The sequence below is a fragment of the Lucilia sericata genome, unplaced genomic scaffold (genome assembly GCF_015586225.1).
Source record: "Lucilia sericata isolate MDLA Ls3-8-SP2 unplaced genomic scaffold, ASM1558622v1 Contig002221F_arrow, whole genome shotgun sequence".
In the NCBI taxonomy this organism is placed as follows: domain Eukaryota; kingdom Metazoa; phylum Arthropoda; class Insecta; order Diptera; family Calliphoridae; genus Lucilia; species Lucilia sericata.
The window spans coordinates 1-65,822 of record NW_023996052.1 but is presented as its reverse complement, the minus strand read 5'-3'; the positions used below and the strand labels follow the sequence as shown (position 1 = coordinate 65,822).

The following is a 65,822-nucleotide window of genomic DNA, read 5'->3' as shown; positions in this document are numbered from 1 at the left end:
TTTTATAGTTCTGTTCTAGTGCTGCTCTAGTTCTGTTCTAGTTCTGTTCTAGTTCTATTCTAGTTCTGTTATAGTTCTGTTCTAGTTCTTTCTAGTTCTGTTCTAGTTCTGTTCTAGTTCTGTTCTAGTTCTGTTCTAGTTCTGTTCTAGTTCTGTTCTAGTTCTGTTCTAGTTCTGTTCTAGTTCTGTTCTAGTTCTGTTCTAGTTCTGTTCTAGTTCTGTTCTAGTTCTGTTCTAGTTCTGTTCTAGTTCTGTTCTAGTTCTGTTCTAGTTCTGTTCTAGTTCTGTTCTAGTTCTGTTCTAGTTCTGTTCTAGTTCTGTTCTAGTTCTGTTCTAGTTCTGTTCTAGTTCTGTTCTAGTTCTATTCTAGTTCTGTTCTAGTTCTGTTCTAGTTCTGTTCTAGTTCTGTTCTGTTCTAGTTCTGTTCTAGTTCTGTTCTAGTTCTTTAAAGTCAAAAATTCTTTAAGAATACATATTACGTTATCTTCATTATTTTAAATTAAATCTTAAATTAAATCTTTCATAATTTCTTCTGGAATCAATTACTTACAAAAAGTAATATTTACTGCGTTTTTTTAACAATTTTCCCAAGAAACGTGACTTTTTCCATTTGGTTTATCCAGTTTAAACTGTTTTTCATAACGAATTTTTTATAGTAAAAATTTTCGCAATTTATTTTCTAACAAATTGTTTTAGCTTTTTGCTAACGTAATGCACTGTTTAACTAATAAATTATCTTTGATTACATCATAAAAAAATTACAAGTGCAAAATTGTTAAAATCACAACAGCAACAAAAGTAAACACCTCCGTCTAACAAAACTCATTAGAGTTTGTAATATTGTTCTAGTCTGTTAGAAAATAAACGCTAAACTGTTAAACTGGTATAATAGTAGTAAGTGTTTATACTTTACTGTACTTATACATATTTCTAATATATTTTCTTTTTAAATATTAAAAAATAAACAGAAAAACAAACACAAGAACAAACCTAATCTTTAAACTAGTTTAAAGGTAAATTTACGAGTGTTTGTAGACCCAGTAAAAAATGAAAAATATCTACTCTACTACCTTATATTTAGTTAAAAAAAAACTCCCAGTACATTGGTACTCTTATGCAAATCATAATAGTACTCATATAATAACTTTATGAAGTTGTAGGAATTCTTGAGAAAACAAAACACAAGGTACTTGATTTTAAGTATCACACAGAATATATAGTCAGCCATTCAGTCAAACCAACTGACAGACGGATGTATAGATGTTGACTACAAGTATGAGCTGAAAATTTTTATATAGAAAAAAACGGCACATTAAACTTAAATCACCTGTTATTCTATTTAACAAAAAATACTAACAGAAATAGTAGACTGCAAAATACAAAAACATTAAGAAAAGAGGGGAAAACGACTCAGTAGGTAAAGAACCCATTTTTTAAAACCCAGTGAAAAGTTTTGTATTTAAAATTAAAATACGATTCTACGAATTAGAACAGAACTAGAACTGAACTAGAATTAGAACTAGAACAGAACTAGAACAGAATTAGAACAGAACTAGAACAGAACTAGGACAGAACTAGAACAGAACTTGAACAGAACTAGAACAGAACTAGAACAGAACTAGAACAGAACTAAACAGAACAGAACTAGAACAGAACTAGAACAGAACTAGAACAGAACTAGAACAGAACTGGAGCAGAACTAGAGCAGAACTAGAACAGAACTAGAACAGAACTAGAACAGAACTATAACAAACTAGAAGAGAACTAGAACAGAACTAGAACAGAACTAGAACAGAACTAGAACAGAACTAGAACAGAACTAGAGCAGAACTAGAGCAGAACTAGAACAGAACTAGAACAGAACTAGAGCAGAACTAGAACAGAACTAGAACAAACTAGAACAGAACTAGAACAGAACTAGAACAGAACTAGAACAGAACTAGAACAGAACTAGAACAGAACTAGATCAGAACTAGAACAGAACTAGAACAGAACTAGAACAGAACTAGAAGAACTAGAACAGAACTAGAACAGAACTAGAACAGAACTAGAACAGAACTAGAACAGAACTAGAACAGAACTAGAGCAGAACTAGAACAGAACTAGAACAGAACTAGAACAGAACTAGAACAGAACTAGAACAGAACTAGATCAGAACTAGAACTAACTAGAAAGAACTAGAACAGAACTAGAACAGACTAGAACAGAACTAGAACAGAACTAGAACAGAACTAGAACAGAACTAGAACAGAACTAGAACAGAACTAGAACAGAACTAGAACAGAGCTAGAACAGAACTAGAACAGAACTAGAACAGAACTATAACAGAACTAGAACAGCTAGAACAGAACTAGAACAGAACTAGAACAGAACTAGAACAGAACTAGAACAGAACTAGAGCAGAACTAGAACAGAACTAGAACAGAACTAGAACAGAACTAGAACAGAACTAGAACAGAACTAGAACAGAACTAGAACAGAACTAGAACAGAACTAGAACAGAACTAGAACAGAACTAGAACAGAACTAGAACAGAACTAGAACAGAACTTTAACAGAACTAGAACAGAACTAGAACAGAACTAGAACAGAGCTAGAACAGAACTAGATCAGAACTAGAACAGAACTAGAACAGAACTATAACAGAACTATAACAGAACTAGAACAGAACTAGAACAGAACTAGAACAGAGCTAGAACAGAACTAGATCAGAACTAGAACAGAACTAGAACAGAACTATAACAGAACTAGAACAGAACTAGAACAGAACTAGAAACAGAACTAGAACAGAACTAGAACAGAACTAGAACAGAACTAGAGCAGAACTAGAACAGAACTAGAACAGAACTAGAACAGAACTAGAACAGAACTAGAACAGAACTAGAACAGAACTAGAACAGAACTAGAACAGAACTAGAACAGAACTAGAACAGACTAGAACAGAACTAGAACAGAACTAGAACAGAACTAGAACAGAACTAGAACAGAACTAGATCAGAACTAGAACAGAACTAGATCAGAACTAGAACTAGAACAGAACTATAACAGAACTAGAACAGAACTAGAACATAACTAGAACAGAACTAGAACAGAACTAGAACAGAACTATAACAGAACTAGAACAGAACTAGAACAGAACTAGAGCAGAACTAGAGCAGAACTAGAACAGAACTAGAACAGAACTAGAACAGAAACTAGAACAGAACTAGAACAGAACTAGAACAGAACTAGAACAGAACTAGATCAGAACTAGAACAGAACTAGAATAGAACTAGAACAGAACTAGAACAAAACTAGAACAGAACTAGAACAGAACTAGAACAGAACTAGAACAGAACTAGAACAGAACTAGAACAGAACTAGAACAGAACTAGAGCAGAACTAGAGCAGAACTAGAACAGAACTAGAACAGAACTGGAACAGAACTAGAGCAGAACTAGAGCAGAATTAGAACAGAACTAGAACAAACTAGAACAGAACTAGAACAGAACTAGAACAGAACTAGAACAGAACTAGAACAGAACTAAACAGAACTAGAACAGAACTAGAACAGAACTAGAACAGAACTAGAACAGAACTAGAACAGAACTAGATCAGAACTAGAACAGACTAAATAGAACTAGAACAGAACTAGAACAGAACTAGAACAGAACTAGAACAGAACTAGAACAGAACTAGAACAGAACTAGAACAGAACTAGAACAGAACTAGAACAGAACTAGAACAGAACTAGAACAGAACTAGAACAGAACTACAGAACTAGAACAGAACTAGAACAGAACTAGAACAGAACTAGAACAGAACTAGAACAAAGAACTAGAACAGAACTAGAACAGAACTAGAACAGAACTAGAACAGAACTAGAACAGAACTAGAACAGAACTAGAACAGAACTAGAACAGAACTAGAACAGAACTAGAACAGAACTAGAACAGAACTAGAACAGAACTAGAACAGAACTAGAACAGAACTAGAACAGAACTAGAACAGAACTAGAACAGAACTAGAACAGAACTAGAACAGAACTAGAACAGAACTAGAACAGAACTAGAACAGAACTAGAACAGAACTAGAACATACAGAACTAGAACAGAACTAGAACAGAACTAGAACGAACTAGAACAGAACTAGAACAGAACTAGAACAGAACTAGAACAGAACTAGAACAGAACTAGAACAGAACTAGAACAGAACAGAACAGAACAGAACAGAACAGAACAGAACAGAACAGAACAGAACTAGAACAGAACAGAACAGAACTAGAACAGAACTAGAACAGAACTAGAACAGAACTAGAACAGAACTAGAACAGAATATTTAGAATTTCATCTACCATGTTTTGCTGGGTTATTGAGTAAAAAACTAAATTGTTTTTAAAATATAAAATCGTAGTAGAACATACTTAAAAGTTAAGCAGCTAAAAGTATAAAGCTAAACAAAAGACTATGTGGAAGAGGTAAATTAGATATCAGGCATTTAAACGTAGTTAATACCCTACCAGATGCTCTGCTAAGTTTCCTTCAATAATATCTCAGATTATACTGCAGTTTGAGAGAAACAAATTGGCTTGTAACGAAAGCAAAACATTTTTAAACTGTTCTTAAATGATCTTCGGTTAACTAAGTTTTAAATTAAAAGTTAAACTTTAAATAACATTTCAAAGTTTCATTACATTATGTTCTTAATAAGTCTCACCAATGTTTACTTTTTGTGGGTTCAATGAAACTTTTATCTAAGAAAAAATATTATAAATAATGAAAATATATTTTTTGGTTTTTTCAAAAAAAAAACAAAATTCTTACAAAACTTTTAAATATTAGGGCGTAAAATTTGTTTAAGGTGTTTCCCTTCATCAAAATAATATAAATCCAAACGACAGCAAAAAATATTGCACAAATAAATACTATTTTTTGTATTCAGCTAAATTATAATCTAATAATTTGACGTTTTATAAGGTATTTGGTTTCATGAATGAAAATGTGTTTTCTCGAGATAAGATATCAAAAGCGTACAAGGGCAAACCGCAACAATAACAACAAAAACAGTTACAAAAAATAAAAACAAATATTTGAAATCTTTTAATTTGAACGTGAGAGCAAATAAATAAATATTGTCAAAAAATTTTCCATTAGTTTAATATTTATTATTGTATTAAAAAACCAGAAATACTGTATTTTTTAATTTGTTTTTAATACAAATAAATACCTACAAAGAACTGAAATCAAATCGAGCAAATAAAATTTTTAAAAAATTTCTGTAGATGGTCAAGGGGGTAAATGAGTTGACACCAATCTGAGACAGCTGTCAAAAACATTAAAATTTTTTAAAAGAGCTTTTTTGTGTAAGAAGTTGAGAAAAAACAAATAATTTCTTTACAAAAATAATTTTTTGCTGAAGCTGTATTTCTGAAACTTTATGATAAATCGACTAGAACAGAGCTAGAACAAAACTAGAACAGAACTAGAACAGAACTAGAAGAACTAGACAGAACTAGAACAGACTAGAACAGAATAGAACAGAATAGAACAGAACTAGAACAGACTAGAACAGAACTAGAACAGAACTAGAACAGAACTAGAACAGAATAGAACAGAACTAGAACAGAACTAGAACAGAACTAGAACAGAAAGAACAGAACTAGAACAGAACTAGAACAGAACTAGAGAACTAGAACAGAACTAGAACAGAACTAGAACAGAACTAGAACAGAACTAGAACAGAACTAGAACAGAACTAGAACAGAACTAGAACATAACTAGAACATAACTAACAGAACTAGAACAAACTAGAACAGAACTAGAACAGAACTAGAACAGAACTAGAACAGAACAGAACTAGAACAGAACTAGAACAGAACTAGAACAGAACTAGAACAGAACTAGAACAGAACTAGAACAGAACAGAACTAGAACTAGAACAGAACTAGAACAGAACTACTAGAACTGAACTACAGAACTAGAACTGAACTAGAACAGAACTAGAACAGAACTAGAACAGAACTAGAACAGAACTAGAACAGAACTAGAACAGAACTAGAACAGAACTAGAACAGAACTAGAACAGAACTAGAACAGAACTAGAACAGAACTAGAACAGAACTAGAACAGAACTAGAACAGAACTAGAACAGAACTAGAACAGAACTAGAACAGAACTAGAACAGAACTAGAACAGAACTAGAACAGAACTAGAACAGAACTAAACAGAACTAGAACAGAACTAGAACAGAACTAGAACAGAACTAGAACAGAACTAGAACAGAACTAGAACAGAACTAGAACACTAGAACAGAACTAGAACAGAACTAGAACAGAACTAGAACAGAACTAGAACAGAACTAGAACAGAACTAGAACAGAACTAGAACAGAACTAGAACAGAACTAGAACAGAACTAGAACAGAACTAGAACAGAACTAGAACAGAACTAGAACAGAACTAGAACAGAACTAGAACAGAACTAGAACAGAACTAGAACAGAACTAGAACAGAACTAGAACAGAACTAGAACAGAACTAGAACAGAACTAGAACTAGAACAGAACTAGAACAGAACTAGACAGAACTAGAACAGAACTAGAACAGAACTAGAACAGAACTAGAACAGAACTAGAACAGAACTAGAACAGAACTAGAACAGAACTAGAACAGAACTAGAACAGAACTAGAACAGAACTAGAACAGAACTAGAACAGAACTAGAACAGAACTAGAACAGAACTAGACAGAACTAGAACAGAACTAGAACAGAACTAGAACAGAACTAGAACAGAACTAGAACAGAACTAGAACAGAACTAGAACAGAACTAGAACAGAACTAGAACAGAACTAGAACAGAACTAGAACAGAACTAGAACAGAACTAGAACTGAACTAGAACAGAACTAGAACTAGAACAACTAGAACAGAACTAGAACAGAACTAGAACAGAACTAGAACAGAACTAGAACAGAACTAGAACATAACTAGAACAACTAGAACAGAACTAGAACAGAACTAGAACAGAACTAGAACAGAACTAGAACAGAACTAGAACAGAACTAGAACAGAACTAGAACAGAACTAGAACAGAACTAGACAGAACTAGAACAGAACTAGAACAGAACTAGAACAGAACTAGAACAGAACTAGAACAGAACTAGACAGAACTAGAACAGAACTAGAACAGAACTAGAACAGAACTAGAACAGAACTAGAACAGAACTAGAACAGAACTAGAACAGAACTAGAACAGAACTAGAACAGAACTAGAACAGAACTAGAACAGAACTAGAACAACTAGAACATAACTAGAACAGAACTAGAACAGAACTAGAACAGAACTAGAACAGAACTAGAACAGAACTAGAACAGAACTAGAACAGAACTAGAACAGAACTAGAACAGAACTAGAACAGAACTAGAACAGAACTAGAACAGAACTAGAACAGAACTAGAACAGAACTAGAACAGAACTAGAACAGAACTAGAACAGAACTAGAACAGAACTAGAACAGAACTAGAACAGAACTAGAACAGAACTAGAACAGAACTAGAACAGAACTAGAACAGAACTAGAACTGAACTAGAACAGAACTAGAACAGAACAGAACTAGAACTACTAGAACAGAACTAGAACAGAACTAGAACAGAACTAGAACAGAACTAGAACAGAACTAGAACAGAACTAGAACAGAACTAGAACAGAACTAGAACAGAACTAGAACAGAACTAGAACAGAACTAGAACAGAACTAGAACAGAACTAGAACTAGAACAGAACTAGAACAGAACTAGAACAGAACTAGAACAGAACTAGAACAGAACTAGAACAGAACTAGAACAGAACTAGAACAGAACTAGAACAGAACTAGAACAGAACTAGACAGAGCAGAACAGAACTAGAACAGAACTAGAAATGAACTAGAACTGAACTAGAACTGAACTAGAACTGAACTATAACTGAACTATAACTGAACTAGAACTGAACTAACTGAACTAGAACTGAACTATAACTGAACTAGAACTGAACTAGAACTGAACTAGAACTGAACTAGAACTGAACTAGAACTGAACTAGAATTGAACTATTATTTAGGTATGTCACAGTTTATTGTTACACAAATGTTACCTTTCCTTTAATCAACCAAAAATACTGTTTCCATGCTATAGCTTAAACATATCAAAAAATAGAGACTAACAGAAAAAAAACTGAGCACCCAGAAATGACATACAGTATGGCAATTCAACGTAATAGGATTAAGTCTGAAATTGTAATAATAAATATTACAACAGAGAGTATCTGCTAAGTACACTGGTGAAATACTAAAATAAGGCAAAAAGTTAAAGACCAGACTATATAGTTAAAACGAGTGGTAGTAACAGTAAATATATTGTAGCTAAACAAATATATAACAATTTGGCATATAATACTAAAACAACGTACGTATCTGCTTAACACAGCAACTGAAAAAATGAAAATAAAAATTATAAAAAAATATATAATGATACTTTAAACAGATCTTAACTACTTAACAGACTTAATTACAAAATATCAGTTCAGTGAATAGTAGTGATTTGCTGTTAATTTGAAATGAAACCGTAACTTTTTTCTAAACACACACTTTTCTTCCGTTGTTTTTTTCCATATTAAAAACAGAAACAAAATTTAATCTTTAAAAAGCAGTGCATAATGAAAAATGTAATTTCGAATAAAAATTGTACGTGTTTTTTTTTTTCTGAGATTTGTTTTCTATTTACAAGAAATTAACACGAGACTTGTGACTGTTTTACTTCAGAATTGTAAAACCCGGAACTAGAAGAGAAATTTTCTTTATTAACTTTTTAGTCATGTTAATTTTACAGTTGACACATTTACTTAACGCTTTTAAATTAAACGCTATTAATTGCTTATCTAAAGCTTATGTATTTGTAAGTAATTAGATTTTAATTAATACTCCTTCAACTGTTTTGGCATTTATCATAAATTATCAGGTGTTGAGTTTTAATTAAATGATTATTGACTAATTTTAGCCAAAATCCTTAAGGGTTTGGGCATTTAATAAAGAAAATTGTCAAGCAAATTTAAGGAAAATAAATTTACTAAAGAAAATATTTTAATATTTTCTACATTTTAGGAATTTATTGGGGACATAGTTTGTATTATTCATTCTTGTTTAAACAGCCACAATTTTGCATGATTTGTTATCTATAAATCTATAATTTTTTTGATTAAACTTTTATATAAACAAATTGTTCATATCATTTATTATCTATAGTTAATAATTGTAGTTTTTATTGTTGTTAATGTGTGTATGACATTTAAAATTGATAGTAAAGGCAAATAAGAGGGCAGTTGAGAAGTGCTAAGTTTAAATGCTCAGTTCTGTCTTAGTTCTGTTCTAGTTTTGTTCTAATTTTGTTCTAGTTCTTTTTTAGTTCAGTTCTAGTTCAGTTCTAGTTCAGTTCTAGTTCAGTTCTAGTTCAGTTCTAGTTCAGTTCTAGTTCAGTTCTAGTTCAGTTCTAGTTCAGTTCTAGTTCAGTTCTAGTTCAGTTCTAGTTCAGTTCTAGTTTCAGTTCTAGTTCAGTTCTAGTTCAGTTCTAGTTCAGGTTCTAGTTCAGTTCTAGTTCAGTTCTAGTTCAGTTCTAGTTCAGTTCTAGTTCAGTTCTAGTTCAGTTCTAGTTCTAGTTCAGTTCTAGTTCAGTTCAGTTCTAGTTTAGTTCTAGTTCAGTTCTAGTTCAGTTCTAGTTCAGTTCTAGTTCAGTTCTAGTTCAGTTCTAGTTCAGTTCTAGTTCAGTTCTAGTTCAGTTCTAGTTCAGTTCTAGTTCAGTTCTAGTTCAGTTCTAGTTCAGTTCTAGTTCAGTTCTAGTTCAGTTCTAGTTCAGTTCTAGTTCAGTTCTAGTTCAGTTCTAGTTCAGTTCTAGTTCAGTTCTAGTTCAGTTCTAGTTCAGTTCTAGTTCAGTTCTAGTTCAGTTCTAGTTCAGTTCTAGTTCAGTTCTAGTTCAGTTCTAGTTCAGTTCTAGTTCAGTTCTAGTTCAGTTCTAGTTCAGTTCTAGTTCAGTTCTAGTTCAGTTCTAGTTCAGTTCTAGTTCAGTTCTAGTTCAGTTCTAGTTCAGTTCTAGTTCAGTTCTAGTTCAGTTCTAGTTCAGTTCTAGTTCAGTTCTAGTTCAGTTCTAGTTCAGTTCTAGTTCAGTTCTAGTTCAGTTCTAGTTCAGTTCTAGTTCAGTTCTAGTTCAGTTCTAGTTCAGTTCTAGTTCAGTTCTAGCTCAGTTCTAGTTCAGTAGTTCAGTTCTAGTTCAGTTCTAGTTCAGTTCTAGTTCAGTTCTAGTTCAGTTCTAGTTCAGTTCTAGTTCAGTTCTAGTTCAGTTCTAGTTCAGTTCTAGTTCAGTTCTAGTTCAGTTCTAGTTCAGTTCTAGTTCAGTTCTAGTTCAGTTAGTTCAGTTATTGTTCTAGTTCAGTTCTAGTTCAGTTCTAGTTCAGTTCTAGTTCAGTTCTAGTTCTGTTCTAGTTCTGTTCTAGTTCTGTTCTAGTTCTGTTCTAGTTCTGTTCTAGTTCTGTTCTAGTTCTGTTCTAGTTCTGTTCTAGTTCTGTTCTAGTTCTGTTCTAGTTCTGTTCTAGTTCTGTTCTAGTTCTGTTCTAGTTCTGTTCTAGTTCTGTTCTAGTTGTTCTAGTTCTGTTCTAGTTGTTTTCTAGTTCTGTTCTAGTTCTGTTCTAGTTTCTGTTCTAGTTCTGGGTCTAGGTTCTGTTCTAGTTCTGTTCTAGCTGTTCTAGTTCGTTCCTAGTTCTGTTCTGTTATGTTCTAGTTCTCTGGTTTCTAGTTCTGTTCTAGTTCTGTTCTAGTTCTGTCTAGTTCTGGTTCTAGTTTCTGTTCTACGTTTCTGTTCTAGTTCCTGTTCTAGTTTCTGTTCTAGTTCTGTTCTAGTTCTGGTTCTAGTTCTGTCTAGTTCTAGTTCTGTCTGTTCATTCTAGTTCTAGTTCTGTTCTAGTTCTGGTTCTAGTTCTGTTCTAGTTCTGTTCTAGTGTCTGTTCTAGTTCTTTGTCTAGTTCTGTTCTAGTTCTCTGTTCTAGTTGTCTAGTTTCTAGGTTCTGGTTCTAGTTCTGTTCTATGTTCTGTTCTAGTTCTGTTCTAGTTCGTTCTAGTTCTTAAGTTCGTTCTAGTTCTGTTCTAGTTCTATTCTAGTTCTGTTATAGTTCTGCTATAGTTCTGCTTTAGTTCTGTTGTATTTCTGTTCTATTTCTGTTTTATTTCTGTTCTATTTCTGTTCTATTTCTGTTCTAGTTCTGTTTTAGTTCTCTTCTAGTTTTGTTCTAGTTCTGTTCTTTGTATCAATTCTAACCTTTCTTTGCATCAATTTGTGTTCAGTTCCGCCCTAATTCAATTCTAGTTCAATTTCTTAAAGAACTTTTCGCACAGCCCTCGTTGACATGCACGTATATTTCGCCCTATGAAACTTTTATTCATATTTTTATTTTCTGCTTGTATAATAAATATTCAAATATCACAATACAAAGGTGAAATATTAGCAAAAGTTTGTGTGCGTTGTTGTTGTAGGTGTTTAATATAACTTTTTTTATTATTTATTTTCACGCACACATACACATGTTTACTTACACATATGCAAACATTCATACATATTTATATAAATTTACCTTTGCAAACTATCAGGTGCTAATACAATTGTCACAAAATAAAAGGCATAAAGCAGAAAAAATATTAATGAAGTTATAACGACTGTTTATTTTCGAGAAAAATAATATTTATGTATATACATAGGTATGGGTGTGTGTGTCTGTGTGTGCGTATTAAATGAAAATATAAATAAATAATAAATTTTATATTTATTTAATTGTATGATATGCAAAAAAAATTTTTGTTTGTTCTTAATGTTTGCATAATGTAGTAAAATTTATGATAAAAAGGAATAATTAATAGTTGGAAGATAATTAATTTTATCATGAAAAAAAAAATATATATAGAAATTATATAATATTTTGAGAGAATATTTGATATAATATTAAAAACACACACTTAAGCATAATAAAAGCTTTGACGTTTAAAGAAAAGCTTAGTTGTTTTAAAGCAAAGTGGCGGTCATAATATATTTGCAATTATTTTCTAAATTAAGAATTCAAACTAATTTTGTTAAATTTTCCAAAAATTACAATATTTTATGACTAATTTCATAACAAAATTTTGTTTAAATATTTTTCCTTTTATTTATGCATAATTATCTCTTTTTTTTTGCATTTTTTTCTCCATTTCCTTTGTTTGCATTTTGCCCGCAGCGTAAACGAACAAAGCTATTATAAACAAATTACAATTTTAACCAGATTTTCGTAGTTGTTTTGACCCAAATTACTATTGCTTGGCACATTTTGACCACAAATAACACGAACATTGTTCATTTGCTGGTTTTTCACTTGATCTGTGCTAGTTTAAGCAATTACAGAAACACAAAAATACTTGAAAATTTCGTTTCGTTATTCAAAACAAAAACTTTCACTTATAAATTGTTGTTGTTTTTGTTTTTGTACGAAAATATTTTTGAAAATTAAGAAGGAAACTACCAAAATATTTTATGAATGAATTCTATTTTTATTTATGGAACTGAGAGTACTATTTTTATTTCTCAAGTATTATTTTAAATAAATTCCAAACAAGAAAAAAAGTTTTGTGAAATCAAAAAGAAACAATAATAAAACTTATAAGTAGCACTTATTGAGGTTGTTAATGATGATAAACATTAAACCATATAACCTCTACAGTGGGGCAAAAGATTTACAAAACAAACAGAGTATGTTTCTTATAATAAGTATATTTTATGCGAGTGTGAAAAACAATGGCCTTTAGTTGTTTTTTAATAACTTGTTGTTTTTATTGTTTTTTTTTTAGATTTGTTAGTTTTATTATTGTTGTTTCATAATTGTTATTGTTGCTGTTTTTATTATAATACAAATCATGAACAACTTAATTATAACGGTTTCATACCTTTTTAGATTATGGAAAATGAAACACTTTAATATTAAGAGTAGCAGAGTACAAAACTTTAATGAGAAAACTAGTGTATGAGTGCTTTGCTGTAGTACTCATACTTGCAGCAGTTAACAGGGATGGGAAACTTAAACTTAGAAATAGTGCTAGTATTACACTATAGACTAGACTATAGACTAGACTATAGACTAGACTATAGACTAGACTATAGACTAGACTATAGACTAGACTATAGACTAGACTATAGACTAGACTATAGACTAGACTATAGACAAGACTATAGACTAGACTATAGTCTAGATTATAGACTAGACTATAGACTAAACTATAGACTAGACTATAGACTAGACTATAGACTAGACTATAGACTAGACTATAGACTAGACTATAGACTAGACTATAGACTAGACTATAGACTAGACTATAGACTAGACTATAGACTAGACTATAGACTAGACTATAGACTAGACTATAGACTAGACTATAGACTAGACTATAGACTAGACTATAGACTAGACTAAAGACTAAACTATAGACTAGACTATAGACTAGACTATAGACTAGACTATAGACTAGACTATAGACTAGACTATAGACTAGACTATATACTACACTATATACTAGACTATAGACTAGACTATAGACTAGACTATAGACTAGACTATAGACTAGACTATAGACTAGACTATAGACTAGACTATAGACTAGACTATAGACTAGACTATACTAGACTAGACTAGATAGACTAGACTATAGACTAGACTATAGACTAGACTATACTATAGACTAGACTATAGACTAGACTATAGACTAGACTATAGACTAGACTATAGACTAGACTATAGACTAGACTATAGACTAGACTATATAGACTATAGACTAGACTATATAGACTAGACTATAGACTAGACTATAGACTAGACTATAGACTAGACAATAGACTAGACTATAGACTAGACTATAGACTAGACTATAGACTAGACTATAGACTAGACTATAGACTAGACTATAGACTAGACTATAACTAGACCTTGACTAGACTATAGACTAGACTATAGACTAGACTATATAGACTATAGATTAGACTATACTAGACTATAGATTAGACTATATACTAGACTATATACTAGACTATAGACTAGACTACAGACTAGAGACTAGACTGCAGACTATAGACTAGACTATAGACTAGACTATAGACTAGACTATAGACTAGACTATAGACTAGACTATAGACTAGACTATAGACTAGACTATAGACTAGACTATAGACTAGACTATAGACTAGACTATAGACTAGACTATAGACTAGACTATAGACTAGACTATAGACTAGACTATAGACTAGACTATAGACTAGACTATAGACTAGACTATAGACTAGACCTATAGACTAGACTATAGACTAGACTATAGACTAGACTATAGACTAGACTATAGACTAGACTATAGACTAGACTATAGACTAGACTATAGACTAGACTATAGACTAGACTATAGACTAGACTATAGACTAGACTATAGACTAGACTATAGACTAGACTATAGACTAGACTATAGACTAGACTATAGACTAGACTATAGACTAGACTATAGACTAGACTATAGACTAGACTATAGACTAGACTATAGACTAGACTATAGACTAGACTATAGACTAGACTATAGACTAGACTATAGACTAGACTATAGACTAGACTATAGACTAGACTATAGACTAGACTATAGACTAGACTATAGACTAGACTATAGACTAGACTATAGACTAGACTATAGACTAGACTATAGACTAGACTATAGACTAGACTATAGACTAGACTATAGACTAGACTATAGACTAGACTATAGACTAGACTATAGACTAGACTAGATAGACTAGACTAGACTAGACTAGACTATAGACTAGACTATAGACTAGACTATAGACTAGACTATAGACTAGACTATAGACTAGACTATAGACTAGACTATAGACTAGACTATAGACTAGACTATAGACTAGACTATAGACTAGACTATAGACTAGACTATAGACTAGACTATAGACTAGACTATAGACTAGACTATAGACTAGACTAGACTATAGACTAGATTATAGACTAGACTATAGACTAGACTATAGACTAGACTATAGACTAGACTATAGACTAGACTATAGACTAGACTATAGACTAGACTATAGACTATATACTAGACTATATACTAGACTATAGACTAGACTAGACTATAGACTAGACTATAGACTAGACTATTGACTAGACTATAGACTAGACTATAGACTAGACTAGAGACTATAGACTAGACTATAGACTAGACTAAGACTAGACTATAGACTAGACTATGACTAGACTATAGACTAGACTTAGACTAGACTATAGACTAGACTATAGACTAGACTATAGACTAGACTATAGACTAGACTATAGACTAGACTATAGACTAGACTATAGACTGGACTATAGACTAGACTATAGACTAGACTATAGACTAGACTACAGATTTGACTATAGACTAGACTATAGACTAGACTATAGACTAGACTATAGACTAGACTATAGACTAGACTATAGACTAGAACTATAGAATAGACTATAGACTAGACTATAGACTAGACTATAGACTAGACTATAGACTAGACTATAGACTAGACTATAGACTAGACTATAGACTAGACTATAGACTAGACTATAGACTAGACTATAGACTAGACTATAGACTAGACTATAGACTATTTGTTAAATTTTTTTTGTTTTGTTTACAAAATAACTAGCCATAGCAGATTTTCTGTTTTGTTTGTTTTTATTGTATTGTTAGCCAAAACAAAGAGATTTTTTTTCTTATGGAGATTTTGATGAATTTTTGAATAAGAAATGGCATGCAATATTTGTTTTAACTTTTTTTTTTAAATGTTGATGTCAGCAACACCGATGTCATAATCAGGGCTACCGGCAACAAAAAAGAAAAACTACAACATTTCAAATTTTAAAAACGAAAAATATTTGCTTTCTTTACACATAAAGTTCACAAACTTTTTTCTTAAAAAAATGTGAAACTTTGTTATCTTTTGCTAAAAATTTAAAAATTTTCTTAAATAGCTTTTATGATTAGAATAATTTTAAGTTAATTTTATGCTTTAGTTAAACATATTTAAGAATCTCTGTGTTTATTGCTTTAAAACGTATTGTCTCTGCCATATTTGTTAAAATTTCAGAAATTTTTTTTTCGCTTTAGACCAAAAAACTCTTTTTCAACAAAAATGTTTCCCAACACGCTAGAAAACATAATAACAACAAAAACACATTACTACCTTTAGTACCAGTCAACACCATACACTCTGAAGGCTTCTCAACAAAAACAATGAAAAAAGTAGGAGCAGCACAGTTAACAATGTTATGCCAACATTCATATTCAAACAACTCATCCATATGCAAGCCCCCCACCCTCCAAAAAAAAGCAACAAAACAAAAGAAAAAAATTGCCAACTTTACAAGTGAATTTCCGCTGAGGTGTTTATTGTTGTTTTTGTAATTGCTGTTGTTTTTTATGCTCTTCTTCTGGCGCAAAAGTTTACAAAACAAAAAAAGAAAAAACTCATTCATGTTAAATAAATGCCGCATACACATACACCGGCTTTTCCTCAAACAAACAAAAAAAAAAAAACGAAAACATTGTCAAGAGTTTTCTCTTTTTTTATAATGGAGGCATAGAAAGCAACAACAAAAATAAAAAAACAAACATTTACTCACACTCTGGGCTATTTAAAGGAAGGGATGTTGTTGAAAACAAATTGAAGCATTGTTGTTGTTTCCACTGTTGCTGTAAAAACAACCACAAAACTACAGAAAAGTGAGGGGGAGGGAAATAGATAAAAAATCTAGATTTACTCTCTGCTCGAGGAATAGTTAAATAAAGAGTAAAACATAGTTTTTAAACAGAGGGCGAAAAAACGTGGTTTAGGGAAAAGACCTTTGAATTTGTAAAGGAAATTGTTGTTTTTTTGTTATTTTAATTTGTAAATGTTAACAAAATTTATATTTTTTTTTAACAAATTGTGTTAATTACTTTTTTCTTTTTCTCAATTTTTAGGCTTTAAAGACTCTTGTTTGGACAAGGAAATTATGCAAATAAAGGTAAGAATTTATAGTTAAAATGGTTTAGAACTGTTTTAGAAAGGAACTGATCTTTAAATGATCTAGAACATATCTACAAAAAGTATAAAACTGATGAAAGTGTGAGTGAACTGATTTTCATATAGATTTAGTTTGAATAGACTGATTCAGTACTGATAATCAGTTCTAGGATTAACAATAGATGTGCAATATATTTAGAATTTGTATATAATTGATCTAAAACTGATCTACAATATACATATATAAAACTAATCTAGTACTAGTCTCTCATAGATCTATATTGATCCAAAACTGATGTAGATCTGATCTTTCAAACTATCAAACTGATCTAGAACTGATCTATAACTGGACTAGAGATGATCTCGAACTGTTCTAGAATTGAACTAGAACTGAACTCGAACTACGGTAGAATTGATATAAAGCTGATTTCGAACTGACGTAGAACAAATCTCAATAGAAAGTAGAACATTTGACTATAAACCAAAATTTTCACAAAAAAACTCTTTTTCCTCTAATCCCCCAAAACAGAAAAATTATTGCTTCACATAAAAAACCCTAATAAATTCTACCTTTATATTTATATTCCCCTTATCCACAGATTTCCTTCAAAACCCTACACCATAGATAGAATTTATTTATTTATGCAAATTTATATAAAGGTACGATGTACAACTATAATACACTGCACTTTTTGTCTGTTAGCGGAAAAAGGAAATTGTTTTGCAAGTAACCCAACAAAAACAAAAAAAAAAAAAAAAAAACAAGTCATTATAGCCTTAACTCTCTCTCTCTCTTTAAACAACACACGCTAATGCATAAAAAACAAACACACACACAATCTTGCATATCAATATGCCGACATATTTACCTGCCAAACCTGCTGCATATAAAAATATAAACATAACTATATCCACAAAACATACAGACGTATGATTAATAACAAACACAAGAAACAGCTGGTTGCATATTTACTTCAAGTTATTGCGCATGTGTCTTAACTCTTTTTATTTTCGGAAAACATAAACAAAACAAATCAACAAGAGCGCGAGAGAGAGTGTGCAAAAAGCACACTTGTTTACATTTTATAAAGCAGTAGTTGGGGATTACGACTCCTTCTTTACTCCCCCTTGCTTAAAGGCGCCCACACACTATTTTTCGTATTACAGCAAAAGGTGTGCGTGTGTGTTTGAACTCAAATAAAAAAAAAACATTCACTTTTTTGGTTCTCTTTTATTTAATTGCTGCTTCCCCACACCCCTCTCAAAAAAGAGTGTAAATTGGTATTTTTGCATATTGCATACATTTTCACATACATATGTACATACGTATAAACATACATTTCGTGCAAATGTACTTTGGTTGTACTGAAGATAAAGAAAAACTGTGTTTTTTGCGGTTGTTTTATAGTGATGCCAGATAAATTTTTAAGCACAGGGAAATTTTTTTAATTTCAAAAGAGATTTTAACATATTTTTGAAATGACACTAGCTAGAACTGAACTAGAACTGAACTAGAACTGAACTAGAACTGAACTAGAACTGAACTAGAACTAAACTAGAACTGAACTAGAACTGAACTAGAACTGAACTAGAACTGAACTAGAACTGAACTAGAACTGAACTAGAACTGAACTAGAACTGAACTAGAACTGAACTAGAACTGAACTAGAATGACTAGAACTGAACTAGAACTGAACTAGAACTGAACTAGAACTAAACTAGAACTGAACTAGAACTGAACTAGAACTGAACTAGAACTGACTAGAACTGAACTAGAACTGAACTAGACTGAACGAGAACTGAACTAGAACTGATAGCTAGAACCTTGGACTAGAACTGAACTAGAACTGAACTAGAACTGAACTAGAACTGAACTAGAACTGAACTAGACTGAACTAGAACTGAACTATGAACTTGAACTAGAAACTGAACTAGAACTGAACTGAACTAGAACTGAAATAGAACTGAACTAGAACTGAACTAGAACCTGAACCTAGAACTGAACTAGAACTGAACTAGAAACGAACTAGAACTGAACTAGAACTGAACTAGAACTGAACTAGAACTGAACTAGAACTGAACTAGAACTGAACTAGAACTGAACTAGAACTGAACTAGAACTGAACTAGAACTGAACTAGAACTGAACTAGAAAACTGAACTAGAACTGAACTAGAACCTGAACTAGAACTGAACTAGAACTGAACTAGACTGAACTAGAACCTGAACTAGAACTGAACTAGAACTGAACTAGAACTGAACTAGAACTGAACTTGAACTAGAACTGAACTAGAACTGAACTAGAACTGAACTAGAACTGAACTAGAATCTGAACTATGAACTGAACTATGAACTGAACTAAACTGACTAGAACTGAACTAGAACTGAACTAGAAAACTGAAGCTAGAAACTGAACTAGAACTGAACTAAGAACTGAACTAGAACTGAACTAGAAACTGAACTAAGAACTGAACTAGAACTGAACTACGAGAACTGACTAGAACTGAAACTAAGAAACGGAAACTAGAAAACTGGAACAGAACTAACGAACTGAACTAGAACTGAAACTAGAACTGAAACTAGAACTGAAACTAGAAACTGAACTAGAACTGAACTAGAACTGAACTAGAAACTGAAGCTAAACTGGAACTAGAACTGAACTAGAACTGAACTAGAACTGGAAACTAGAACTGAAGCTAAGAATGGAACTAAACTGAACAAAACTGAACTAGAACTGAACTAGAACTTGAACTAGAACCTGAACTAGAACTTGAACTAGAAACTGAACTAAAACTGGAACTAGAACTAGAACTAGAAGCTAGAACTAGAACTGAACTAGAACATGAACTAGAACTGAACTAGAACTGAAACTGGAAACTGAACTAGAACTGAACTAGAAACTGAACTAGAACTGACAACTAGAACTGAACTAGAACTGAACTAGAACTGAACTAGAACTGAACTAGAACTGAACTAGAACTGAACTAGAACTGAACTAGAACTGAACTAGAACTGAACTAGAACTGAACTAGAACTGAACTAGAACTGAACTAGAACTGAACTAGAACTGAACTAGAACTGAACTAGAACTGAACTAGAACTGACTGAACTGAACTAGAACTGAACTAGAACTGAACTAGAACTGAACTAGAACTGAACTAGAACTGAACTAGAACTGAACTAGAACTGAACTAGAACTGAACTAGAACTGAACTAGAACTGAACTAGAACTGAACTAGAACTGAACTAGAACTGAACTAGAACTGAACTAGAACTGAACTAGAACTGAACTAGAACTGAACTAGAACTGAACTAGAACTGAACTAGAACTGAACTAGAACTGAACTAGAACTGAACTAGAACTGAACTAGAACTGAACTTAAACTGAACTAGAACTGAACTAGAACTGAACTTGAACTGAACTAGAACTGAACTAGAACTGAACTAGAACTGAACTAAAACTGAACTAGAACTGAACTAGAACTGACTACTAAACTGAACTAGAACTGAACTAGAACTGAACTAGAACTGAACTAGAACTGAACTAGAACTGAACTAGAACTGAACTAGAATTGAACTAGAACTGAACTAGAACTGAACTAGAACTGAACTAGAACTGAACTAGAACTGAACTAGAACTGAACTAGAACTGAACTAGAACTGAACTAGAACTGAACTAGAACTGATCTAGAACTGAACTAGAACTGAACTAGAACTGAATTAGAACTGAACTAGAATTGTACTATAAACCAAGACCAAGAATCTAAAACTGAATTAAAGCTGCCTTAAAAAACCGATCTAGAATTGTTCTATAAGTGATCTAAATCTAATCTCAGTAACGTTCTACAACAATATTAAAGTTTTTTCCCAAATCGTTTTGGCCATGTCCATTTCAATCTGGCCACACTCAGTTCTCTTGTTATTTCCATTCCATTAACAGCAATGGAAATGATCTCTGGTCTTTTTTAAAGAGTTGAGTGAGTAAATAAATAAATGAAGAGAATCTATGTAAGTGTATGTGTGAAAAATGTTTGTTGAATTTTGTTGTTGGTTGTCCTCTTCAATTTGTTTTCTTTTTTGTATTTGATACATAAACATTAGTCTTTAAAGCGCATTTGAAGCGTAAAAGTGCACGCGTTTTTTATTTAATAAAACAATTTTACGGTAAACAAATATTTCACAATTATTAAAAAAAAATTAAAAAATCAACGAAATATTTGGGAATTTCAAAAAAAAAAAAAATATTTGAAAAAAAATTTCAAATTTCAACATACCATAATAAAATAGAGAAAAATAGAAAAAATACTAAAAAAAAAGTGAAGAAAAATATTTGCACAAAAATATTTCTTTACGAAATATGAAAAAAGTGAATTTTCACGTGATGTCTGTGTGTGTGTTTAAGTGGCAAAAATAAAAAAAGAGATAAGATTGTTGCTTGTGTGTTTTCGCGTTTAAATTTAGAAATTCGGCACAAATAATAATAATCGCTTTATAACACACAAATATGTCATTTAGAAGAAGAGATTTTGTTGCTGTTGTTGTCGTCAGCCAATAAGTTAAAAAAAATAATAATTTATTACCTCTACTTAACGAAATATTTTCTAATTTAGGCCGTATTTATTTAAGAATTTGGTTTAAACAGTCAAAATGTGTTTATTTTTCCTACCAAAGGTATTTTGTCAAATAATTTATTTATTTGTTTTAGTTTATTTAATATTTAGCACTTTAATTATTTAAGTTTTCTTAATGAGCAAAATAACCCAAAACATTCTATTTACACTTAAAATTATCTGCCTAATGTTTAAATTTGTTTAAATGATAGTTTGTTTACATGCTGTTGTATTTGTATTTTTTCCCTTTGAAACATTCACGCTTTTTTTATTAGCTTTTCTCCTCTTTTTTTTGCACTTTCTCATATCAATTGATTTATTTTGTTTTTTTGATTGAGTAAACAACAACAATGTTGCTAATGTTGATTTTTCATTCTTCAATAGTTGTTGTTATCGTTGTTGTTGTACTTTTTATGTTTATTTTTTTCGGTTCGTTCGTTTCGGCTTGTTTCATTGATAAAAATTAATCAATCATCTGTAAATTGAAAGTGTTTGTTGATAAAAAACATAAAATATAACTAAACTTTGAAATTTGCTTTCAGCAAAAAGTTTTTTTTTTTAAGTTTTCAAAATATCTTTTTTGCTTAAATATACTTTACAGAGTGACAACTGAAGGTTACAAAAAGTTGGTCTTTTTGTAGACATTTAATAGAGACAACTCTCTTCTTTATAAATATTCACTAAATCTTGATATTTTGTAGTTATATAGAAGGGAACATGAACTAGAGCTGAACTAGAACTGAACTAGAACTGAACTAAGAACTAGAACTGAACTAGAACTGAACTAGAACTGAACTAAACTAGAACTGAACTAGAACTGAACTAGAACTGAACTAGAACTGAACTAGAACTGAACTAGAACTGAACTAGAACTGAACTAGAACTGAACTAGAACTGAACTAGAACTGAACTAGAACTGAACTAGAACGACTAGAACTGAACTAGAACTGAACTAGAACTGAACTAGAACTGAACTAGAACTGAACTAGAACTGAACTAGAACTGAACTAGAACTGAACTAGAACTGAACTAGAACTGAACTAGAACTGAACTAGAACTGAACTAGAACTGAACTAGAACTGAACTAGAACTGAACTAGAACTGAACTAGAACTGAACTAGAACTGAACTAGAACTGAACTAGAACTGAACTAGAACTGAACTAGAACTGAACTAGAACTGAACTAGAACTGAACTAGACTAGAACTGAACTAGAACTGAACTAGAACTGAACTAGAACTGAACTAGAACTGAACTAGAACTGAACTAGAACTGAACTAGAACTGAACTAGAACTGAACTAGAACTGAACTAGAACTGAACTAGAACTGAACTAGAACTGAACTAGAACTGAACTAGAACTGAACTAGAACTGAACTAGAACTGAACTAGAACTGAACTAGAACTGAACTAGAACTGAACTAGAACTGAACTAGAACTGAACTAGAACTGAACTAGGACTGAACTAGAACTGAACTAGGACTGAACTAGGACTGAACTAGAACTGAACTAGAACTGAACTGAACTAGAACTGAACTAGAACTGAACTAGAACTGAACTAGAACTGAACTAGAACTGAACTAGAACTGAACTAGAACTGAACTAGAACTGAACTAGAACTGAACTAGAACTGAACTAGAACTGAACTAGAACTGAACTAGAACTGAACTAGAACTGAACTAGAACTGAACTAGAACTGAACTAGAACTGAACTAGAACTGAACTAGAACTGAACTAGAACTGAACTAGAACTGAACTAGAACTGAACTAGAACTAGAACTGAACTAGAACTGAACTAGAACTGAACTAGAACTGAACTAGAACTGAACTAGAACTAAACTAGAACTGAACTAGAACTGAACTAGAACTGAACTAGAACTGAACTAGAACTGAACTAGAACTGAACTGGGACTGAACTAGAACTGAACTAGGACTGAACTAGAACTGAACTAGAACTGAACTAGAACTGAACTAGAACTGAACTAGAACTGAACTAGAACTGAACTAGAACTAGAACTGAACTAGAACTGAACTAGAACTGAACTAGAACTGAACTAGAACTGAACTAGAACTGAACTAGAACTGAACTAGAACTGAACTAGAATTGAACTAGAATTGAACTAGAACTGAACTAGAACTGAACTAGAACTGAACTAGAACTGAACTAGGACTGAACTAGAACTGAACTAGGACTGAACTAGAACTGAACTAGAACTGAACTAGAACTGAACTAGAACTGAACTAGAACTGAACTAGAACTGAACTAGAACTGAACTAGAACTGAACTAGAACTGAACTAGAACTGAACTAGAACTGAACTAGAACTGAACTAGAACTGAACTAGAACTGAACTAGAACTGAACTAGAACTGAACTAGAACTGAACTAGAACTGAACTAGAACTGAACTAGAACTGAACTAGAACTGAACTAGAACTGAACTAGAACTGAACTAGAACTGAACTAGAACTGAACTAGAACTGAACTAGAACTGAACTAGAACTGAACTAGAACTGAACTAGAACTGAACTAGAACTGAACTAGAACTGAACTAGAACTGAACTAGAACTGAACTAGAACTGAACTAGAACTGAACTAGAACTGAACTAGAACTGAACTAGAACTGAACTAGAACTGAACTAGAACTGAACTAGAACTGAACTAGAACTGAACTAGAACTGAACTAGAACTGAACTAGAACTGAACTAGAACTGAACTAGAACTGAACTAGAACTGAACTAGAACTGAACTAGAACTGAACTAAACTGAACTAGAACTGAACTAGAACTGAACTAGAACTGAACTAGAACTGAACTAGAACTGAACTAGAACTGAACTAGAACTGAACTAGAACTGAACTAGAACTGAACTAGAACTGAACTAGAACTGAACTAGAACTGAACTAGAACTGAACTAGAACTGAACTAGAACTGAACTAGAACTGAACTAGAACTGAACTAGAACTGAACTAGAACTGAACTAGAACTGAACTAGGACTGAACTAGAACTGAACTAGACTGAACTAGAACTGAACTAGAACTGAACTAGAACTGAACTAGAACTGAACTAGAACTGAACTAGAACTAGAACTGAACTAGAACTGAACTAGAACTGAACTAGAACTGAACTAGAACTGAACTAGAACTGAACTAGAACTGAACTAGAACTGAACTAGAACTGAACTAGAATTGAACTAGAACTGAACTAGAACTGAACTAGAACTGAACTAGAACTGAACTAGAACTGAACTAGAACTGAACTCAACATAGAAGATCTTTTAATAGGAAAACTTGCTCTAATCTTGTTTAAAATTCATATAAATATAAACGTTACTTACGACAATTTCCTGTGAAAATCTTATCATTAACATTAAAATGAATTTTTTCCCAGGAATGTAATTAAACTAGGAAATTGAAATGTTTTACTCATTTGTCAACGGTATTACTTAAATAGACATTCCAGGAATTTGAAAACATTTGACAAAAACCTTAGACAACTGAGGCTACAAGTATATTACACAAGTATAGCAAGGTATATTATACCCCTAGCTCATTACTTTAATTAAAACCTTTTTCGCCTTTTCATTATTTCTTGTTGTAATAGACAACAAGCTTAACAACTTGTTGTCCTTTGCCTCAAAATGACTTGTACACAAAAACAAATGTCATTTAAAATGAAATTAACTCTTATTTTCACCTTCTTTACAATATTAAAGTAAAATAGGATTTTCACCTTGTTACAGTTATATACACATAATACTTTTTATTATCTTGCTTTCTTGGGTTTTCTTTTACTGTTTGGAAATGAAAAGTCATTTCCTACCCGACCTCCTGTGGTGCAAGAGTTTGTATTGTAAATATACCCCAAAATTTACTTCCTCAACTTGGTGACTTTTTGAATTAAACATAAACTCACTCTCTACCGACCTGCGGCCCCCCAAAAAGACAAGCTACAAATAAATAAAGCCAAAAATAAAATGAAACTGAAATTGTTTAAGCTTAAAAATAAACAACTGACAAAATGTAATTAAAAATTTCAGTGACAACGTAAGCTTTACAAATAATAGAGATCCAACTGCCAGCCTGCTGACTGCCTTTGTGGCATTAACTTTTCATGTAATTTTGGGGCACAAACGAAGACACACAAACAAACACAGATTGAAACTGAAACATAAACTTCTACACTGACTTACAGTTGACACATACAAACACTTATTTACTCACACATACATACATATAAAAGAGAGGTGAGAGTTTAAACATTTAACCTCACAATTGTGTTTTTTTATTTTATTTTTTCATTGTTTGTAACTGAATCATGTACAAATTTATGACATTTATTTTTACACGCAAAAACACACAAAACTTTGACAAGAGTTTTCATTCCGTTGCTAGACCAACAACAAAGACAGCAACAACAGCAATCAAAAGAGAAGTGCGAAATCTTTCTACGTTAACAAGTTGAGATGCCTTTAAATGTAGTGGAAGAATGTTGGTTTGGAAGTTGTTTTATTTTTTTTCTTCCTTCTTCTTTTTGACAGTCGTAATTTATTTGTTAGACATACAGTCTTTTTTCCTTTTCCTTTGAATTAACTTTACTTCCGTTTTGGCTCACTCTGTTATGCTGTTAATGAAACAACTGTCAGTGAAAACAAAAAAAAAACTCAAAACGTGTTTGAACTTTTCAATACTAAAATATTATTATTAAGTTCAAACATGTGTCCAGATTTTGTTCATTATTTGTTAGCTTTTTTTTCTACCTAATCTCTCTGGGGACCTCGGTGGTAAAGAGAATTAAGAATTTGGTGAAACATTAATAATAATAATTTAGTTTTCTTTAGAATTATGGATTAGTTTTCTTTAGAATATGGATGCTTTAGCTCTGTACGAGAGCAAGTTTTTCTATGAAAATTTTCTGTGTATGAGAGCGTGTTTATCTATTAAAATATGCTCTGGAGAATTACGAGGTTTGCTATGAAAATTTGCTCTCGTCCAGAGCAAGTTTTCGCTATCTGGAGGAGAGCGAGGTTTACTATGAAAGTTTGCTCTGTACGAGAGAGAAGTTTTCCGTGAAAATTTGCTCTGGACGAGAGCAAAAGGTTTTCTGTGAAAATTTGCTCTGGATGAGAAAGAGGTTTTCTATGAAAATTTGCTTTGGACCAGAGCGAGGTTCTTATGCTCTCGACGAGAGAGAGGTTTTCTATGAAACTTTTCTCTTTATGAGAGAGGGGTTTTCTATGAAAATTTGCTCTAGACGAGAGAGAGGTTTTCTATTAAAAATTGCTCTGAACGAGAGCGAGGTTTTCTAAGAAACTTTTCTCTTTATGAGAGAGTGGTTTTCTATGGAAATTTACTCTGGACGAGAGAGAGGTTTTCTATTAAAATTTGCTCTGAACGAGAGCGAGGTTTTCTATGAAACTTTTTTTTGTATGAGAGAGTAGTTTTCTATGAAAATTTTCTCTGGGCGATAGAGAGGTTTTCTATGAAACTTTTCTCTGTATGAGAGAGAGGTTTTCTATGAAAATTTGGTCTGGACAGGAGCGAGGTTTTCTATGAAAATTTGTTCTGGACGAGAGCGTGGTTTTCTATGAAAGTTTGCTCCGGAGGAGAGAGAGATTTTCTATGAAAATTTGCTCCGGACGAGAGCGAGGTTTACTATGAAAGTTTTCTCTTTATGAGAGAGAGGTTTTCTATGAAAATTTGCTCTGTACGAGAGAGAGTTTTTCTATGAAAATTTGCTCTGGACGAGAGAGAGGTTTTCTATGAAAATTTGCTCTGGACGAGAACAAGGTTTTTTATTCAAATTTGCTCTAGATGAGAGAGAGATTTTCTATTAAAATTTGCTCTGAACGAGAGCGAGGTTTTCTATGAAACTTTTCTCTTTATGAGAGAGTGGTTTTCTATGGAAATTTACTCTGGACGAGAGAGAGGTTTTCTATGAAACTTTTCTCTGTATGAGAGAGAGGTTTTCTACGATAATTTGCTCTGAACGGGAGCGAGGTTTTCTATGAAAATTTGCTCTGGACGAGAGCGAGGTTTTCTATGAAAGTTTGCTCTGGACGAGAGCGAAGATTTCTATGAAAATATGCTATGGACGAGAGCAAAAGGTTTTCTGTGAAAATTTTCTTTGGACGAGAGAGAGGTTTACTATGAAAATCAACTCTAAGCCGAGCAGTTTTTTCTATGAAATTTTCATCTGAAACAGGGCAAAATTTTCTTTATCTAGCTAGTCAAACTACAGATTATTTTAAACAATTTTTAGATTTAACTAACAAACTATTGTTAAGATAGTTTTATATACATTTGTAACATAAACATAACATTCTCATGCCCTAGAAATCCTAAGCAATCATTCCTTTTGTCTCCCCCCCACAAACTCCTTTTCCAATGACTTATGTCACAGGTCATTGAATTTACAAAAACCATATGTGACACATACATATAACTATTTATTTCTCTACGATAACTATTGTAAATTCCTAAGGATATTATTGTAACTGATAGTAGTAGATTTAAATGTAATTTAACATTAGTTTACATTACCCTTGTTATATAAATAAATAAATAAAAAATAAAATAGAAAAACAACTTGATTCTTAAACTCAACAATACTGAGAAAATTCAGTTTGATTTTATTTACTTTAACAATTGATAAAATGTGACAATAAATGCTGCTGAAATCTTTAACGACAACGGCAACAACAACTTGGTTACAATAAAAAATCCCAACGTAAACTAAAGCAATCCAATTTAATCTAATGTATCTAGTAGAGAGCAAAAAAAAAAAAACAGGGGGAAAATACTTTGTAGTTTTTACAAGAAGGTGAAAAAAGAAGTTATTTTTATTTTCTTTTCGCAATTTTTAACTAAAATAACATTTGCTGTTAGCTACAGGGAATTGAAAGGGGGTTTTGGAGAAACCCTTTTTTTGCTTTATTTTAAAACATATTATTTTAACCTTCAAAATCTTTTGTTAGTAATTGAACATTATATTGACTTTTACAATGACATTCATGACCACTTCTTTTTTTCTACTTTTTTAGTTTTTTTTACAATATTTCCAAACTCATTGAAAAAATTATACTTCAACTGCCTTTGACCAAGCCCAACACCCAATCATATACATTCACATACACACACACACATACTTACATACATGTGTGTATGTGTAAGTGTTTTGAGCTTGAGTAGTTCGATGTCATAGCCATGAATGGCTCGTTCTAATAAATTTATTGCTTTATCATCAAAATTGCTTTAAACAGCAATTGAGTGCGAGTTCATTTCATTACATTACTTTTTCTCTACACAACAGTCCTTTTCCATTCTTAACAAACAACTTGAATCCTTTTTCTTTCCTCTATGATTTTTCTTATATTTGATTTCTGTTTTTTTTATATTTGTTTTCTAATGTATTTTTATGTGTTTTTCTTTTGTATAATTTTTATTTAAACGTTTGATTATTGCTGTAATTTTTCTTGTTATTCTGTAATTCTTAAGTTTTCTTGTTGCAATGTGGGTCACACCAAAACAACCAACTAAAGTACGTTTTATTTCTGTTTTTATTTTTCTAGTTTTTCTTTTTTTTTTTTTGCAACCTTTTTTTCTTCCAATAAAACCGTAACCACAGACATTTACATTGGCGGTTTGGCTTTGAAAACACAACAAATACTTAAATTGGAAAAAAAAACTTCGATATCAAATGTTCAACAACAAGAGTATAAACTACATATTCACCCTAACACTCGTGGCAACATAGTTTAAATTCAATTTAATTTTCCAATACAGAGATTCAAAAGTGAGAAAGCAAAAAAAAAAAAAAAAAAAAAACGATTATGTAATTAAACTCAAAAGCTTTGTCATCTTAAAAAACCATTTTAATACTCAAGAGCTTAATCTATTCACAGAAGAATTTGCTCTTAAATAAAGCAAATTTCCAAAAGAATAGGAAAATAAGGCGGAATGTTTCTTAAAAATTTTGCTCGAGATCTGAGCAACATTTTATAGATCAGAGCAAGTTTTTTATCTAGTCTGTAGTCTAGTCTATAGTCTAGTCTACAGTCTAGTCTAGTCTATAATCTAGTCTATAGTCTAGTCTATAGTCTAGTTTATAGTCTAGTCCATAGTCTAGTCTATAGTCTAGTCTATAGTCTAGTCTATAGTCTAGTCTATAGTCTAGTCTATAGTCTAGTCTATAGTCTAGTCTAGTCTATAGTCTAGTCTATAGTCTAGTCTATAGTCTAGTCTATAGTCTAGTCTATAGTCTAGTATATAGTCTAGTCTATAGTCTAGTCTATAGTCTAGTCTATAGTCTAGTCTATAGTCTAGTCTATAGTCTAGTCTATAGTCTAGTCTATAGTCTAGTCTATAGTCTAGTCTATAGTCTAGTCTATAGTCTTGTCTATAGTCTAGTCTATAGTCTAGTCTATAGTCTAGTCTATAGTCTTGTCTATAGTCAAGTCTATAGTCTAGTCTATAGTCTAGTCTATAGTCTAGTCTATAGTCTAGTCTATAGTCTAGTCTATAGTCTAGTCTATAGTCTAGTCTATAGTCTAGTCTATAGTCTAGTCTATAGTCTAGTCTATAGTCTAGTCTATAGTCTAGTCTATAGTCTAGTCTATAGTCTAGTCTATAGTCTAGTCTATAGTCTAGTCTATAGTCTAGTCTATAGTCTAGTCTATAGTCTAGTCTATAGTCTAGTCTAGTCTATAGTCTAGTCTATAGTCTAGTCTATAGTCTAGTCTATAGTCTAGTCTATAGTCTAGTCTATAGTCTAGTCTATAGTCTAGTCTATAGTCTAGTCTATAGTCTAGTCTATAGTCTAGTCTATAGTCTAGTCTATAGTCTAGTCTATAGTCTAGTCTATAGTCTAGTCTATAGTCTAGTCTATAGTCTAGTCTATAGTCTAGTCTATAGTCTAGTCTATAGTCTAGTCTATAGTCTAGTCTATAGTCTAGTCTATAGTCTAGTCTATAGTCTAGTCTATAGTCTAGTCTATAGTCTAGTCTATAGTCTAGTCTATAGTCTAGTCTAGTCTATAGTCTAGTCTATAGTCTAGTCTATAGTCTAGTCTATAGTCTAGTCTATAGTCTAGTCTATAGTCTAGTCTATAGTCTAGTCTATAGTCTAGTCTATAGTCTAGTCTATAGTCTAGTCTATAGTCTAGTCTATAGTCTAGTCTATAGTCTAGTCTATAGTCTAGTCTATAGTCTAGTCTATAGTCTAGTCTATAGTCTAGCCTATAGTCTAGTCTATAGTCTAGTCTATAGTCTAGTCTATAGTCTAGTCTATAGTCTAGTCTATAGTCTAGTCTATAGTCTAGTCTATAGTCTAGTCTATAGTCTAGTCTATAGTCTAGTCTATAGTCTAGTCTATAGTCTAGTCTATAGTCTAGTCTATAGTCTAGTCTATAGTCTAGTCTATAGTCTAGTCTAGTCTAGTCTATAGTCTAGTCTATAGTCTAGTCTATAGTCTAGTCTATAGTCTAGTCTATAGTCTAGTCTATAGTCTAGTCTATAGTCTAGTCTATAGTCTAGTCTATAGTCTAGTCTATAGTCTAGTCTATAGTCTAGTCTATAGTCTAGTCTATAGTCTAGTCTATAGTCTAGTCTATAGTCTAGTCTATAGTCTAGTCTATAGTCTAGTCTATAGTAGTCTATAGTCTAGTCTATAGTCTAGTCTATAGTCTAGTCTATAGTCTAGTCTATAGTCTAGTCTATAGTCTAGTCTAGTCTAGTCTATAGTCTAGTCTATAGTCTAGTCTATAGTCTAGTCTATAGTCTAGTCATGGTCTAGTCTATAGTCTAGCCTATAGTCTATTCTATAGTATATCCTGTAGTCTATTCTATAGTCTATAGTCTAGTCTATTGTATAGTCTAGTCTATAGTCTAGTCTATAGTCTAGTCTATAGTCTAGTCTATAGTCTAGTCTATAGTCTATTCTATAGTCTTTTTTATAGTATATTTCCTAATTTGCTCCGATTGAGAGCAAGATTTTCCCTGTGGATTTTAAATAATTTTGGTCATTTTGGGGATCTCCCTGTTTTTCTGTCTTGGAAGAGTCAATGGTTTAGTTGCTGCGTTGTTTCATATTTACTGCTTTATATCAATGTCGTTCAGTGTTCTTGTAGTTTATAGTTAGTTTTTTTTTTTGTTATTGTTCGTTTCTTTTTATTCACGCCTGTTAGAAAACAATAGAGGAAAATATATATGAATTCAAACGAATATGAAGCAGATAAATGTAACTACTTACATTAAAAAGACATACACACATGCATATGTATATCACGAAACAGTAACAAATACAAGGATTTTTGCTTTCATACACATTCTAGAGCAGATTGTTTACAATGGTGACCACAAGCTGCAGGCGATAGTTATAATTCGAGTAAATATCTTGCTACTGTATTCTTTATTCCTCTCCTAACAATCCTCCTTTTTTGTTGTGTTTATAAGATTGCTTTTTATTGTGTAAAAGTTTGATAAAGATTCCTGTGGTTTGTCGCTTTTCGCTTGAAGTTTTTAAACGTTACTGTGTTCGCTGATATACTCTTCAGACTATGGGCCTTTGCTTGTGTGTTATTTTAACCCATTATTATCAAACATTTATGTCATTAATGCATTTATCCTTGTTCAATGCAAAAAAAAAACTCACATATACTCTTTCACACATACATACACATTCAAAAAACGTTAGACAGACATTAAAATTCTTCTTCTACATTCTTCGATACACAAGTATCTTGTTTGTGAATGCATGCATGTATGCATAAATGTGTGCAAATGACTGAGAGATTATTATTTCCTTTATATTTTTGTTGCAGTTTTTGTGAAGAGAAATGTTTGTATGTATTTGACAGCTGCATAAACCGACATGCATACATACAAACATATCCTTAACGCATACTTACGCACTCAATATTGTTTTATTCTAGTGTGATGATATTGTTCAATACATGTTTAACATTTATTGTTGTTGACGTTGTTGTTTTTTTTTGTTGGTTGTTTTATTGCTGCTGTTTTTGGTCTCTCTGTTGCCAGCAATTAAGTATGTATTGGTGTTAATGTATCTGTATAGTTTTATTTATTTGCACAGGATACAAATGAGTAAGAATATGTATGTATATGTATGTAACACACATGTATGTAAATGTACTTGATGCATCAACACTTGAATATATTTATTTCTTTCCTTTTTCACATTTTCCTCTATAAGTTTTTTTATTTTGCTACAAAATAAAAACTCTTGTGAAATTGAAAGGATTTTGTTGTTTGGCTTTCACTTATAGCTGCAGCAGTATTTGTAGTTGGTTGACTGGTGTGGTCCAAAAAAAACCACCCACTTTTGCAAATTACTATTTACAGTTTTAAACAAAATGGCATAAATTACTTTCTGTACAAAAACAACCAAAGTTTGCCTATAAAATTCTGCTACATAGAAAAGGGTGTCAAGGGGTGTTTCTGGTGATTTATTCAAGTTGCTGTTGTTATTGTAAATATGTTGCCAGATTGATGGATTATTCCAATTGAATTCCTTAGTAAATGTTCCATTCTTTTAGTTTGTTTTAATACAATCAATTTATTTATACTTTTTATATTGAATGATTACAATGTCACTGTCAGTTAGTTTAGCAATCAGCCACATAGAATGTCAAGTGTTGTTACTATTTTTGAAAAAAGAATTTACAAATAGAAAACAAGTTATAAATATAAGTAACAAAAAGGTCATATGGTTATTTGTAGTGCAAAATAATGCAAAAACTAACACTAAAAGACAAATTGCCAATGATTTATCGCAACAAATTACTGCAACAAAAAACTTACATTAGAATATTTTAAAGGTTACTAAGTTTTTTTTGAATCTTCCTCTGTTCACTACTTAGATTCCTTATTTTAACCATAAAATTTTAGTTTTCGATTTTCTTTTACTTCTAGTATTTATTTAGTAATAAACAAAAACTCAAACAACACCCTTAGTTTTTGTTATTGATCCATAAATATTACTCGGTATTTACTTAATTATTTGCCATTAAAAACAGACAACCAATAGAGAAGTTAAATACAAAATAATATGTATAAATTATGGCGAATTAACTTATGTGGTAAATGGCTTAAAGTTAAAACAATTAAAGGGAAACAAAAGTATGGGTTAACGATTTTAAGGAGCAAGTAAATCTTAAAAAAATAATATAAAAGTAAAAACAGAAATCTTATTAGATTTTAAGGAAAATCTTAAGGAAATAAACAGCTTGATTTATCTTTAGTGTACTACATTAGCACTACGGTACGTATGTTTAATATTTAATAAAAAATAGAATCCAAATTAAGTAATATGTTCTACTACAGTACGAATGATTAATATTTAATTAGAGATCGAATTTGAAGCTAAAATAGAAAGAAGGAAAATAAATAAGGAATCTAGACTAGACTATAAACTAGATTATATATATAGACTAGACGATAGACTAGAGCTATAGACTAGACTATAGACTAGACTATAGACTAGACTAATATACTAGACTATAGACTAGACTATAAGACTAGACTATAGACTAGACTATAGACTATAGACTAGACTATAGACTAGACTATAGACTAGACTATAGACTAGACTATAACTAGACTATAGACTAGCAATAGACTAAGGCAATAGACTAGACTATAGACTAGACTATAGACTAGACTATAGACTAGACTATAGACTAGACTATAGACTAGACTATAGACTAGACTATAGACTATACTATAGACTAGACTATAGACTAGACTATAGACTAGACTATAGACTAGACTATAGACTAGACTATAGACTAGACTATAGACTAGACTATAGACTAGACTATAGACTAGACTATAGACTAGACTATAGACTAGACTATAGACTAGACTATAGACTAGACTATAGACTAGACTATAGACTAGACTATAGACTAGACTATAGACTAGACTATAGACTAGACTATAGACTAGACTAAAGACTAGACTATAGACTAGACTATAGACTAGACTATAGACTAGACTATAGACTAGACTATAGACTAGACTATAGACTAGACTATAGACTAGACTATAGACTAGACTATAGACTAGACTATAGACTAGACTATAGACTAGACTATAGACTAGACTATAGACTAGACTATAGACTATAGACTAGACTATAGATTAGACTATAGACTAGACTATAGACTAGACTATAGATTAGACTATAGATTAGACTATAGACTAGACTATAGACTAGACTATAGACTAGACTATAGACTAGACTATAGACTAGACTATAGACTAGACTATAGACAAGACAATAGACTAGACTATAGACTAGACTATAGACTAGACTATAGACTAGACTAGACTAGACTAGACTAGACTATAGACTAGACTATAGACTAGACTATAGACTAGACTATAGACTAGACTATAGACTAGACTATAGACTAGACTATAGACTAGACTATAGACTAGACTATAGACTAGACTATAGACTAGACTATAGACTAGACTATAGACTAGACTATAGACTAGACTATAGACTAGACTATAGACTAGACTATAGACTAGACTATAGACTAGACTATAGACTAGACTATAGACTAGACTATAGACTAGACTATAGACTAGACTATAGACTAGACTATAGACTAGACTATAGACTAGACTATAGACTAGACTATAGACTAGACTATAGACTAGACTATAGGACTGACTATCGACTAGACTATAGACTAGACTATAGACTAGATATAGATCAGGACATAGATAGACTATAGACTAGACTAAGACTAGACTATTGCCTAGACTATAGACTAGACTATAGACTAGACTATAGACTAGGACTATAGACTAGAACTATCGACTAGGACTATAGACTAGGAATATAGACTAGACTAAGACTAGACTATAGGATAGACTATAGACTAGACTATAGACTAGACTATAGTACTAGACTATAGACTAGACTATAGACTAGACTATAGACTAGACATATGACTAGACTATAGACTAGGACTATAGATAGACTTATAGACTATACTATAGACTAATATTAGACTAGGACTATAGACTAGGACTATAGACTAGACATAAGACTAGACTAAGACTAGACTATAGACTAGACTATAGACTAGACTATAGACTAGACTATGACTAGACTATAGACTAGACTATAGACTAGACTATAGACTAGACTATAGACTAGACTATAGACTAGACTATAGACTAGACTATAGACTAGACTATAGACTAGACTATAGACTAGACTATAGACTAGACTATAGACTAGACTATAGACTAGACTATAGACTAGACTATAGACTAGACTATAGACTAGACTATAGACTAGACTATAGACTAGACTATAGACTAGACTATAGACTAGACTATAGACTAGACTATAGACTAGACTATAGACTAGACTATAGACTAGACTATAGACTAGACTATAGACTAGACTATAGACTAGACTATAGACTAGACTATAGACTAGACTATAGACTAGACTATAGACTAGACTATAGACTAGACTATAGACTAGACTATAGACTAGACTATAGACTAGACTATAGACTAGACTAGACTAGACTAGACTAGACTATAGACTAGACTATAGACTAGACTAGACTATAGACTAGACTATAGACTAGACTAGACTATAGACTAGACTATAGACTAGACTATAGACTAGACTATAGACTATTACTACGTGAACTGTAATCCTAACTATAGTTAAAAACTATATTCTGGTCTGTAGTCTTTTAAACTCCCTGAAGTTTACTAGGCATTTGTTATCAATAAACAATATTTTAATTAAAATTCCAATATTATAGCATCTGGTAACATTCTATTATGTTAACCTTACAATAATAATAAAAACAAACAAAACGAACGGCTATGAGCAAAAAACAACAACTCAAACGAGGATACTCGCATATTTATTTTCACCTATAAACATATAGACGCAACGTGTATATGCATTTTAAAATAGTTTACATACATATATGGGAAAATTTTGTATCAGTGATGTTGTTTTATTTTTTGTGTACATATACACACACACACACACACATATAAATAAACATACATAAATGCTCTTGAATGCAGGTGAGTAGTTTCACATAGTAGTTAATTCAAACACAAGGGGTAGTACTACTCACAGTTTATGAATGATGATGATGAAGATAATGACGATGATGGTTTGTTGGAGTGGGTGTATGTGTGTATGTGCCATTGTTACAATTGCATTTATTCTTTAGAAGTATTACAGCTACCGGATGTTTGAGAAAATAAGGAAAAAAATGTAGAGAATCCGGATATACTTGAAAATTATTTGAAATTGAATATTAAATTTAATCTTGATGTGAAAATAAAGAGGAAAAGATAAAAATTGTAAAGAAACTAAGAAATTTATGGAAAATATGTATGAAGTTATTAAAGGAAGAAGAAAAAAATTATTTTTATTTAAATTTTATTTAAGACATTAATAAAGCTTTTTTTTTTTTGTGATTAAGACTTTATAACACCTTTATAAGAAAGAAAGGTTAAGTTTTTTTTTCTGTAACTTGTTAAACACAAGTGTATTTCTTTGTTAAGAGAATACCTTGGTTGCTTAAAACTTTATTACTCAACACCACTTCTTTTTTGCCATTTGTTTTGTTGTTTATTAAGTAATAAAAAGAATAAAAAAATATTTTTTTTTTTAACTAAAAATAAAACCCTAAAGCTTGAGGTTGTTTTTAATATGAAAAGATGTTTAATTTTGGAGAAACGTGCTTTAACAGTTAAATTTTAATTAAATCAGTTAAGAGTTTTATTCAGTTTTTCTTTGGGGGAATACTTCTACAACAATAAGAACTTTTTCGTTAAGGGATTAACAATGAGTAAAATTTTTAGTTAATGTTATTTTAATTACCCCAAATGCAATATAATTGTTTGCTTAAACTTTGCTTATTAATGGAAAATTTTTGAGAAACATGTGTTTGAATATTGAAAGAAATTGTTGGATAACTTTAGCTAATTAATTTAGTTTAAAAGAAATTAAAAATTTTTTTCCTTCACTAGGGATAAAATGCTTAATAAATGGGTTTTTAGTAAGTTAAATAAATTTTGATTATTTACAGAATTTTGCTTTCACTTTTAAGTCATAAAATATAAAAAAATTTTATTGTTAAGAAATTATTTTTTTAAATTTTGGTAATTTCTTTTCAATAAACAAAAATGTTTTGTTTTTTTCAAATCGTTACAATACTTTCTTTTAACTAAAAGTAGACCTCAAGTACTTTCATTTCATATTATAATCACTTAAATTGCTTAATAGAATATTTTTAAAAACTTCAGCAAAGTTTTATGAAAATTTTAATTTTAGATATTTTTTTAAATTTTTATAAAAATTATAATTTTTTTATAAACCTAAATTTGTTTTATTTTAAATAATAGTAAACATTATTATCTACCCAAAACTATAAGAATTAAACAATTTTTTATTATAATATTTTTTAAAGCTTAATAAAGTTTAGTTTAAAAAATTTACTAATTTTTTTGAAATTTCCAAATTTTATGAATGGGAAACTAATTTTTGTTTTCTTTATATTACAGATTACAACCTAAACTACTAACAAAAGGTAAGAAATTTTTAAATTATTTATTTTCATTTTTTTTTAAACTAAAAAATGTTTCAAGAAATTTTCTAAAATCAACAAAAATTTCTTAAAAAAAATTTTAAATCGCAAAATGTTTCTTCATTATCTAATAGAGTACATAGAAATATCGGTCGTAAAACCACAAAAGTATATATATATTCTGGGTCCTTATTAAATTCTAAGGCGATCAGGCCATGTCCGTCCGTCTGTCTGTTGAAATCACGATAGGGACCATACGTTACCAGCTATACAGTTGAAATGTTGTATAAATATTCTCTATTAATAAGTCTTGAATGGTATTGAAAATGAGCAATATCGATCCACGTTTTCGGATAGCCCCCATACAAGTGGACACCAGAAAAACAGCTTCATAAGTACGAGTATAGCGATGAAATTCATCATAAATAAGTTTCATATGAGAAAAAATCTCTCCACCAAATTTTATGCGGATCGGTTTATAATTGACCCTATCCCCCATATAAGGTTCCCTTCAAAAAATTGCTATAACGCTCTTTACTGACTAAAAAATGCGAATATAGCTATGAAATTCATCATAAATAAGTTTCACTTCGTTAAAACACGTTTAAATTTTCCCACAAAAATCAATTTTTTTGTTCGAAAACCTTAGAAAACTAAAATCGCTTATAACTTCGTTAAAACACATTTAAATTGAAAAATAAGCTTATTTTGTGATCACCCATATTTTCCCACAAAAATCGATTTTTTTGTTCGAAAACCTTTGAAAACTAAAATCGCTTATAACTTCGTTAAAACACATTTAAATTGAAAAATAAGCTTATCACCCATATTTTCCCCCAAAAATCGATTTTTTTTGGTCGGAAACCTTTGAAAACTAAAATCGCTTATAACTTCGTTAAAACACATTTAAATTGAAAAATAAGCTTATTTTGTGATCACACATATTTTCCTCCAAAAACCGATTTTTTTATTCGAAAACCTTAGAAGACTAAAATCGCTTATAACTTCGTTAAAACACGTTTTAATTGAAAAATAAGCTTATTTTGTGATCACCCATATTTTCCCCTAAAAATCGATTTTTTTGTTCGGAAACCTTAGAAAACTAAAATCGCTTATAACTTCGTTAAAAAACGTTTAAATTGAAAAATAAGCTTATTTTGTGATCACCCATATTTTCTCACAAAAATCGATTTTTTAGTTCAAAAACCTTAGAAAACTAAAATCGCTTATAACTTCGTTAAAACACGTTTAAATTGAAAAATAGGCTTAAACCTTAGAAAACTAAAATCGCTAATAACTTCGTTAAAACACGTTTAAATTGAAAAATAAGCTTATTTTGTGATCATCCATATTTTCCCCCAAAAATCGATTTTTTTGGTCGAAAACCTTAGAAAACTAAAATCGCTTATAACTTCGTTAAAACACGTTTAAATTGAAAAATAAGCTTATTTTGTGATCACCCATATTTTCCCCCAGAAATCGATTTTTTAGTTCGAAAACCTTAGAAAACTAAAATCGTTAATAACTTCGTTAAAACACATTTAAATTGAAAAATAAGCTTATTTTGTGATCACCCATATTTTCCCCCAAAAATCGATTTTTTTGTTCGAAAACCTTAGAAAACTAAAATCGCTTATAACTTTGTTTAAACACGTTTAAATAGAAAAATAAGCTTATTTTGTGATCACCCATATTTTCCCCCAAAAATCGATTTTTTTTGGTCGAAAACCTTAGAAAACTAAAATCGCTTATAACTTCGTTAAAACACATTTAAATTGAAAAATAAGCTTATTTTGTGATCACCCATATTTTCCCACAAAAATCGATTTTTTTGTTCGGAAACCTTAGAAAACTAAATTCGCTTATAACTTCTTTAAAACACGTTTAAATTGAAAAGTAAGCTTATTTTGTGATCACCCATATTTTTCCCTAAAAATAGATTTTTTGTTCGAAAACTTTAGAAAACTAAAATCGCTTATAACTTCGTTAAAACACGTTTAAATTGAAAAATAAGCTTATTTTGTGATCACCCATATTTTCCCCTAAAAATCGATTTTTTAGTTCGAAAACCTTAGAAAATTAAAATCGCTTATAACTTCCTTAAAACACGTTTAAATTGAAAAATAAGCTTATTTTGTGATCACCCATATTTTCCTCTAAAAATCGATTTTTTTTTGGTCGAAAACCTTAGAAAACTAAAATCGCTTATAACTTCGTTAAAACACGTTTAAATTGAAAAATAAGCTTATTTTGTGATCACCCATATTTTCCCACAAAAATCGATTTTTTTGTTCGGAAACCTTAGAAAACTTAATTCGCTAATAACTTCGTTAAAACACTTTTAAATTGAAAAATAACATTAGTTTTATGCGACCCAAAATGTCTCTACCAATTTATTTTGAGGATCGGCCCATAAATGACACTACCCCCCATATAAGGTCCCCTTCAGATAATGAGTTTAACGCTCGTTACTGGCTTATCATTTTTTTAAATTTTAAATTGATCATTTTTTTAAATTTTTTAGTAAAATTTTCAAAATTAATTAAAATATTTTAAAACTTAAAAAACTCAAACAAATTTTTTAATTTTGTAGAGAAAACAACAGAAGCTGTTAATAATTAAAATAATTTTTAAATTCTTTTAATACAATTTTTTTAAAACTTGAAACAAAATTTAAAGATTTCTGAAAATTTTATTTTTATTTTTTAATATTTAGCTTTCAAAGAAATTTTTTTATTTAAATTTATATTTTTCCTTTGAATTTCTATAACTGTTATCAGTTATAACATTGATACATATAAATATTTCCACTTAAAAACCCTAAAATATTTACCTGCTTAACTGTCGTAACAATTTGAAATTGTTTAAAAAGGAAATGTATAGGAGTTTTTAACAAGAAAATTTGTCATAATTTAAATTTATTTCCTAAGAAAAACCTACAAAACCCCAAAATTACAAAGAGAACTTACTACTACTTATCTTTAGGTAGAAGGGGCGGAAGAATTCAATGATTTATGTTTTAAGTTTTTAACCTTAATACTTAACGATGGTTTAAAAGCCTTTAAGTATGCTAAAAGTTTTGGAATTTTTTCCTACAACAATCACAATATTGTAAAGGAACTTTGCTAGTTGTTGTTAACTTTATAAATCTATTAACCTTTTGAAATCAGGGAAATATCTTTGTTATTAATAAAACGCCTTAAAATAGACATTGTTTTTTTCTACTAAGCTTAACCTTTTAAAGCAAGAATGTATGCTTTATTAGTAAATAACGAGCTTTATTAAAGCTTAAATTTGAATTTGTGCTGAATTGCTAACAAAATATGTTAATTTATCTCTCTTTAAGACTTTAATAAATTCAACATGAAATTTGTTTATACATAAGCCTATAAATTTTCATTTTTATCAGGTTTAATCAAATCTAAACATGTTTAAGCATGTTTAGTTATTTAAAAGGCCACGTTAATATAAAGCTTTTCTATATTTACTACTGTTTGTTGTTGTTGTTATTGCTGTTTGCGTAGTAAATTCTGCTAAAAATACTTTCTTGTCGGTTTTCATTTTTTGTTTGTTGTTTAACCAGCATCATTTATTATCTACGCTTAAGCCTAAAAGTATACTTTAATAGATACACAATTCGGAAATTGTTATGGTGCTGTTGATGCTGCTGCTGTTGTTGATTTCATTGTGTCATAGTGTCATGAATTTTAAAATAACATAAAAATGTCTGTATTTGTCTGCATACCAGCACCGTTATTATTATGATTATTTAAAGGACATGTTTGGAGTTTTTAATGGAAATTTTCCAGGAAATAAAATATTTTGTTTTTTTATGTGTATTTGTATTTCAAGTGCTAGGATTTTATGTAAATTTTTCAATTTTTAAATAGGAATTTAAATGGGTTTTATGCAGAATAAATAATAAAACAAATAAGAGAATTTTTAAGAAAATTTAAAATAATTCTCTAAAATTATTGTTAAAACTTAAAGAATTTAGAAAATTTTTTATTAAATTTTTTTTTTGTTCTAACAACTTCATAACCTAAAGGCTTTTTACTTATATTCCTTATAACTCTTTTATTTGACACCTAAAACTATGCTTTGAAGTTTGCTATTATTTAATGATTAAATTTCTGCAAAGTTTTTAGGTATTTTCTTCTTATTGTTTATTTTAATTAAATTAAATTTTCATTTAATATTAAATATTTCTATACATATTTACTATTATTAAAACTAAAATGAAAAGTAAAGCATACTTTTCGGCCAAAGCATTATTGTTTTCAACACAAAAGCAAACACAGAATTATTATTCTACATAAAAGCAACAGCAAGTTATTAAAAAAATTTCTAAAAATTAACAGCCAACACCTTAAGGTATGTAGTGGCATATTAAAAATATTAAGTTAAATCCTTAAACACCCACTACTTTTGACAGCTATTTATAGAACACTAAAGCCTACTTTTAGCCTACTTTTTTAATTTTATTGGAAATTTTATTTTGAAAAAAAATTTCACTATATTAAAGCTAAATTTTTTTTAGTTATGATTAATTTTATTTAAATATAAGCTCTAAAAACACAGTATACTTTTAGGCTATATTCTGAAACCTAACACACAAATTGTTTATTTACATATTTTTTATTTATGTTTCAGTATTATTTATGGAAATTACTTTGATATTATTGGGGGACAAAAAGTAATAAACAACATAGACTACTTAAAGGCTATTTTTATCATGAAATTGAAAAAAAAACATGAAGCATACTTTTAGTTAAATTTTTAGAAATTATAATAAATTTGTTTTAAGTGTTCTTAAATTTGAATAATATTTTTTTATAAAATATTATAGTTATATCCCTAGACTAGACTATAGACTAGACTATAGATTACTCTATAGACCAGACTATAGACCAGACTATAGACTAGACTATAGACTAGACTATGGACTAGACTATAGACTAGACTATGGACTAGACTATAGACTAGACTATAGACTAGACAATAGACTAGACTATAGACTAGACAATAGACTAGACTATAGACCAAACTATAGACCAAACTATAGACTAGACTATAGACCAAACTATAGACTAGACTATAGACTAGACTATAGACTAGACTATAGACTAGACTATAGACTAGACTATAGACTAGACTATAGACTAGACTATAGACTAGACTAGACTAGACTATAGACTAGACTATAGACTAGACTATAGACTAGACTATAGACTAGACTATAGACTAGACTATAGACTAGACTATAGACTAGACTATAGACTAGACTATAGACTAGACTATAGACTAGACTATAGACTAGACTAGACTATAGACTAGACTATAGACTAGACTATAGACTAGACTATAGACTAGACTATAGACTAGACTATAGACTAGACTATAGACTAGACTATAGACTAGACTATAGACTAGACTATAGACTAGACTATAGACTAGACTATAGACTAGACTATAGACTAGACTATAGACTAGACTATAGACTAGACTATAGACTAGACTATAGACTAGACTATAGACTAGACTATAGACTAGACTATAGACTAGACTATAGACTAGACTATAGACTAGACTATAGACTAGACTATAGACTAGACTATAGACTAGACTATAGACTAGACTATAGACTAGACTATAGACTAGACTATAGACTAGACTATAGACTAGACTATAGACTAGACTATAGACTAGACTATAGACTAGACTATAGACTAGACTATAGACTAGACTATAGACTAGACTATAGACTAGACTATAGACTAGACTATAGACTAGACTATAGACTAGACTATAGACTAGACTATAGACTAGACTATAGACTAGACTATAGACTAGACTATAGACTAGACTATAGACTAGACTATAGACTAGACTATAGACTAGACTATAGACTAGACTATAGACTAGACTATAGACTAGACTATAGACTAGACTATAGACTAGACTATAGACTAGACTATAGACTAGACTATAGACTAGACTATAGACTAGACTATAGACTAGACTATAGACTAGACTATAGACTAGACTATAGACTAGACTATAGACTAGACTATAGACTAGACTATAGACTAGACTATAGACTAGACTATAGACTAGACTATAGACTAGACTATAGACTAGACTATAGACTAGACTATAGACTAGACTATAGACTAGACTATAGACTAGACTATAGACTAGACTATAGACTAGACTATAGACTAGACTATAGACTAGACTATAGACTAGACTATAGACTAGACTATAGACTAGACTATAGACTAGACTATAGACTAGACTATAGACTAGACTATAGACTAGACTATAGACTAGACTATAGACTAGACTATAGACTAGACTATAGACTAGACTATAGACTAGACTATAGACTAGACTATAGGCTAGACTATAGACTAGACTATAGACGACTATAGACTAGACTATAGACTAGACTATGGACTAGACTATAGACTAGACTATAGACTACTAGACTATAGACTAGACTATAGACTAGACTATAGACTAGACTATAGACTATAGACTAGACTAGACTATAGACTAGACTATAGACTAGACTATAGACTAGACTATGGACTATACTATAGACTAGACTATAGACTAGACTATAGACTAGACTATAGACTAGACTATAGACTAGACTATAGACTAGACTATAGACTAGACTATAGACTAGACTATAGACTAGACTATAGACTAGACTATAGACTAGACTATAGACTAGACTATAGACTAGAATATAGACTAGACTATAGACTAGACTATAGACTAGACTATAGACTAGACTATAAACTAGACTATAGACTAGACTATAGACTAGACTATAGACTAGACTAGACTATAGACTAGACTAGACTAGACTAGACTAGACTAGACTAGACTAGACTAGACTAGACTAGACTATAGACTAGACTAGACTAGACTAGACTAGACTAGACTAGACTAGACTAGACTAGACTAGACTATAGACTATAGACTATAGACTATAGACTATAGACTAGACTATAGACTATAGACTAGACTATAGACTAGACTGGACTATAGACTATATAAAATTATAAAATTTAAGAAAAACTAAAACATAATTTTTGTTAAATGTTTACGCATTTGTTTAAAATATTTCAATACTTTTGTTTTTTTATTGATTTATAAAACTAAAAAGAAACTAAAGCCTACTTTTAGTAAAACACTTTAAATACTTTGTTAAATTGTTTTAAATGGTATTAAGTTCAATACTTTAGTTTATATATTTATGAAATATTATTGAAGAACATAGACTACTTTAGGACTGTAACATATTTATAGAAAAACTAAAGCGTACGTTCAGGCAACTGTTGTTATTTTAAAAGTAAACATTTTATATATATTTTTGATATTTTGTATTTATTTATGAAATATATTATTAAAATAATATGATTTACTTCAAGGCTTATGTATATTTATCAAATTCAAAGAAACTAAAGCATAGTTTTAGGGTATTGTTATTAAATTTATAAATTGTGTTTCAATGTAAACAATTTATTCAAGTGTTTTGTTTATTTTAAATTAATTAATAAAATGTTATTGCCTACTTTAAGGTCGTTTAATATTTATTTATAGAATATTATTAAAATAACATAGCCTACCTTAAGGTTTCAACAAATTAAAGAAAGTGAAGCATATTTTTAGGCATTTTGTAAAAAACTGTTTAAAATTATTTAAGAAACCAGCAATTTCTTTTAAATTTATGTTTATTGCTTTAATCTAAAGAACAGTTTTTTTCGCACCTTTTAAACAAAAATTGTATTTTTAAATTTGACCCAAAAAAATCTCTTTCAACATTTTACTTACCTTTATTTATATCCCTAAAAAAAGACAAATTCTTTCCATTTTATGCAGCACGTGTGTGTTTTATTTCCATGTCCGTCTGTCGGTCTCGTTTGAATTTAATTTATTTTTATTGAATACCATTTACGTTACCTTTATTGGTGGGGTTTTTATTTAGCCTTTTATCTAAAAAGAAAACTTCATTAAATGCTTTTTATTGTTAATTAATGTATATGGATGGGTTTGTGTTTTTCTTTACTTTCTTTTCATTTAGTTTGTTTGTTTATTTTTCATAGTTTTCGTAAAAAAAAAACTACTAAACGTTTTGTGGGTTTGTTTTTGGCTGGTTTAAGACTATACAGGGATTGAGAGATAATATAGGGACACAAATGTATTAAAAATTTAATATAGTTTAAGAAAACATCAAAAATTTTTTAATAAAGTAGTAGTTAAGCTATTTCGAAAAACTATTGCCTACTTTTAGGCTTTGAAATGTTAGGAAGAGTAAAAAATCATCATTTTAAAATTAAATATTTAGGAAATTTTAAATTACAGCAGTTTGTTAAAACAGTTTCAAGAAGCCTCTCTTTAGTTTGTTCATACTATGTTAATTACGCCACTTATAAAAACCATTGCCTACTTTTAGGCTTTAAAGCTCCCGAATGTGCTCAAGCTTAGTAGTTTTAAGTAAAAATTGAAAGGAACTTTAAAATAGAATATTAAAAAAAAAAACTTAAAGAAATCCTTTCGTATTTTGTTAATAATGTGTTAATAACGCTATTTATAAAAACTATTGCCTACTTTTAGGCTTTTAAACTCCAGTAATTTCAAGTAAAATATTGAAGGAACTTTAAAATAGAATAGTTCTTAAAAAACTTTTAAAGAAATCGTCCTGTATCTTGTTAATAATGTGTAAATAACGCTATTTATAAAAACCATTGCCAACTTTAGGGCTTCAAAAATTTTGAACGAGTAAAATAAAGAAACTTTCAAATAAATGTCTGATGTTAAAGGAAACCTCTTGTGTTTTGTTCATTCTCTTCAAATTGGGCTAATTATAAAAACTATTGCATAGTTTTAGGCTTTAAAATAATAGGAAGTGTAAAAACTTGGCATTTAAAGAAAAATATTTAAGAAAACAGTAGATAATTGTCGTATTTTAAAGAAGTTCCCAGTATTTTGTTAACAATAACTTTATTATACTATTTTTAAAAATCATTGCCTACTTTTAGGCTTCAAAATGTTAGGAATTGTAAAAGTTCAGCGTTTAAAGTGAACTATTTAAGATGACAGTTAATAATTGTTTTTTTTTAAGATTAATAAACTTCTTTCAAAAACTAGTCCCCTATATATGTTAATTCCGTCTTAATTAAGCTATTTACTAAAATCATTGCCTACTTTTAGGCTTTAAAATATTAGGAAGTGTTAAAACTAAGCATTTGAAATGGAATATTTAAGAAAACAGTAGATAATCGTTCATTTTTAAATAGTATTCGTTCATATTAATAAGTATTTTACTAAAACAGTTTTAGGTATGCTATTTTTAATACCCATTGCCTACTTTTGGGCTTTAAACTATTAGGAAGTATAAAAGTTTATTATTTCATATGAACTATTTAAGAATATAATTGATAATTATTCACTTTTAAAGAAGTCTCTCTGTATTTTGTTAAAACAGTTTTAGTTATGCTATTTTTAAGAACCATTGCCTGCTTTTGGGCTTGAAACTATGAGGAAGTATAAAAGTTTAGCATTTAAGAATACAGTTAAAAATTAAAACAAGTCCCCATGTAGTTTGTTAAAACAGACTTATATAAAGTATGTTTAAAAACCCTAGCCTACTTTTAGGCTTAAAATCTTAGAAAATGTTAAAACTTAGCATATGAAGTGGACTATTTAAGAATATAATTGATAATTATTCACTTTTAAAGAAGACTTTCTGTAATTTGTTAAAATAGTTTTAGTTATGCTTTTTTTAAAAATCATTGCCTACTTTTTGGCTTTAAAATGTTTAAATTGTTAAAAGTTAACAATTTTTTAATGAAATATTTAAAAAAATTAAAAATAATTTACAATTTTTGTCCAATTTTAAAACAGTTCGCCCTGTAATTATAGCCCCATTGTGTTGGTGTCATTAAACCAACCCCTAAATTAAGACTTTTTTTCTTTCCTTCTTTAAATAGACACAAAATACACATTAAACTTTAACACCTTCGCATTAAAAAAAGAAATTGCAAAAAAACTACTACTACTACTACAACTCACACAAAGTTCAGTGCATTTTTGTAGGGTGTGTATGTGATGCAAGTCGGGGAAAAAGCAATAAATAGAAGAATTTTGCCTTCTTCCCCACTAATCTCTTAAATCTCTTTTCTTTTTGTTTGCTCTCCACCCTCAACAAAATGTTATCTCTGGCTTGCTAAAGCTCTCTTTTGTTAATATATGTACTTTTAAGCGAACAAAAAAAAAAACAACTATAAATTACAGTTAAATCTAGTTATATGTATATATTAAAATGTTAAAATAGTGTGGGTTTTAAAATAAAACAGAGCTGGGTAATGCTACAACTACAGCTAAAGTTGAAAGTTTTCAGTAATATTAAAAATTTATTAAAATTGACATTAATCTTTAAGTTATTTAAAACTTTTTGACTACAATTCAAAAAAATGCCTTAAACTAGGCAGCACTTTTTTAAATAATTCTCCATCCCTGTTATATACAATAATTTTATAATAGTTTTTTTCTCACCCTTACTATAGATGTTTTTTTAACTACATTTAAATATGGTTTTGCTTAAATGTTATTTCTTTTTATGGCGTATGAGTTTCTTTGTAATTCCTTTTTAACAAACCAGAGTAACTCTTAGTTGTATTTGAAAGATTCAAATTATAAAACACAATTTTGCTTTTAGCTGTTTTTAACACTGTATATGTATGTTATACATGTGTGTTAGTTATAAAAAATAATTGAAAATAAAAACTTGCTTTTATACATATATTTAATATAATTTCCTTGATAATTACAAGCTTGCTTACAGTGGCAAAAGGACTGAAGGCATTGACAGGGTGTTACACCATAAAGTATGCTATAATAAAGAAATTATTAAGCAAGAGCTATAAGAACTTGTTAGTTTACAAATTTAAAATTTTATTTTTATATTTTTTGTGAAAACAGATTTTATATTTTACACTTCTTTTTTCGCTACCCTATTGTATTGCCATCAACTACTTTATGCACTTTGTATTTAAAGCTTTTGTGCAAAAAATAGTATCAAATTATATATTAATGAAGTTTATTATTACTTTGGCTGATTTTCAAGGATTTAAAAAGGGGTTTACAAAAGGAAGGGTGTAAACAGAATTTGTAAAGGATAAATTGTCCTTTGTGTCTTCTTGGGGAAAATGGTTTTCATATAGAAAAGTGTCTTCTTGGGAAAGACAGTTTTCCTATATAAAAATTTTTTCTTGAGGAAGACAGTTTTCATATAGAAAAGTGTCTTCTTGGGGAAGACAGTTTTCATATAGAAAAGTGTCTTCTTGGGGAAGACAGTTTTCATATAGAAAAGTGTCTTCTTAAGGGAAGACAGTTTTCGTATAGAAAAGCGTCTTCTTGGGGAAGACAGTTTTCATATAGAAAAGTGTCTTCTTGCGGAAGACAGTTTTCATATAGAAAAGTGTCTTCTTGGGGAAGACAGTTTTCATATAGAAAAGTGTCTTCTTGGGGAACACAGTGTCTTCTAGGGGAAGATAGTTTTCGTATAGAAAAGTGTCTTCTTGGGGAACACAGTGTCTTCTAGGGGATGATAGTTTTCGTATAGAAAAGTGTCTCTTGGGGAAGACAGTTTTCATATAGAAAAGTGTCTTTTTGGGGAAAACAGTTTTGGTATAGAAAAGTGTCTTTTTGAGGAAGACAGTTTTCATTAGAAAAGTGTCTTCTTCGGTAACACAGTTTTCATATAGAAAAGTGTCTTCTTGGGGAAGACATATTTTATATAGAAAAGTGTCTTCTTGGGGAAGACAGTTTTCGTATAGAAAAGTATCTTCTTGGGGAAGACAGTTTTCATATAGAATAGTTTCTTATGGGGGAAGACAGTTTTCGTTTATAAAAGTGTCTTCATGGGGAAGACAGTTTTTATATAGAAAAGTGTCTTCTTGGGGAACATAGTTTTCATATAGAAAAGTGTCTTCTTGGGGAACACAGTTTTCATATAGAAAAGTGTCTTCTTGGCGAACACAGTTTTCATATAGAAAAGTGTCTTCTTGGGGAACACAGTTTTCATATAGAAAAGTGCCTTCTTGGGGAACACAGTTTTCGTATAGAAAAGTGTCTGCTTGGGAAAGACAGTTTTCATATAGAAAAGTGTCTTCTTGAGGAATACAGTTTTCGTATAGAAAAGTGTCTTCTTGGGGAAGACAGTTTTCGTATAGAAAAGTGTCTTTCTTCTTGGGGAAGACAGTTTTCGTATAGAAAAGTGTCTTCTTGGGGAATACAGTTTTCAAATAGAAAAGTGTTTTCAAATAGACAGTTTTCGTATAGAAAAGTGTCTTCTTGGGGAAGACAGTTTTCATACAGAAAAGTGTCTTCTTGGAAAAGATAGTTTTCATATAGGAAAGTGTCTTCTTGGGAAAGACAGTTTTCATATAGAAAAGTGTCTTCTTGGGGAAGACAGTTTTCATATAGAAAAGTGTCTTCTTGGGGAAGACAGTTTTCATATAGAAAAGTGTCTTCTTGAGGAATACAGTTTTCGTATAGAAAAGTGTCTTTTTGGGGAAGACACTTTTCGTATAGAAAAGTGTCTTTCTTCTTGGGGAAGACAGTTTTCGTATAGAAAAGTGTCTTCTTGGGGAATACAGTTTTCAAATAGAAAAGTGTCTTCTTGGGGAAGACAGTTTTCATATAGAAAAGTGTCTTCTTGCGGAAGACAGTTTTCATATAGAAAAGTGTCTTCTTGGGGAAGACAGTTTTCATATAGAAAAGTGTCTTCTTGGGGAACACAGTGTCTTCTAGGGGAAGATAGTTTTCGTATAGAAAAGTGTCTTCTTGGGGAAGACAGTTTTCGTATAGAAAAGTGTCTTCTTGGGGAACACAGTGTCTTCTAGGGGATGATAGTTTTCGTATAGAAAAGTGTCTCTTGGGGAAGACAGTTTTCATATAGAAAAGTGTCTTTTTGGGGAAAACAGTTTTGGTATAGAAAAGTGTCTTTTTGAGGAAGACAGTTTTCATTAGAAAAGTGTCTTCTTCGGTAACACAGTTTTCATATAGAAAAGTGTCTTCTTGGGGAAGACATATTTTATATAGAAAAGTGTCTTCTTGGGGAAGACAGTTTTCGTATAGAAAAGTATCTTCTTGGGGAAGACAGTTTTCATATAGAATAGTTTCTTATGGGGGAAGACAGTTTTCGTTTATAAAAGTGTCTTCATGGGGAAGACAGTTTTTATATAGAAAAGTGTCTTCTTGGGGAACATAGTTTTCATATAGAAAAGTGTCTTCTTGGGGAACACAGTTTTCATATAGAAAAGTGTCTTCTTGGCGAACACAGTTTTCATATAGAAAAGTGTCTTCTTGGGGAACACAGTTTTCATATAGAAAAGTGCCTTCTTGGGGAACACAGTTTTCGTATAGAAAAGTGTCTGCTTGGGAAAGACAGTTTTCATATAGAAAAGTGTCTTCTTGAGGAATACAGTTTTCGTATAGAAAAGTGTCTTCTTGGGGAAGACAGTTTTCGTATAGAAAAGTGTCTTTCTTCTTGGGGAAGACAGTTTTCGTATAGAAAAGTGTCTTCTTGGGGAATACAGTTTTCAAATAGAAAAGTGTTTTCAAATAGACAGTTTTCGTATAGAAAAGTGTCTTCTTGGGGAAGACAGTTTTCATACAGAAAAGTGTCTTCTTGGAAAAGATAGTTTTCATATAGGAAAGTGTCTTCTTGGGAAAGACAGTTTTCATATAGAAAAGTGTCTTCTTGGGGAAGACAGTTTTCATATAGAAAAGTGTCTTCTTGGGGAAGACAGTTTTCATATAGAAAAGTGTCTTCTTGAGGAATACAGTTTTCGTATAGAAAAGTGTCTTTTTGGGGAAGACACTTTTCGTATAGAAAAGTGTCTTTCTTCTTGGGGAAGACAGTTTTCGTATAGAAAAGTGTCTTCTTGGGGAATACAGTTTTCAAATAGAAAAGTGTCTTCTTGGGGAAGACAGTTTTCATATAGAAAAGTGTCTTCTTAGGGAACACAGTGCTTCTTGGAGATGACAGTTTTCCTATAGAAAAGTATCGTCTTGGGAAAGACAATTTTCGTATAGAAAAGTGTATTCTTGGTGAAGACAGTTTTCATATAGAAAAGTTTAAATCAGTTTATTTTTTTACTGTTGTTGCCCCACCATGTTGCAATATGTTTCATTTCACTCTGCAGCAAACTTGTAATAAAAACCCATTTAATGTTGTCGTCATCATTATAATAAGGCAACATATGTTTTCCTTTCAATATTTTCATATTTTTGTATTTTCAATTTTGCTGTTTTTCGTTTTCAGTTTTTTTTTGTGGCGTTTTTATGAAAATTGTGTCAAACGGATATTATTGCATGTGCAGTTAATTTTATAGGAGTTTTTTTTCCCTTCTTTTTCAACATTGAAATTAAACAGCAGACATACACATGCATTAAAAACATATACATATGCATATATTATAAAGCATACTTTTAGGTAAACATATGTGTATGAATGTGTATGAGGATTAAATATTAATGTACAAATGTAGATATTTTATTTAAATGCAAATGACTACAAATCGAAAATGGACACATATAAATGTCCTTAAATATTATTATTGTCAATTTGGCCCCAATTTCTACTTGAATGTTAATGCATCGTACTACACTACACTTAATGCAGGAAAATAATAATTATTTATATTGTCAGCAAATAATCATTTAATTTAAGGTATTGTAAACAATTTGTCTTAATTTAAGCAACAAAAAAAAAAAAAAAATGAAAAATTAAATATGTAGTAGTAGCTAGTAAAATTGACGACAGCCCAGGAAAGTAGGCAGCGAACAAAAAAAACTTAGTAATAATAAATGACATAGATAAAGCTAGAGAGAGATACAATCTACAATACAACAGCAACAAAGGAATACAACAAAAAAAATTGTTGCAAAACAAAAATAAAAAGCCCTAAAGTATACTTTTAATTTGTAAGTCATTTTGTTTTTTTTTTATTGTATGAGAAAGTAAATATCAAGCAACCAAGCATAAACAACAACCAAGTTGTAGAAAACTTTCTCTTTTGTTAAAGAACGTTTTACAAACAATCAGGGGGATACACGTGGAATGTAAATAACCAAGTGCTATAGGTATAAAGACAGTGTTCCAAGGGAAAAAGATCTCCTCTAGAAGATATTCTTCTTTGGTACGAGAGTTTTCGTATAGAAACGGGTCTTCTTTGGGAAGACGGTTTTCGTATAGACAAGTGTATTCTTTGAAAAGACAGTTTTCATATAGAAGAGTGTCTTCTTGGGAAAGACAGTTTTCGTATAGAAAAGTGTCTTCTTGGGGAAGACAGTTTTCGTATAGAAAGATGTCTTCTTAGGGAAGACAGTTTTCGTATAGAAAAGAGTCTTCTTGGGGAAGACAGTTTTCATATAAAAAAGTGTCTTCTTGGGGAGAACAGTTTTCATATAGAAAAGTGTCTTCTTGGGGAGGATAGTTTTCATATAGAAAAGTGTCTTCTTAGGGAAGACAGTTTTCATATAGAAAAGTGCCTTCTTGGGGAAGACAGTTTTCATATAAAAAAGTGTCTTCTTGGGGAAGACAGCTTTCATATAAAAAGTGTCTTCTTGGGAAAGACAGTTTTCATATAGAAAAGTGTCTTCTTGCGGAGAACAGTTTTCGTATAGAAAAGTGTCTTCTTGCGGAAGAAAGTTTTTGTATACAAAGGTGTCTGTCTTCTTGCGGAAGACAGTTTTCATATAGAAAAGTGATTTCTTGGGGAAGTCAGGTTTCATATGGAAAAGTGTCTTCTTGGGGAAGACAGTTTTCATATAAAAAAGTGTCTTCTTGGGGAAGACAGTTTTCATAGAGAAAAGTGTCTTCTTAAGGAAACACAGTTTTCATATAGAAAAGTTTCTTCTTAAAGAAGACACTTTTCATATAGAAAAGTGTCTTCTTGGGGAAGACAGTCTTTCTTTTCATTTTTCATTTATTTAAAGCCTACTTAAAGGCTTATTTAAAACTTATTCATCTTCTTTAAATAGTTTTCTACTTTATTTTCTTTCCTCCACTATGGTCCTTCTGACTTAAATTTTGTTTCACGCTTTTCTTATTAACATTTTTACAACAGTTTTTTTTTTTCCATTTAGCTACTGGCTACAGTATTTAATAAATTAAATGTCCTAAGGCATGATTAATGTTTTAAGAAAGTTGACAATATTTTCCATAAAATTTACTGCTAAAATTATGCAATTTTGTTTTGGGGTGGGGTAGAGGTTACTGTATTGTAACGGCGTTTTACACATGAGTAAACGGTTTTTTATATTGGCAACTTTTTTAACACTAATAAAAAAAAGCTCTTGAGGAATATCTGCGCCATTAACATGTTATATTTGAAGGTCATGATGAAGCATTTAAGTTGAAAGGCAATAAAGGTTAAGATGTTACTGAATTTTTATGAAATTTTTAATATTTTTTAAAATTTCTTTTTATTTTTCTTGTATAGTTACGTGTTTTTGGAGATAAAGATAAAAAGCATTGCCTAGTTTAAGGTGGTTTTTGTTATTAACCTTATTAATATGCTTTTATGAGTACAAGTGTCTTTTGTTTTACAAAATTTATATTGTTATTATTTTTAATTTATTTAAACCTCAATTAATCACAAATAACAATAATGGCTTTCTAAATAATTTATAGAATATTTTCAAATTTCATTTATTTAAAGCCTACTTAAAGGCTTATTTAAAACCTATATATTGTATATGCAGACAGCCATCATTGCATACTTTGCGGTAATGGCAACCGCAAAAATTTCAAATAAATATTATTGCACAACAACTACAGCAACAACGAAAATGAAAGCTTTTCAAACTATAATTTTTTCATTTTTATTAGAAAGTGAAAATTTACCTACAGGTTGTCAAAAAGCATATAAATTAAAAACATAAAATGTAATGATATATGAAACATTTTTCTACTTTTTTTTTCAAAAGCATACTTTTGAGCTGGAAATTTTATTTTCATAAATGTGCGGAAAGCAGAAATACAACACACATACACAGAAAAAGTTTTGATGTGCAATTTATATAGAAAAAAACCAAATACACAACCATGTGTATGTAAATGTGAAATGAACTTTATGTGAAAAAAAAAAATTACAAAAATTCTAAAACTTTTTTCTTTAACAAAAAAAAAAGCGTTAGCAAGAAGCTGTTTAGCTCTATAACAAAATGATATACGTATGAGGTTGTTTTTTGTGAAATAATAGAAGCGTGAAAAAGGATAAATATAACACACACACACACATCTACACTTTTCCTAGAGTATTAAAACATTTCAAAATTTCTTGTTTTTTTTTTGCTATCTCTTTCAAAAGTCTACTTATCGGCAGCTACATATAAACATAATAACAATTTTTAGTATCTAAATACATTTACATATAGCAGTCTTTAAGGCTTGACAAGGAGCCATCGAAACATTGTTTTGGGAAAAAAATTTTAAAGCCTACTTTAAGTTGGTGTTTATTTACTGAATATAAACAAAAAAACATATTTGTTTGAGCAACGACATGTAAGCAAACATGTGGGTTTAAAACAAACTTTATGACTTTATTGTTAGAAATTTTATATTGTTAAAATAAATAAACTATTGTTTTGGTGGTAATAAAAAATTATGAAGCCTAAAATTATGCAAAATAATTTCTTAAGGTTTCTTATATAATATGAAATTTTAAAAGTTATAATCTTTTATTTAAATCTATACAAATAGTCATATCATAAAGTTTATCAAATATTATTTAATTTTCTACTTAATGTTCTACTATATTAAGGTTGCCATAATAAAGATTGAAACCTAGGGAGTGACATCATCTTTATTATACTACAAAATCACTAAATTTTTTGGCCAAGAAATAGTATTTCAACTAAATGACGAATGCGAATGAAGCTCATGTTTTTGCAGAATAAGTACTTAACAATTAACTTAACTTAAACACCTTAAAATATGCAATGTTTTTTTGTTTGCTCCTAAAAACACTTAAATGCTTTTCTATATGAAAACAGTTTTCCAATAGAGGACTTTTTTATACGAAAATTGTCTTCCCAAAGAAGACACGTTTCTATACGAAAACTGTCTTCCCAAAGAAGATACTTTTCTATACGAAAACTGTCTTCCCAAAGAAGACTCGTTTCTATACGAAAACTGTCTTCCCAAAGAAGACACTTTTCTATACGAAACTTTTCTATACAAAAACCGTTTCTATACAAAAATTGTTAAACAAAATTTTAATAATTTTCTAATTTTTCTCTTTTTGTTTAACTTTTTCCTACAAAATTTATGATTTCCACCAACTGCATGTTTTTTTTTTTTTTCTATTCATTCGTTTTGTTTAAGGTTTATTGACCCGATTTAAAAATACTATACACTATATATTATGGATAATTTTATTGTTTTAATTTTTGCTATTGTTGCAAAACAAAAAAAAAGTACAAAAAAAATAATCATAATGTCACGCTATTAAGTAGTTAAAAGTTCACATAGAAGTTGAAAAGTTGATTTTTTATTACGACTGACTCGCAACAGCTATGCAATATAAAATTAATTTAATGGTCTGCCTAAAAGAGGGCTTTGGTTTCTAATAATTTAAGAGTAAAGCAAAGAAATAATAAAAAATTATTTGGCAAAGAAACTACAGAGTAATTAATTTAAAACAAAATAAAACTGTGAGTGAGTCATATTTTGTAGTTCGTGGGGGTTATGAAAAATAAAAAAGTTTTGCCTACTTTTAGGTTACTTAATTTATTTTTGAAAAATATTCAAAGTAATCTTAAGCTAAAGTTTAGTCTTAACAAATTATAAACAAAAAACATAAATTTAAATTGAAACATAAAAAGTATAGCCTACTTTTGTAGTGTCAATTAAATGTGGAAATAAAACAAAATCTAATTAAAACTTTCTGTAATAAAGTTGTTGCCCAAAAGGTTAAATATAAAAGTAAAGCATACTTTAAGGTCATTTTAATTTCAAAAGAAATAAAACCCTCAAAGTAGACAAAAACACATAAAGTTGCCCAATAATTGCAGCAAAATCTAACGACTTACAAATAAAGTATACTTTAAGGCTTTACAAAATGTGTAAAAATTATTACTGAAAACATAAAAGCTAAACAATTAACTAAAACATTTCTTTTAAGTCTTTAACCTTTAAAAAACTCTTTATCTTTAAAAATAAAGTCTACCATCTAAACATAAATTTTATTTAAGACCATTAAATAGCTAATATCAGTTAAAATTTATAAAGCTTTTTCGGTTAAGGTGGAAAACTGTAAAATTTTTGAATTATTGTGCCAATAAATTAACAAAACAATATAAATCCATAAATCAACTAAAAAATTTTTTGGCGCAATTCGATAAATTTTATACGTTGGTAAGCTTAAAAGTATGCTTTACTTTTTTGTTTGTTTTCTTTTTTTATTGAAATTCCCCTAAAAATACATTAAGCTTAAATTTACCATAAATTAGGTGTGATAATTTGCTGTTGATATAAAAATGTATGGGCTGGATTGAGGAGATTAAAATAAATTAAATAGTCTTTTTAAATAAATTTGAAACATATGGAAGTATTTTTATAAAAAAAATCAATAACAAAAAATATAAAATATATTTTGATACTTGATATTTATAGAAAAAACTTTATAAAAGATTTCAAAGCCAATAATATAAATTATAAAAGAAAAAATTTTAAGGTTGCAATCGGCAATGGCGAATTTGAAAACCCCTTTTAAGAACTATAGACTTAAAAGAAAAACTTTTTTACGTTACAATCGGCAATGACGAATTTGGAAACACCTTTTAAGAACTATAGACTAGACTATAGACTAGACAATAGACTAGATTATAGACTAGACTATAGACTAGACTATAGACTAGACTATAGACTAGACTATAGACTAGACTATAGACTAGACTATAGACTAGACTATAGACTAGACTATAGACTAGACTATAGACTAGACAATAGACTAGACTATAGACTGGACTATAGACTAGACTATAGACTAGACTATAGACTAGACTATAGACTAGACTATAGACTAGACTATAGACTAGACTATAGACTAGACTATAGACTAGACTATAGACTAGACTATAGACTAGACTATAGACTAGACTATAGAATAGACTATAGACTAGACTATAGACTAGACTATAGACTAGATTATAGACTAGACTATAGACTAGACTATAGACTAGACTATAGACTAGACTATAGACTAGACTATAGACTAGACTATAGACTAGACTATAGACTAGACTATAGACTAGACTATAAACTAGACTATAGACTAGACTATAAACTAGACTATAGACTAGACTATAGACTAGACTATAGACTAGACTATAGACTAGACTATAGACTAGACTATAGACTAGACTATAGTCTAGACTATAGACTAGACTATAGACTAGACTATAGACTAGACTATAGACTAGACTATAGACCAGACTATAGACTAGACTATAGACTAGACTATAGACTAGACTATAGACTAGACTATAGACTAGACTATAGACTAGACTATAGACTAGACTATAGACTTGACTATAGACTTGACTATAGACTTGACTATAGACTAGACTATAGACTAGACTATAGACCAGACTATAGACTAGACTATAGACTAGACTATAGACTAGACTAACATTGTATTAATTTTAAACCCTTTTTAACCCTTCTATTAATTATATAAAGTATCCTTAGTGATCCCATATTACCCCTTGATAAATTTCGTTTATATGTTTTGGTAATATTACACTTATTTTCCCTAGATAATGTAAAATGTGTGTTGCCTTTTTTCCTACAATACTGGTCCCAGTCAAGTATTGCTCATAAATATCATATTCCTTAACCATTGATTTATAAATTGACATTCTTTTTAACATCCGTTTTCTACTCTTCTCCTAAATGTATACTTATATTTGTACGTGTGGATGTATACAGTTTGCAGAAAATAAAAAAAATATTATATATATTTTTATATTCATAATAAATATGCAAATAACAGCAAAATATTCTTTAAGAGATACATTTATAATACAAAAACGTTACAATTCCAATACAAAAGCCAGAGCCAGCAAAGCAATAACACAAACAAATAACAATAATACCAAAAGCATACTTTTTGGGTGGCTAATGAAAAATATGAGGAAGGAAACAAATTTTCTTGAATACTTTTGGTCAATTATAATGGAAATGATAAATGAAAAAATATCAAAAAAAAAAAAAAAAGAAGGAAAGAATACTAAAAACCATAACAATGATTAATAAATATAATTTAATTATTTTTATAAGAATAAGCATTTTAGATACAATAAGAAGAAAATTTAAAACTTTGCTAGAGAAGATAAGTGAAGCATACTTTTTGTTATATGAGGAAATTTATATAGAAATGGAAATTTATAATAGACATTAAGAGATTTGTGAAATTTAAATAAATTATTTTAAATTTCTTAAGTTTATTAAGAAAAGTATTTGTTATAAAAACAAAAGCAGTAGTGTATTTGAAGTTTTAGTTTATGAGAAACAATAGAATGCTTTTTGGAGTGTAAATGAAATTTTAAGCTGTTTTAGAGAATTAAAGATTATTTTAATAGTTGAGCTATTAAATATAAAGAAATAAATGCTAGATTTATGTTTATTAAAATTTTAATTAAAATTTGTTGAATAATAGTATACTTTTAGGAGAATTGTTTGATTACTTTAATTCAAAAATGCTCTAAAAACTAAATTATAAAAATAAACCTTAAGTTTTTTTACATTAAATAGATCTAAGTCAATTACTTTTCTTTTGAAGACTTGTTTGTTGCAAAAAAGTAAATAAAAATTTACTGCTAAATCAATAAAAAGTAAAGCATACTTTATGGTCAATTGAATTTTAGCAACATTAATAGAAAAAACATTTAAGTTATAATAAAAAAGGTATAATTTATAAAAAAAATCCTTTAGTAGAAAATATTTTCTAAGAAAATTGTCTTTAGAACCCCAAACACTAAAACCTAAAAGTTTTAAATAATTTAAAACAACAACCACAATTTTTAATAGATTATTAAAAAATCGAAAGATGTTTTATACGCCGAAACTACTAATTTAAAATTTACAAATAAAAAAAAAAAAACATAAAATACATTTATTTAAAAGTTTTCAAAAGTAAAACATTCAAAGTTTTTGCTCAATTAATTTATTTTCAGAAATATTTCATAACATTAATATGAAAAAAAAACTTTTACAACAAATTACACAATCTAAATAAATGTTAATTTATTACTTTTGCAAATGATTAAAAGCATACTTTTTGTTGAAAGGTTACTTTACTTTAAGTAAAGCATACTTTAGGGTCAATTAAATTGCTAAAAGAAATTACAAACATAAAGAGCGTAAAGAAAGGAATAGGAAAAGCTGCTAATGTTTATATAATAAAATCTAAACAAACAGCAGGTTAGAAAAGTAAAGCATAATTTTTCTGTTATAAAGGTTAAGTTAAGTAAAGCATACTTTAAGGTCAATTAAGTTGTTTGGCAATTAGCAAAGAGGTTTGTAATAAATAAGGCGTTATAATTTTTAATTTATAATCCAGATAACTAATTCTAAAAAAAGGTCTGCCTAAGAGTTTATTTAAGTTGTGACAACAAATTACAAACAACTCCTTGGAGAAACAAAAAGTAACATATAAAGCATAATTTTAGTAGCACAATTTCTATATATAAGAAATCCTTCTAAAGTAAACTCATTTTTCTTCTTTTTGTAGCAAAAACTTTAAGTCTAATCCATTTCCTCTAAATTCTTTAAATCTATTGATTTATGTATTAAATAAAATCAATATTTTCCCTGCCAAAAAGTATGCTTTAGTTTTATGGCTGTAAATTATTTACCTTTGACAAAAAACTATGCTAAAGTTGTGTTGCTAAACCTGTTTGCATTTAAATCTTTCTCTAATATTTAAAGTTTTTATTTAGTTTGCTGCATTTGCTTTTATTTCTCCTGTCAATCTTAACATTATTTGTGCAAATTTGCAAAACTTTATATTATAAATTCAAATGTATTAAACAAAAAAAAACAGCCAAAGCACAACTTTTGCAAATTGTTCACGTATAAATATTTTGTCACCACTAGAGCAATACCAAAATCTACAGTTGTTGTTTGTAAATATGAAAAACAAAATTTATAAAATTTATAAGTTTTACTTAGTTTTAGTTTATAAATTTTAACAAAAAAAAATATATATAAATAAATAAAAACAAGAACTTAGCTTTTAAGACCTTACAGAAAAACTATCATTTTTTTCAAAGAAATGCAAAAGAAAAATTATAAAAATTTAAATCAATTTTCTAAGAATTTATTTTAAAGCATTTTTTTATACTAACACACATATTTACGTTGCTGTTGTTTTGAATGCTCCCTAGAGTATGCAATTTTCTTGTAAACAATTTTACTTTGCTCTTTTAAACAGTGGGACATATTGAAAAAATCTCACTAAAGTTAAATCTATAATGTAGTCCATAGTTTAATCTATAGTTTAGTCTATAGTCTAGTCTATAGTCTACTCTATAGTCTAGTCCAGACTATAGACTATAATCTAGTCTATAATCTAGTCTTTAGTCAAATCTATAGTCGAGTCTATAGTATAGTCTTTAGTCTAGTCTCTAGTCTCGCCTATAGTCTAGTCTATAGTTTAGTCTATTGTCTAGTCTATAGTCTAGCCTATAATCTAGTCTATAATTTAGTCTTTAGTCGAATCTATAGTCGAGTCTATAGTATTGTCTTTAGTCTAGTCTCGCCTATAGTCTAGTCTTTAGTCTAGTCTCTAGTCTAGTCTATAGTCTAGTCTATAGTCTAGTCTAGTCTAGTCTAGTCTATAGTCTAGTCTATAGTCTAGTCTATAGTCTAGTCTATAGTCTAGTCTATAGTCTAGTCTATAGTCTAGTCTATAGTCTTGTCTATAGTCTAGTCTATAGTCTAGTCTATAGTCCAGTCTATAGTCTAGTCTATAGTCTAGTCTATAGTCTAGTCTATAGTCTAGTCTATAGTCTAGTCTATAGTCTAGTCTATAGTCTAGTCTATAGTCTAGTCTATAGTCTAGTCTATAGTCTAGTCTATAGTCTAGTCTATAGTCTAGTCTATAGTCTAGTCTATAGTCTAGTCTATAGTCTAGTCTATAGTCTAGTCTATAGTCTAGTCTATAGTCTAGTCTATAGTCTAGTCTATAGTCTAGTCTATAGTCTAGTCTATAGTCTAGTCTATAGTCTAGTCTATAGTCTAGTCTATAGTCTAGTCTATAGTCTAGTCTATAGTCTAGTCTATAGTCTAGTCTATAGTCTAGTCTATAGTCTAGTCTATAGTCTAGTCTATAGTCTAGTCTATAGTCTAGTCTTATAGTTCCTAGTCTATAGTCCTAGTCTATAGTCTAGTCTATAGTCTAGTCTATAGTCTAGTCTATAGTCTAGTCTATAGTCTAGTCTATAGTCTAGTCTATAGTCTAGTCTATAGTCTAGTCTATAGTCTATTCTATAGTCTAGTCTATAGTCTAGTCTATAGTCAAGTCTATAGTCTAGTCTATAGTCTAGTCTATAGTCTAGTCTATAGTCTAGTCTATAGTCTAGTCTATAGTCTAGTCTATAGTCTAGTCTATAGTCTAGTCTATAGTCTAGTCTATAGTCTAGTCTATAGTCTAGTCTATAGTCTAGTCTATAGTCTAGTCTATAAGTCTAGTCTAGAGTCTAGTCTATAGTCTAGTCTATAGTCTAGTCTATAGTCTAGTCTATAGTCTAGTCTATAGTCTAGTCTAGTAGTCTAGTCTATAGTCTAGTCTATAGTCTAGTCTATAGTCTAGTCTATAGTCTAGTCTATAGTCTAGTCTATAGTCTAGTCTATAGTCTAGTCTATAGTCTAGTCTATAGTCTAGTCTATAGTCTAGTCTATAGTCTGTCTATAGTCTAGTCTATAGTCTAGTCTATAGTCTAGTCTATAGTCTAGTCTATAGTCTAGTCTATAGTCTAGTCTATAGTCTAGTCTATAGTCTAGTCTATAGTCTAGTCTATAGTCTAGTCTATAGTCTAGTCTATAGTCTAGTCTATAGTCTAGTCTATAGTCTAGTCTATAGTCTAGTCTATAGTCTAGTCTATAGTCTAGTCTATAGTCTAGTCTATCGTCTAGTCTATAGTCTAGTCTATAGTCTAGTCTATAGTCTAGTCTATAGTCTAGTCTATAGTCTAGTCTATAGTCTAGTCTATAGTAGTCTATAGTCTAGTCTATAGTCTAGTCTATAGTCTAGTATAGTCTAGTCTATAGTCTAGTCTATAGTCTAGTCTATAGTCTAGTCTATAGTCTAGTCTATAGTCTAGTCTATAGTCTAGTCTATAGTCTAGTCTATAGTCTAGTCTATAGTCTAGTCTATAGTCTAGTCTATAGTCTAGTCCTATAGTCTAGTCTATAGTCTAGTCCTATAGTCTAGTCTTAGTCTAGTCTATAGTCTAGTCTATAGTCTAGTCTATAGTCTAGTCTATAGTCTAGTCTATAGTCCAGTCTATAGTCCAGTCTATAGGCTAGTCTATAGTCTAGTCTATAGTCTAGTTATAGTCTAGTTTATAGTCTAGTTTATAGTCTAGTTTATAGTCTAGTCTATAGTCTAGTCTATAGTCTAGTCTATAGTCTAGTCGATACTCTAGTCTATAGTCTAGTCTATAGCCTAGTCTATAGTCTAGTCTATAGTATATTTTCTAGTCTATAGTGTAGTCCTATAGTCTAGTCTATAGTCTAGTCTATAGTCTAGTCTATAGTCTAGTCTATAGTCTAGTCTAGAACCTAGTCTTTGCCTATTATCTAAATTAGAGGGACTTCTTGCCTACTGTTTAACTTTAGCTGTAGGTAACTTTCTTCTTTATTTTTAATAAAATGAAATATTTCTTAACTATTTTTTATTGTTGTTGTTTATAACATTTTCCACAGATTTTGTTTTCAATTTCTATTCTATTTTTTGTAATTTTTTTCTTCATCAACTTTTTTTATAGTTAAAAATTTTTTATAACATTTTATTTAGTTTGTAAAGCACGTTTTCTTTGTTAAATATTTCCAACATTGCCTAGAATTGAAAATCCCACAGGAGGTTATAAAAAAAGCGAAAAAAATGAATATTTGAAATCTAAATCTAAAACTGTATCTGTGTATGTTGAGTGTGTGAGTTTGTTTGTGTGTTAATTCATAGTTTGATTTACATTTACTGCAGTTGCCAAAGGCAGGAAACGTTTACGTGTGGCTGTATTAGTGTTGTATGAATTATGGTATTGTAGTAGGAGCATGATTACTCTCTAGAGAATGTATTCTCTAACACACATACACAAACAAACAAACTAACTAACAAACCAACGCAGAGGCAATCAAAGTCATAATAGTAGCTTTATTACGTGTACGATTTGCACAATGCTGTAGTCTTTAGAAATTGTTATCATTCATAAAATATACTAAATACAGACAAGAGAAAAAATTCCAAACAAAAATCTCATAATCATACAAATTTATAAAAACAGACTTTTATTATTTGAAAACTTAATAATGTTATAAGCAAACCTTGAAAATCTGTAAAAACTTAAAAAATATAGTAAATAAAATTTTTATTTAAAAAAAGACCTTTTTCTTTTTTTTCATGATAATTTGTTAAACTTTTTTAACTTTATTTTTTACATTTATTTTATTTCCAGCTTTCTACCAAACAGCTGCCTCAGTGAACAACAAAATGGCTTTAAGTTAATTTGCCACCAATTCAAATAAACCCCAAATTAACAAACCTACAAAACAAAAAAAAAGAACATATCATTTTAATAGTCCTTTTTAACACAGGCCTTCCTTCCCCAAATTAACCTACAATATTTTTCTTATTTTTTTGGAAAATCATAAACGAAAAATACCAGCTGCAACATGGTTAAGGGTATTTTAGTAAATCGTAAATCGGATGAGTCGTTTAAAGCACAACTTAAAATGGAACATGCTGACCTTGTGGCCGAAATGCAAACAGTGGAAAATTTACCCACACATGAACGCCTACAACTAGCAAGACTGTAAGTTTTTCATTCATTCACTCTCTCTCTCTTTAACACACTGTTATTTTAAAGTTATTTAAAATCCGAAACATATTTCCCCAACATTACATAAACCTAGAGTAGGTGGCTGTAAAGGGAACTAAAATTAAAATCTATTATTTTAAACTAAAAACTAGAACACAAAATAAAAACATGTAAAACTAGAAAAAATATACAAATAAATTGCAAACAATTTTTAAACCAATTGCAGTAGTCTTTACAATAGAAAAGCTTTATATTTACAAAAACGAAAATCACTTTAGTTAAACAACAACTGTTCTTTACAAATTGCCAAAAAGTTTTAAATTGTTGTAAATAAATAAACAAAGTTTTTTGCTCTGTTATTGAGAATGACCACAACAATATT

The 65,822-nt window shown here is 29.9% G+C and overlaps 1 long non-coding RNA gene across 1 annotated transcript; it reads left to right on the top strand.

The window, feature by feature from the left end:
* The first annotated feature begins 17,045 nt into the window (after positions 1–17,045).
* LOC119613637 lies at positions 17,046–65,175 on the top strand. Its single transcript, XR_005232244.1, has 3 exons — positions 17,046–17,093; positions 38,283–38,308; positions 65,078–65,175. It is a non-coding gene; the product is annotated as an uncharacterized LOC119613637 (long non-coding RNA).
* The last annotated feature ends 647 nt before the right edge of the window (positions 65,176–65,822 follow it).